This window comes from Alnus glutinosa, chromosome 1 (genome assembly GCF_958979055.1).
Source record: "Alnus glutinosa chromosome 1, dhAlnGlut1.1, whole genome shotgun sequence".
Classification (NCBI taxonomy): domain Eukaryota; kingdom Viridiplantae; phylum Streptophyta; class Magnoliopsida; order Fagales; family Betulaceae; genus Alnus; species Alnus glutinosa.
Genome location: NC_084886.1, coordinates 7,035,942 through 7,097,036, shown reverse-complemented (window position 1 = coordinate 7,097,036; position 61,095 = coordinate 7,035,942). Strand labels below are relative to the sequence as shown.

General features: G+C 35.0%; 6 protein-coding genes across 8 annotated transcripts; 5 read left to right on the top strand and 1 right to left on the bottom strand.

The window, feature by feature from the left end:
- Positions 1-536: 536 nt before the first annotated feature.
- LOC133869352 (uncharacterized) lies at positions 537-5,517 on the bottom strand. Of its 2 annotated transcripts, XM_062306330.1 has the most exons (9): positions 5,342-5,517; positions 5,027-5,244; positions 4,835-4,949; positions 4,292-4,381; positions 3,860-4,033; positions 3,640-3,759; positions 1,398-1,508; positions 867-948; positions 537-773 (listed from the first exon to the last, which is right to left on the bottom strand). In XM_062306330.1, exons 1-9 carry the CDS (start codon positions 5,504-5,506, stop codon positions 715-717), a joined length of 1,134 nt encoding a protein of 377 aa, XP_062162314.1. In that variant the 5' UTR covers positions 5,507-5,517; the 3' UTR covers positions 537-714. The 2 variants fall into 2 exon arrangements, with proteins under 2 accessions (XP_062162314.1, XP_062162320.1); XM_062306336.1 differs by lacking the exons at positions 537-773; positions 867-948; positions 1,398-1,508 and adding an exon at positions 3,142-3,521.
- A 5,193-nt stretch (positions 5,518-10,710) lies between these two features.
- LOC133869340 (beta-glucosidase 40-like) lies at positions 10,711-17,548 on the top strand. 2 transcript variants are annotated; one of them, XM_062306316.1, is made up of 13 exons: positions 10,711-11,325; positions 14,250-14,316; positions 14,463-14,521; positions 14,598-14,673; positions 14,921-14,992; positions 15,183-15,270; positions 15,377-15,632; positions 16,011-16,126; positions 16,282-16,505; positions 16,665-16,696; positions 16,779-16,881; positions 16,977-17,085; positions 17,191-17,548. In XM_062306316.1, the coding sequence occupies exons 1-13, from the start codon at positions 11,185-11,187 to the stop codon at positions 17,363-17,365; spliced, it is 1,518 nt and encodes a 505-aa protein (XP_062162300.1). In that variant the 5' UTR covers positions 10,711-11,184; the 3' UTR covers positions 17,366-17,548. The 2 variants fall into 2 exon arrangements, with proteins under 2 accessions (XP_062162300.1, XP_062162307.1); XM_062306323.1 differs by lacking the exon at positions 14,463-14,521 and having other exon boundaries at positions 11,186-11,325.
- A 7,066-nt stretch (positions 17,549-24,614) lies between these two features.
- On the top strand, positions 24,615-30,998 carry LOC133869316 (beta-glucosidase 40-like). Its single transcript, XM_062306287.1, has 13 exons — positions 24,615-25,089; positions 27,861-27,927; positions 28,073-28,131; positions 28,208-28,283; positions 28,531-28,602; positions 28,793-28,880; positions 28,983-29,238; positions 29,617-29,732; positions 29,890-30,113; positions 30,266-30,297; positions 30,380-30,482; positions 30,578-30,686; positions 30,792-30,998. Exons 1-13 carry the CDS (start codon positions 24,949-24,951, stop codon positions 30,964-30,966), a joined length of 1,518 nt encoding a protein of 505 aa, XP_062162271.1. The 5' UTR covers positions 24,615-24,948; the 3' UTR covers positions 30,967-30,998.
- Positions 30,999-43,977: 12,979 nt separating this feature from the next.
- Positions 43,978-45,388, top strand: LOC133869322 (uncharacterized). The gene is made up of 5 exons (XM_062306298.1): positions 43,978-44,060; positions 44,189-44,281; positions 44,391-44,492; positions 44,587-45,037; positions 45,146-45,388. The coding sequence occupies exons 1-5, from the start codon at positions 43,980-43,982 to the stop codon at positions 45,316-45,318; spliced, it is 900 nt and encodes a 299-aa protein (XP_062162282.1). The 5' UTR covers positions 43,978-43,979; the 3' UTR covers positions 45,319-45,388.
- Positions 45,389-55,370: 9,982 nt separating this feature from the next.
- On the top strand, positions 55,371-57,561 carry LOC133869311 (cytochrome P450 CYP82D47-like). The gene is made up of 2 exons (XM_062306271.1): positions 55,371-56,390; positions 56,749-57,561. Exons 1-2 carry the CDS (start codon positions 55,422-55,424, stop codon positions 57,370-57,372), a joined length of 1,593 nt encoding a protein of 530 aa, XP_062162255.1. The 5' UTR covers positions 55,371-55,421; the 3' UTR covers positions 57,373-57,561.
- A 1,120-nt stretch (positions 57,562-58,681) lies between these two features.
- Positions 58,682-59,315, top strand: LOC133869331 (beta-glucosidase 6-like). Its single transcript, XM_062306306.1, has 3 exons — positions 58,682-58,780; positions 58,876-58,984; positions 59,094-59,315. Exons 1-3 carry the CDS (start codon positions 58,726-58,728, stop codon positions 59,266-59,268), a joined length of 339 nt encoding a protein of 112 aa, XP_062162290.1. The 5' UTR covers positions 58,682-58,725; the 3' UTR covers positions 59,269-59,315.
- Positions 59,316-61,095: the final 1,780 nt, after the last annotated feature.

Sequence of the window (61,095 nt, the reverse complement as noted above, 5' to 3'; positions counted from 1 at the left end):
AGAGTATCGAATCTAATTCCATTCTCCCTTATCCGAAATTTGGTCTTCAACTTTATCTATACAATCAGCAGATAAGAACAAGAGGCAAGAGATATTAGGCAAAGGCCAGCACAAAGATGCCCTTGTAGAAGGATGTATCCTATGAAAAATGTTATCATAGTACTAAAGTTGAAAGGACAAACTCCCGCTGCATATTACATACAATAATGGCCAAAATTAGACTAGCTATTCTTTTCAGTTTTGTTGCAGTATGTACCCGTTGTTCATTAATATTGCTCCACAAATAGGAAAAAATTTAAGAGAGAAGAAGAAACGAATGCGGTCTTGTTTTCCCTTCTGCTTAAGCTGTATTATCAATCAACCTCATGCAACATCAGTAAAACAAGCAGAACAAGTGAAGAAACTAAAGAACCCAATGACAAGTCCCAAACTGACTACTAATCACCAACTGAATTCTCCAAAAAAAGGGAAAAATTACCGTCATTATATTCTCATGTAATCTGTAATCAAAACTTAGCAAGAGAGAGAAAATAGGATACATTAGAAAGGTTGATTCATTTATTTCTTGTGTTGCCAAGTTGATATTTGTTGATTTAGGACTTCAAGGAATCAAGACAAATGTATAGAATCGGCGAAGCTTCTGGATTCCTATTCTACCCAAATCATGATTTACAGCTTAACTTTCTAATTTTTGTCAGTTTACTAGTATTATTATCACTGAGTTGTGCAATTGCTGAAGGAATCAGTAAGAACGTCCTCATTCAGGTTATGACCTGCAATACAAAACAAATAGATAAAAAGACTAAAATAGGAGATTAGATTACTTTTCAGAACTTGACTTGAAAATAACATGGCCTAGAGCATACCTATAAAAACTATCTTGTTCATCTGACTTTCCCCACCTTTCCATTTGCGAGATGGAATAATCTCATATATCTCCCTCACGGCCTGCCAGGAACATAAGGTTTTTTAATGACAACATCCAACAAAAATTAAATTCTCCAAAAACAAAATAACTGCATCAGTAATTTCAAAACTTATAAGAAAGCAGAAGAACTGACAGACTTGGAGATGTAAAGAATATGATGGCAAAAAAAGTCAATATCATTATATCAAGGGTGGCAATGCCTTGAAGGCTAAAATAACCATTCATAATTGAGTAGTTTTGATCAATATTAAAAGTACTACATCAATTGAAAATGTTTTCTAGAAGTCACTCAAAAGGCAACCAAGAAATTCCACCATTAGAATAATCATCGCAAGACTGGCAATTATGTAAGAGAAAACAGAAGTTTGACTTAGAGCTAGATCACCAGTGATGGTGTAGGTCTTATGCAGCACAAATATAACTTCCAATTTAAAGAACACGCTTGAAGGCATTTGATGTCAAACAATACCTGCAAAGTATGTAGTTGATCAGAATTTTGAATGCTTAGAACTCCTTTGCAGCGATACACTTCCATACCATATTTCTTATCCCAAAGAATCTCCTCAATCCATAAACGAACCTACAAACAATTGATGATCAGGCATGATGTCATATGCAAATAGCTACTAAGACGACGGAGGGCTGATTCAATATGATATAAAATAAATACTGGAGGCAGGCATCCTCAGTCAAAAAATATCGTAACAAAGTTGTATAATCTGACATGGATGTGATTCTCTGAGTTTATCTAAGTTTTCACTAATGTGGTCAAGTGGCTAAATACAAGTTTATCAAAAATATTTATGACAGAGACCAAGACAAAAAGATTAACTATTGTTTGTGATATGTTTTGCAAATCCTAAAATTGCAAGTATTGGCACTTAAAAGGAATACTGGAGATAGTGGCTCATATTTATGAGTGTAGGACCCCAAAGGGTAACTCAATCGGCTGGGGACCACACCTCATAAAGTAGAGGTCACTAGTTCTAATCTCTCTTTCCCCCTCTCATTGGTCTAAAAAATTACTTAAAAAAAATATATATTTATAATGAGTGTTGCACCATTTCCTAGGTCCAAAGGGACTTAGGATGATGCACTCAAATAGTAAAAAGAAACAAAGAAAAAGATATGGGCTACTTCGAGAGAGCCTTGATCTCCAAAACAACCAATAAGATCTATGTTTGATTATAACTCAGCATGCTTATTCCTTGAGTAGGATTACACTTAAATAGATGACGGCTAGGTCATAAGACTTAATCATTAAGTATAGCCGTCATAACACAATACAGGAAAATAAACTAAGTATAAAAAATACATTCCTTATTTAGCTAAGACACTTAGGGAAAGAAAATATGGAGAAGTATTCTACTCCTTATTTGGCTAGAGGCTTCTTATTATGCTAGAGGCGGCTAGGGTCAAATGAGGCTAGGGTTAGGGTGTGCTGCTGCAGTGCCACGTCAGCCCTAGCTTGCTATCCGTATCATCCCTCCCCACTAACAACTTCCTTGTCCCCAAGGAAGAGTTCCAGCTTTGCACAATTCCCTCCCTGTCCTTCCACCCTTGGCTCCAACTCTTCTTTCTTTTTCACATTTTGCTCCAGCATCTTCTTGTTGTTTTCCTTTCTCTTCCTGAACCAAGCAAAAACAAAAGCTCTCTTCTTTACCTCTCTCGCACCACAGTGAACACGAGTGACTCCTAGAGGCATGGAGGCGCAGCGTGAGTTGATGACAACACGTTTGGAAGGTTAGGTCCAGTGCCTTCTACATTTACAGCCGGGGTGGGCTGATTTGCAGTTGGTCAACGGTGGTTTAGTGGGACACTGGTGTGGATGGATTTTTGTTGCTTCGACCGCTCTTTTCTTCCTCTTTTTTGTGACGGTGGCAGCTGGTGAGGTAAGTGTTATGTTTGAGGCTTGGCTTGCTGAAGAGGTGCGTTGTAGAGAAAATCTTTCCATTCTTTTCCTGATCTCTTCCATCTGTTTGCTCGCTTCTTCTTTGTACGCAAGGAATTCTGACCGCATCTTGTCTAGCCTCGCTCGTTCCTCTTCATTCCAGAAAGGCATGGTGATGATGTGGATCGGAGATTGTTATAGAAAGCAATCAACCTTTGCTCTGATACCACTTGATCCAATCAAATAATAAAAAGAACAAAGAAAAGGGATATGGGCTACTTCGAGAGAGCCGTGATCTCCAATGGCTACTTCGAGGGAGTCGTGACCTCCAAGATACAAACAAAGGTTTTAGGTTTTCATAATATTCAGCATGCTATTTTATTGATTAGGGCTACACTTATAAAGAAGACGGCTAGGTCATAAGACATAACCATTAGGTCTAGCCGTCATAACATAATGCAGGAAAATAAACTAAGAAGGAAATAAACTAATGGAAAATACATTCCTTATTAGCTAAAACACTTAGGGAAATAATATATGGAGATTCTACTCCTTATTCACTGCTGTCTTGGGGATTCGGTATTGCCACGTAAGTCCTAAAATTCTGAACGTATCATCCCTCTCCCCTAACATCTTCCTTGTCCCCAAGGAAGAAATCAAGAACTTGAACTTGGACCATATCTTGATCTTTCCATGTAGCTCCTATCGGGTCATGTAAACAGTTGTCCAAAGGTTAAATAAAGTGCCAACAACTTCAACAATAAACACCACATCAATTTTCCGCAACATGATTGATATGACAGATGTTTCAGAAAACTACCTTGTCAAGATCAACCTGTCGTGGCTCACTAATGCATAAGGTCCTCACACCACTATCATGAAGATCCCTGGTAGATAGAGAACGGCTTTCTTCCAACAATGCTTCTAAATGAGTGGCATGCTGAAAAGGGGGAAAAAAACCAGTAATGTTAGTTCAATAAAGTCAGTATGAACTAAGAAGATAAACTAGCAGATGAAAAACAAAGATACATATAACTAACTGTAGCATCATAGGCCCGACAGTTCAATAACTTAGGCAAGTCAACTTGACACCGAACAGAACGGATGATGCTGACAAGGGAGTTAATGTTATGAATCTCCTTCTCCAGTTCCTCCAGAACACCTTCACAACCCTCTGGAGAAACCAAATCAACCTTGTTGAGAATTATAACATCCTACAAAAAAAAAAAAAAAAAAAAAAAAAAAAAAACTTAAAAGTCTCTTAAGTGCTCAATACTAGACTATATCCATCAAATCAACCTAAAATTGCAAATGAAAAGAAAACAAAGAAAGAGAAGCAAAAGACCACGCATTGGTTATATTAATAATATAAGATAAATCACAGCTGCAAGTGTTGGTTTTTTCAAAACCAAAAAGAAAAAGTCATTTTGTAGCCAAAATTAGCCATGACAGTGTAATAACAAGATCATTACCGCAAATGCTATTTGAAGAAAGGCTTCAGGAAATGAAGATGACGCTTGACGCTCATTGAGCTGAAAACGAAGGTTTTTCGCATCAACAACCTATTAAAAACAGCATATTATTCAAAGTAAGATATTGACAAGTAAGAAAGGTAGCTAGTAACTGAACAAGATTACAAAAACTCGAGAAAGAAATTCAAATTTGTGATAAATAAACAAGTGTAAAAAAAAAGGCATCAATCAGTGATAAATCAAAAGGTACTCAAATACATAGCAATAAACAATACAATCCAGCTTTCAAATGCCAAAACTTAGCGGAAGAGGAAGCCCTGATATATAAATAGGATACATATTATGGTACACAAACTCATAAGCTTTATCTTATCTCGTTCTCCATCTCACATCTAATTTTGTAACATCAAATTCTATTACATAATGATACAAATGATCTATTAGCAAGAATAAGTACACAAATTCGACAAAACAACGATACCAAATGTCTAATTATACAGTAAAATCATAAAATGAATAGATAAATCATAGAATAAAACTTACGGTGATAATCGAATCGAGCCTGACCGCTGATTCCAGCTGATCGTCCAACCAAAGAACAGATGCAAGTGGAGCCGGGTTCGCCAACCCCGTGGTCTCCAGTAAAATGTGATCAAGTCTACGCTTAAAATACACGAATTAAAACAAAAGAAGAAATCACACATCGTATAATCGAGCTAATGAGTAAAAGCGTACTTTTCCTTCCTCTGTACAAGTTGCTCAAGCGCTTGAACTAAACTGTGCTTGACAGTGCAACAGATACAACCATTTGCTAGCTCAACCCATTCTTCAACAAGCGCGCCGCCATCTCCTTCGTTGATCATCGCTCTTTCTACTCCAATTTCCTCACCGAACTCGTTCAAGATCACCGCTATCCTTTTCCCGTGTTGCGAATTCAGTATGTGATTCACCAGCTGAGTGCAAAATCATTCATCGCAGCTACATTAAATAAATCACCGAGTTCCAAAAGTTTTTAGAAATGCAAAAATCTAAGCAGCTTGAGAGCTTTACAGTGGATTTTCCGGCTCCGAGATAGCCTGTGATGACGGTGACCCCGACGCAAACGTCGTCGTTTTCCGGTCGCCTTGAATTGAATTGTTCGTGGGGGTAGGGTTCCAATATTTCTTCAATTTGAACTGCGAGAGGCGCCTCTTCTTGTTCTTCGTCGTCCTCCATTTTCTATCGCATTGCTCCATCTGTGTGAAGCCTTTGTTTATATTTATACTCAAGTACCGAAGAAAAGTAGAAAGAAAAAATGGGAACGGATGCTTTCAATGGTTGGGCCTCAAAATGTCAGCCCAGGCTCAGCCATTGAGAAGCCCAATTATCGCAGACGGCCCGGCCCGGCCCGTCCATTGATTACTCATTTTACGCATGGTCGTTGTTTTCTTTTCTATTTCTTTTTTCCCTCAATTTATTTCCTCTTCGAAAACGAAGGCATCATATAAAATGGAATAATACTATGAGTTACTCTTTTGTTATTTTTGTGTTTATTTTTTTAAATGATATAGCTTTTAAAATTATTATTGAGCTTGTGATTGATTACTATTGAATTTTATTCAAATAATAATTTTAAAAGTCACGTCATTTTTTTAAGAACACATGAATAACTTTTAGAATTATTCTATAAAATGTGCTTAAGGATTTGTACAGTGAACCAAATCTAACTTCACATGAGGAAGGACACCCATCATAGCACTTCAGCCCGTGCCCGTTTGGCGATGCTTTTTAGGATTTTTTTTTTAGAAGGACAAAAAAAAATTATTAATATATAGACAATTTAAAATATGATATACTCACAAAATACTCAAAACTATTTTTATCTTTATATCACATCACAACCAAAAATATAAAAAGCATATAATCTAAAAAGTTTTGTTAATCAAACCCATTGTTCTCAATCTCAGGAGGGTGTATAGCTTGTTCAAGAATGTCAAGGATTCTTCATTGAATAGAAGATTTGTTGAGTAATGGTACTTTCCTGTTAGCATATATTTGATATTAGTAATGTTAGTTCAATAAATATTGTATGGACCTTTAAGCTAATCAAACCCAAGCTTAATAGCTCATAGGCTAACCACCGAAATTTTCATTTAAAAAACATATGATAGCCCGACCCCTTGAAAAAATAAATTATATATATAGAATGGCCATCTCAAAACATGATATGACACTCTTTATCACTATTTTTTCGACTACTACTGTTCTTCGTAGCTTCATTTTCTTTTCATTAATTCGGCTCTTTTCTTTTCTTTTTTTTCTTTCGGTTTTCATTTTCTTTGTGCCCCCTTTTTTTCATTTTCTCTCTCTCTCTCTTTTCTACAAGAAAAAAGTGTAAAAAAACTAAAATATACATATTACATAAGAGTAAAGTCTGTAGAAGATTTGATATTCGATAAAATCATCTTTCTCTTCTAGTTCTAATCTTTTTCTTCATCTTCCTCATCTTTCTCTTCTTCTTAGCTTCTTCTCTTAACTAATCTCATTGTATATATTTTAATTTGTACTTCAACTGCACAAGCCACGTACACCCACATTGACAAACAACACAAGACAACTTAAATTGTTACGTACGTTGACTCGGTGCCAAGTCTCATTCATGTTGTTGTTGTTGGTTTTTTTTTTTTTTTTTTTTTTTTTTTTTTTCTGGGAGCATTATGATGATTTTTTTTTTTTCATAAGCACATTATGTTGATTGTGGTGCAATGGTTTTCTTATTTTTCCTTTTCTTTTTCTGGTTATTTGTTCGGTTTTATTTTTGTTTTTATAACAAAAAAAAAAATAGAGAATCGGTAATTACTTGTTAAGTTGTTTGTCAAATAAAAAATTATGACATGCATCTAAGTAAGTTTAATTTGTATTTTTTCACTTAGCTTGTACATATACTTCTGTTAACTTATAGCAAGAATAAATTATATCAATTGCATAAGATATATAAATATATATATATATATATATATATATTCACTAATTTGATCTCCCAATAGAAGTTTTGTTTTGATTTTCTGTTTTTTTAATAGATACTAGAAAATGAACTACAAAGTACAAACTATTGGCTTAACGTAAACAAAATACAATATTATAGTTACTGTAAAGCTCGAAATGAGGGAGGATCATTTCTGCTAGCTAATTATTGGAATTGAGAGAACACGAGAGTTGATGGGAATGCTGCCAGTTTTGAATCTGGCTGCGGTCCAATGTATCATATTACATAATGAACACAAAAATTTATATTTCTATTGACTTTTTGAGATGACCACGAAATATCAGCGGAGATAGAATGAATTATATTGTTGAAAGTTGAAGAGACCAATCTTAAGATATATATCCCATAGAAGAATCTTGACTACCCCCACTGAACTTATGAATATCCGTCTTGTACAGTTGGGGTTTTGTTTTGTTGTGTTTTTGTTTTTTAATTATAATTTTGTTTTGATTTTTTCTTCTTCTTCTGATTTTGTGTTTTCAATCACAAGTGTACATAAGAACAAAATAGCAGAAAGAGACAATGAATCTAATTAAATTAATTTCTAGCACCTCACCAAGTTACCAACGATGGCCACGTGGTATATATGTTTCATTTGCTTCAAAGTTTAGACTACCTTTGCTCGATAAAGTAATTATAAGACAAAGGATTTTTCCTATCTAAAGATTCTTAGCTACCCCAATATTCATTTTCACGACATATATCTATCTAATCAAAGCAACGTGCACTGAAATATCACCCCTACCACTTGACGTGGACAATACTTAATCATTGCTAAACTTGATACCCATTGTTACAAAAATTAATTAACTTACAATTTTTTTATAATATTATCTTAATAAATTGATTGGTACTCGTCTGAGTATATATATATATATATATATATATATATATATATATATATATATATATATATAAATTCTTATGCTAAATCAAAGAGAGAATTCTTAATAGTCGCATGCGCCTTGATAAACTAACGTGTCTAAAAATGACAAATTACTTTTATCATAAAAGAAATGAGTGTACATGCAGACGAGAATGAAGTTATTCGCAATATCTGTAACAATATCCGCAAAATACAGATAATACTTTTACATATCCTCATCTGCGTCGTGTTTTTTACTATACGCATCCCCACGGTCATTACAATTATTATCCGATATCCGCATATTTGGCTTATTTTAATCTTTTAGGCATTTTTTGGGTCTTATTATGACTTATTTTAAACAATTTTGAAAATAATGTGCCGATTTTTATTATTTTTGGCTCTTTTTTTTTTTTAAGCCCTAATCTTTTGAAAATATATTGATCTCACATTACTGTTGTCTTTTTGCTAAATTGTTCCAAGATAAAGCATCATACCCAACCAAACCAATGTAAACATAAGTTATTCTTTCTTTTTCTTTTTTTTTTTTTTATTTTTATGAATAAGTATAAATTGATATTAACAAAAAGAATAGTACTGTACAAACACCGACAAAACAATTAATCCACAAACAAAACAGAGGAAACTTTTGTAAACTCATCTACCAACTAACAACCTGATTAAACCAAAACATTAACATCAATGTTCCAGTTCAAATTTATCTTCCCCGAAACTCTATACCGGACTTCCCAGATGATAGATTTCAATATCTGTTCTTCAGTTTTGATCTGTCATCCATGCTGAATAGCATTACGAGCCTTCTAAATTTCAAAAACAGTGGCACTCAGCACCAACTGACAAAGAACCCCTCTCATGGCCTTCGTCCTCCAGCTTCGACACCCTTCTTCAAGAATATCCTCCCAATCATTAGGAGGATTCGGTATATTACACCGTTCCATACAAGTTTGCCATAAGCGAGAACAAAACCCACAATCAAAAAATAAGTGATTTCTACTCTCTATACCATTCCGGCAAAATACACAAGCAGTGTCGCCCTTATACTTCCATGCAAGCATTTGATCTCCAGTTGTAAATCTATTCTTAAACACCAACCAAAGAACATACGTTATACTTAATCTAAAGCGACATCATTTTTGTATTAAACACCAAAACGATGTTAGTTTGGTGAATTTATTAAATATAATTTATATAAAAAATATATATTATATATAAAGTGTATGTAGAAACGGTTAATAACCCATCTGTATATCTTAAAATTGTTATATATCCGTATTTATATATGCGGATAGAGAATGTGAACTATTAATATTTTCATTCACGTACACCCTTAATAAAAGATATCGGCCTCCTTTGAAATAATGTGTCCTTTTAAAATATTAGAAAAATTTACCGTTTTGCTAACCCTTCTATTCACAACTTAATCAAAAAATTAAGTTGATGATCATTGGGGAGGGGCCAGAGGGCGGCGGTGTGTGGAAATAATTAAGATTAAGGAATTAAGTGCACGACAGCCACATTGCCAATGACACGGGATGTCGCTTCCTAGTCAATCATGTTTTTAAAGAAGCTATTTGTGTCAATGAAGTGGTTAGTACGTATATTTGTACCACGTCACACTCCTCAAACCTAGGATATACGGTTCCTATCAATTTTATTTGAAATTATGTTTAGAATTTAAAATGGATAGATTTACGGCGTCTTTTCCTTTTGGTACTTTGGCTCAAGAAAAACATGAAGTGTCTCATACTCATACTATATATCGTTACTATCGCCATAAAAAAGAACGTATATACGTAACTGAACCCCTTTGAGACACAACACGTACGTAGACGCTAGGTATATATGTTCGTTACTAACTAATTAAGGATCATTCATGACGAATGATCTTTCACCATTTTGACAAATAATGATGCTCGATCTGTTTTTCGTTATTTTGTAATGAGAAGTGATTGTTACATTCATGCTGCATAATTTTTGCACTCACATCAGACACAAGAAAGTGAAACTCAGTGTGTAAGTCCCACTTTATTGTATCTGGTATAAGTGCACAAATTGTACAGGTAAAGTGTAACGATCATTTTCCTTTCGTAATTGCTTCGCATATGCATGCATGCCACCATGGTCCATGCCATGCATATCAAACTGCACTATATATATATATATATATATATATATATATGAAAAGTGTGGGCCAGCTAGCTGGCCATTAGAATCCAGCTCCTCCACTGAATTGATACTCTTACTTTCTTTTCAGGGTGCAAGTTTTCACGCGCGCTGGTGCAAAGGGAACTAACGCTCACACAAATTGCGACGGGCCCATGACAGAGAGCATGTCCACTGCTAGCCACACAGATATCACGCTCCAGATTGTCGAGTGGGATGACAAATCCAATTCCTGTGAGCACAAGTTCCCGAAGAGCTACTGTGGCCGGCGAATCACATACGTATTATCCAAAAAAAAAAAAAAACAATGTCATCTCAAACTCCATAACAAGAAAAAGCAACAAAAATAAAGCACACTCCTATACATATATGAAAGCAAAGCAACCCCGTGGACGGTGGATGCTTATTATCGTAAGAAAGCGTGTGAAATGGGGACTTTGCATTCACACAGCCGTCAGGCGAACCCGAACCCAAAAAGCCACCATCTTTTGTAGCGGCGTACATTATGATTAGGATTATGTGCACACAAACCATCATGATTACCCAACGACCCATTTCACATTGTCTCACTACTCTACTCTCTTCCAATCTCTCTCACCATTCCTATCTTTCTATAAATAAATCCAAACCAGTATCAGTCCGTGTACAGGTTGAAATATTTCTTTTCTTTCTTTATATATATCTCTCACAGTTGAATTATTTTCTTCCTCTAAATCCAAACCAGTCCTAGTCCGGTGCCTGCAGGACCGAATATATATAAATATATATATATAACCTCTCTCTGTCTCTCCGCCATCAGAAATCCATTGAGCAGCTACAATGGTGAGAGTGAGAAGAGGCATTGCTTTGGTAATACTGGTGGTGGTGGTGGTTTGTAGGATCCAGACGTGTTTGTCAGATATTAGCAGAGCAAGCTTTCCAAAGGGTTTTGTTTTTGGCACCGCCTCTTCTGCTTTCCAGGTTGGTCCTGTCCCACTCCTTTGTTTTATTTATTTTTTTTTTTTTCCTTCACTGGAAAAAAAAAAAAAAAAATCACACCTTTTTATGTCTTGTTGGACTTCGAAATGTCTGGTTTACATGTGATAGTTTGGTGCTTTTCTTCTGCGTATTTTTCATACATGACAGGTGCAACCTTGACTAGATAAAGAATATATCGATAGTTAATGTTCAAAGTTTAAGAAAAAGAATTCATTTTAATTTGCTTTTCTCAATCTTCGATTCAAGGGCTCTTAGAACATTGGTGTTTTTCCACTTCAGAAACTGATACGTACGAACTGGGGAGGGACGCTTAGAGAAAAAAGTAATACGAACTGTGGAGATGAGAATGGGCTTGGGGAAACGTTTTTCTGTTTTTTTTTTTTTTTTTTTTTTTTTTTTTTTTTTTTAACATAATTATTTTTCTTGGATTTATTTTCTGGGTTTCTCTCTCTGAGGGCATTTTCGTCAAGTAGAGTGTTGTTCGGTTATGATTAGAACCGGTGGGCAAAAGCCACAATTTCTCGAAGTACCAAAAAACAGGGATGACAGGGGGAAATATACCGTTAAGAACACCTGTTTTTTTCAATTCTTCTCCATCTTTCAACCTTGGATTTCGCGAGTGAATAACTTTCTTGGACAATTTCTCGGGGAAATTTTATAAAAATAAAATTTAAAATCCAAAAAATAGGCATAAATATTTTTAAGTTACTCTATTTCTAAAAATCTCCATTGTCTTCATCCAATAATAACGTAGTTTTTAAAATTATATTTGGGCTTGTGAATTAATCATTATTAAATTTTGATAAAAAGGTAATTTTTAAAACCAACAACTCAAGTGGTGCCCACAATAGTATATGTGATGTCATCAAACTAAAGAATATGAATAACTATTCTATTCCACCGTTCTTTATTTCCAGTAATAACTATTCATTTTTTAAAATGAATATTCATTCTGCGTACCAAACGAGGTCTTAGTACCAATATATATGAGAAGTGTAATAATTCCATTCTGTGTACCAAATGAAGCTAACATTCGTTTGGTTCACGAAATAGAATTCTTGAATAGAATGATCTTCCTATAGATTAGTCATTACTTTGTTTGGTAAGAGTCTATTATTTGGAATAGTTATCCCAATGAATTTGTTATCCTACAATACGGATTTGTTCTCAACTAATTTTTGAAATTTTTTTGTAATATGATTGATTAAGACTAACTCGTTAACATTAGTGACAAAACTAATTAAGGGGAGTTGGTGATGGGGGTCATGGCCCCCTTCAGCCCCAGCTCTAAAAATATTATTAAAAAAATATTTTTAATCTTTAAATTTGTTAGAAAAAAATAATTTAGGTCTTAATTTTTCATATTTTGGCTCTTGAATTTTTCTTTTATACAGTTCAACCCCCTTAAATTTGAATTTTCAATTTCGTCCCGGGTTAATATTGTAAAATAAAAATATAGTTTCTAAAATTTCTCACACACACATATTAGTAATATATGCTAGATACTATATTTTATCTTACAATTGTCCAATAATATTGATGGGCACTTTAAGTCAACTATGGGATTTTTTTTTTTAATTTTATTTATCAATAATTAATTAATGGGTTGTTAGGAGTGCCACATCAGCCTCGTTGGATAGAATTATAATATCTAGCATTTCTCTCTCTCTCTCTCTCTCTCTCTCTCTCTCTCTATATATATATATATATATATATATATATATATTATTGAATAATGATTCAATGCCACCTAAATATACAACTTTTCACCACCTTGCCTATGTGGCAAGGTGGTCCTCCACTACTTTTTGAGTTTTTTTATTTTTTAAAAATAAATTAAAGTGGGGGACCACCTTGCCACATAGACAAGGTGGTGAAAAATTGTATATTTAGGTGGTAGTGAATCATTACTCATAATACATTGCCACCCAATATACAACTCCTTACCACCTTTGCTTATGTGGCAACTTTTTTGTTTTGTTTTTTGAGTAATGATTCACTACCACCTTTTAATACAACTTTTCACCACCTTGCTTATGTGGCAAGATGGTCCCCCACCTTATTTTATTTTTAAAACCTAAAAAGTAGTAGGGGACCACCTTGCCACATAAGCAAGGTGGTGAAAAGTTGTATTAAAAGGTGGTAGTGAATCATTACTCTTGTTTTTTTTTTTTAATTTTTTTTTAAACAATCATTAATACACACACACACACACACACAAATATGGCATAAATCAACATTTATTTAAATTTATTGAATTCCTTAATATAAAAATTTTCATTATTATTTTTTCAGGAAAACTTCACTTATAACTCCTGATCTCTTTGCAATTAAATACTCAAACTTTAAAAAGTGTCAATTTAGGGTAATCATCTTTCATTTTTTTTCAATATCAACAATTCGTTAGAATTTTCCATTAAATTATGTCAAAATTTCCAAAAGATCCCTAATATTTTTTTAGGAAAAGAAAGAAAGAAAAAATTGCAAGGATTTATGTGTTGGTCAGAATTTAACGGAATTTGTAAAAAAATCCATCTTTGAATCTTTCAAATTTTTATGATTTTTTTTTTTTTTAAAAAAAACAGGGTTATTTTAGGAATTTTGATAGGATTTAACGAAAAATTCTAACGGAGGGTTGAAATTGAAAAAAATTGAAAGATGAATATCCTAAATTGACACTTTTTAAAATTTGAGTACTTAATTGTAAAAGTGATAAAAGATTAGGAGTTATATATAAGTGAAGTTTTTCCTATTATTTATATTATTCTCTTAGACATTTTCACAAAATAAAATAAAGTAATAGTGAAAAATCCTCACATAGCACGGATTATAGCTAGGCTAGTTAATATAAATAATAAAAGAAATGTAATTGTAGCTTAAAATTGACAGAATTGTCTTCTTTGCAGTATGAAGGAGCAGTGAAGGAGGATGGGAGGGGACCGACTGTTTGGGACACTTTTTCACATTCTTTTGGTAACTATATTATGATTGTTGCATATAGTAATTATAAACACACACGGGGCATATAGTAATATTATTTAGTAAACTGTTATATGATCACTATACAACTTTGGATGACTGCTCTAAATGTTGTTTACCTTGCACTCGATCTGTTACAGGCAAAGTAATTGATTTCAGTAATGCCGACGTTGCTGTGGATCATTTCCACCGTTATAACGTAAATCTCCTCAAACCATTTTTTGTTTCTTTAAATAGGTCAATTAATGTTGTAAATCATTTGTTTTGGCAAACAGGAAGATATACAACTTATGAAGGACATGGGAATGGATGCCTACAGATTTTCAATTGCTTGGTCTCGGATTTTCCCTAGTAAGCCTTCTTTAAAACCAGCATTTATGCTCTATCTAGTACTAATACAATATCAAGCAAATAAAAGCCTTCGGTCAGCAGTTGCAGTGCTTAAATCAGAACATTTTTTGGAATGTGGATGGTTTAAGGATGGATTAGCTTACATGTTTTACTGGTTATATAATATGTAACTGTTCAAGATCTTGCAACCTTATTTTAATAGGATAATTAAAGACGAATTTTCTCACTGTGAGTTCCTTCCTGTCAGACGGAAGTGGTGAAATCAATCAGGCAGGAGTTGATCATTACAATAAACTCATCAATGCTTTACTGGCCAAAGGTATGCTTACAATATATATGTAAATCAATATCGTGCAGACTTCACTATAAAGCTTGTTTCCGTCGTTCGCCTTTTATTTACTTACTAAGGGATATTATTAGAATATAAATTAAACGATGAAAACCATCCATTCTCATTAACTTAAACTTATGAGATAAATGATGATTTAACAAATGCTATGTATGTGCAGGAATTGAACCATATGTGACCCTCTACCATTGGGACCTTCCTCAAGTCCTGGAAGACAAATACAATGGATGGTTAAACCCCAGAATCATGTAGATATATGATCTTCTTTTGTACTTCTCTTCCCTTTTTTGTAAATGTGATGAGAAAATATGTTTGCAATTCAAACAATTTATGTAAAATCTTGATCGGTTGCAGAAATGACTTTGCAACATATGCGGACACATGCTTTCAGAAATTTGGTGACAGGGTGAAGAACTGGATCACATTCAATGAGCCGCATACATTTGCTGTCCAGGGGTATGACGTGGGTCTCCATGCTCCGGGACGGTGCTCCATCTTACTTCACCTCTTCTGTAGGGCGGGAAACTCTGAAACTGAGCCTTACATTGTTGCTCACAATGTTCTTCTTTCTCATGCAACTGTGACAGATATATACAGAACAAAGTACAAGGTACGATGAACTTAGGGTTTGGGTGAAACCGTGAAGCAAGTCCTTGGTATTTGGTGTACATTAAACATGACTTCATAAACATATTCATGCTTGCATATGTTTGTGAATGAACGATATGCATTTCAAGGCAGAATTATGCTAAAACACCACGTACCCCAAAAGAGATTTTTTCACGTGAAATATTTAATTGAAATTAGAGTTAGGTAAACTGTAGAGTCGAGATTTGAAGTCAGAACCTATGCTTTAATACTATTTTAAAACACTGCATATTCCAAATGCTTAAGCGGGTAGAAAAGATAAATTTAATCATTTAATCAATACTTTAACAAATTCATGATTGACTAAATTTAAACAACAGTGCTATTGGTCTTTCTGCAGTCAAAACAGCATGGATCGGTCGGGATTTCATTTAATGTCATTTGGTTTGAGCCAGCAACAAACTCCACAGAAGACATTGAAGCAGCTCAAAGAGCTCAAGATTTCCAGCTTGGCTGGTAATCTTTGATCACCTATGCATATTTTGGTTCAATAAGTGTTTGAAGGAAGAGAAAAAAAGATAACTTTAATTTCAGCTATTGGACAGGCAATATAACTGATTGTTTACTACATATTCCAGTAACTTAGTGGAATTGTTATGCTCTAATTGCAGGTTTATTGAGCCTTTGATCTTGGGGGATTATCCAAGGTCGATGAGAAGTAGAGTAGGAAGCAGGCTTCCAGAATTTTCTAAATCTGAGGCCGCTCGTCTCAAGGGTTCTTTGGATTTTGTTGGCATCAATTACTACACTACGTTTTATGCAAGAAATAATTCAACTGATGTAATTGGTGTACTACTTAACGACTCCATTGCAGACACTGGCGCCATTACCATTCGTAAGTTAATAATGATCCTTTTATTTATTGATCCCTTGCTTAATTTTTATGATCTTCAGAATATTGTGCCTATAATTACCAAACTAGAGATTTATTTCAACTCATTAGTTTTTTTTTTTTTTTGTATTCTGCTTTCCTTCTATGTCCCCCTGCTTTCAGCTTTCAAAGATGGAAAAGCTATTGGAGACAAGGTAATGGAATAGAAGCAAATATAATGCAGACAATATAATGTAATGTACGTGGTTATATATTCTTATCCATGATGAATTGCAGGCAAATTCTATATGGTTGTACATAGTACCTCACGGGATAAGAAGCTTAATGAATTACATAAAGCAAAAGTATGGGAACCCTCTGCTTATCATCACTGAAAATGGTAAGCCTGATTGAACTTGAACATATATACTTTGTCCTTATTGATGCTTCAGAAGGAAAATCTAATGCTAAATCTTCTGTTTCATGGTTGAACAGGGATGGATGATGCAAACAATGCACATATCTCCATAAAAGATGCTCTAAAGGATGAGAAAAGGATCAAATATCACAATGACCATCTAATGAACCTGCTGGCTGCAATCAAGTGCGTAAATCCGTCTGTTTACATTTATGTTATGTAGGCACATATTCCCTGTCACATGTTGGTATGATCCGATATGCTAATTTGCTTTGATCTTTGATGATGCAGGGAAGATGGGTGCAATGTGAGAGGCTATTTTGTATGGTCTTTATTGGATAACTGGGAGTGGGCAGCTGGATACACTTCAAGATTTGGTCTCTATTTTGTTGATTATAATGACAAGCTCAAGAGATATCCTAAGAACTCTGTCCAATGGTTTAAAAACTTCTTGACTTCTAATTAAAAAATAAAATGGAGAAAATGAAGTTGCAGCAACCCTACATTTCCAAACCAACACATATTGAATGTACAAACAGTGTTGGATTCATTTATATATATATCAAGGCACGTTAATTTTAAGAAATTGTGAGCTTGTTTGGCTAATCTTGAATCCAAAAACAGCATGCAGATTCTATGTTTGGCTTTAGGATGATGAGTCGTTACAGTTAAACTCCAATAAAACTAGTGAAAAAATTAAAATTTAACCACGCAGAATCATGTTGTTGATGTTGAAATTCAGCACTTTTAGCTCCATCTCGTTGGCTTTCGTCATGATTTTTCATCTTCCAGTTTTTTGGTTGGACTGGGAGCACCATTATTGTGTGAATCTAGCTCGCATGGGGTTGGCGTTGGTCTTTTTTTGGTGTGAGGCTTGCGAAATCATTTTTCACGCCCACCATAAAACATTTCTAACATGCAATAATTTGCCCTTTTTCTTTTTTCTTTTTTTGTAACATTCCGCCTTTTGCAAAAATGCGTAAGTGAAAATTTTGATTTTTACGTGACATTACAACATCATCAGAGTTATAAATTGACAATGAAATATACATTTTTAATGATAACACATCAGAGCTTCTAACAAAAATACTTCAATATATATAAAAAGAGTGTAATTGAATAATTACACATTAAAAATAGTATTTGTGCCACATATGACATGGATAATTTACAAACATTATAATCATAGCACCATTAATACATACCAACAAAAATATAAACATTGTTCTCCGAATATTATAATAATGGACTAAACATAGTAGTCCACAAAAATGGGAAGCATCCTAGCCTCAGATACTGCCAACAAGATCATCTAAGGGACTGGACAATCCTGATACTCCTCCTCTTCATAACCTGTATTAATATATAATACAGAGAGAAACAATAATACAAAAATACCTAGTGAGTCCAATGTTTTCAATAATAATATGATTACCGATTTATTTGAAATAAAAAACACAATGTAATGACATAATAAAATAACAATTTTATATGCACAGTCTTATTTATTTAAATAACTATTTTCTTCTTGCATTCATCAAATAGAGACGTAACTCATGTCTAACGTGTTATAGGAGACGTAACTCTCATTTAGCGAGTTCTAAGGAGACGTCATTCTTCTAATAATTTATTATCTTTTTGGCACAGGCAGACGTTACTCCCTGGTCCGTTGGCAAACGTCACTTCATGGTTCGTTGGCAGACGTCACTCCCAACTCTTTTATAAATAAATAAATTAATTAAAATAACAAAATATGCAAATTTCACGTACATGCGCAAACAATTAAATAAAACAAAAATCATAACATTATGGAAATTCAGCATCACCCTCAGTAAGTAATAAATACTTACAGTTCTATCTTGCTTTAGACAATATTCACACAAATGCTCACTGCAATACAATTGTGTATATGTGATAGCGTGTTAGTACGAAATTGCTAAGAAACCTATTTTATCACGTTTATCACTTTTGTCTTCTAACCACTTAATATAATTTCCTAATAATATAACGACATATAAAATAAGCCGGTTGTTTGTCCACGTATTTTATGCGGACATTATTACAGCATTTATTAATTAACGTCCAAAATACCTTTTAAGTAAAATAAATATCGCAACAACATTAGCATTAAAAAAGATTATATATTTTTATCAAATAAACATAATAACTCCATTAATATAAATAGTGAATTTTATATTTTAAAAGTACACAAGCGGTACAGTATAAATAATCCTTATTTTAATCTTATGAAATTTGGGTAGAATAACGGTATTAGTGTTACTAATGCCAAAAAATGTTTTTAGAATTTTAGGCGGCATAACAACGCTTTTGTAAAATATTACTTTTTACTCGGGCATCATAACGACTCGATTTATTATTTAAATACGCCACTTGAAATATCATGTTAAAACACAACTTAAAACATTAGATACTTAAAATAATAAAAACTATAAAATTACAAAATATTAAAACAAAGTTAATTACTTAAAAATTACATAAAATAAATCAAAGTTTTTAATTAGATATTTATTAAATATCTCAAATGATATTTTTTTTTTACGAAAGCCACGCACTAGAATCGGCCAAGTCAGAGTTAAAAGAGAGTCTATTCCTTTTCCGTTTTATATATATATTTCCTTCAATTCTTGTGTTCTTTTCTTTTTGTTTTTTTGTTGTCCTTTCATTTTCTTTAGAAGAAATGCACTAATCTTAGCCTTTAAAAGAAATTCACTAAAAACCAAAAGGGAGAGAAACTTGCGAGAGAGATGGGTCCCCTTCTAGAGAATTCTTCCTATTAAACTTTCAAAACCACAAGCTGTTGTTTTATTTATTTATTTTTGCGTTTAAGTATCTGTAATTTGCTTGTCTGAAAAATGCAAATTTAAGTGTGGATGGTTAAGAAGTTGTCCGTTCTTCTTTATTGTTCTTGATTTTGGCATACTTGGTGCTGCAGGAGGTTGAAATTGTTCTTACTGCACATCTCACACAAATCAATCGTCGCACATTACAATACAAGCACATTAGACTTGCCGTAATTCTTGACACTGTAATGTGTTGAAATGTAATATCTTTAATATCCTTTCCGTTCCTTGTCTCTTATTCTAACTTCACCTTTCCTTTCAGCATCTTTTAAACTACAATGACCGACCTAATCTTAGTCTCGAAGATCGAGAAATGCTTATTGAGGATCTGGTATTGTTTCTCTTACTGCATAACAATCCCCCAGAAAGTCACTGTAAAGTGTACATGTGTTAGTGTGTGGAGGGTGGGGTTTGTGCTTGTGTCTAGCTATATGATAATGTGGAAAACAAATTGTCTAATTCTTGCATTTATTTGATTTAATTTATAGATTCAATTTTGCTGTTATAGTTAAGAGGAGAACTAAATATGCCGTGTGAGTTATAGAATTAATATCGGTTTTGTAGGTGAGAGAGATTACTTCAATCTGGCAGACTGACGAGCTTAGGCGCTACCAACCTACGCCTGTTGAAGAAGCTAGGGCTAGCTGGTAAACTACTTGAAGCTAAGAATTGTTAGATATTGCATGCTTTGTTTTCTCTGCAAAATTATGTACATAACTGCATGTGTTCATTTTATTATCTCAGGTTTGAACATTGTGGAGCAGTCCCTTTGGAAAGCTGTACCTCATTATTTACGTCGTGTCAGCAATGCCCTAAAGAAGGTTTGTCTTCATTGAATAGAAGATTTGTTGAGTAATGGTACTTTCCTGTTAGCATATATTTGATATTAGTAATGTTAGTTCAATAGATTGATGTTCCAGTTCAAAAAAAAAAAAGAAGAAAAAAAAGAAAGTAATGTTAGTTCAATAAATATTATATATATGGACCTTTTAAGCTAATCAAACCCAAGCTTACTCCACCCAAAAATTTTAAAAAGGAAAAAAAAAATTGTACGGTGATTCAGTCCCTCAAAATATTATATAAAAAAACCTATCACAACATAATTCTTGAAATAATAAAGTTTATGAAATTTTTAAGCCCAAACCTAGCTAATAGCTCATAGGCTAACCACCAAAATTTTCATTAAAAAAAAAAAACAAAAAAAACATATGATAGCCCGACCCTAGCTTGAAAAAATAAAATTATATAAAATGGCCATCTCAAAACATGATATGACACTCTTTTTCACTATTTTTTCGACTACTGTTATTCGTAGCTTCATTTTCTTTTCATTAATTCGGCTCTTTTCTTTTCTTTTTTCTTTCGGTTTTCATTTTCTTTGTGGCCCCTTTTTTTCATTTTCTCTCTCTCTTTTCTGCAAGAAAAAAGTGTAAAAAAAACTAAAATATACATATTACATAAGAGTAAAGTCTGTAGAAGATTTGATATTCGACAAAATCATCTTTCTCTTCTAGTTCTAATCTTTTTCTTCATCTTCCTCATCTTTCTCTTCTTCTTCTTCTCTTAACTAATCTCATTGTATATATTTTGTACTTTAACCGCACAATATGCTTGTTACTGTAAAGCTCGAAATGAGGGAGGATCATTTCTGCTAGCTAATTACTGGAATTGAGAGGACAAAGGAGTTGATGAGAATGCTGCCAGTTTTGAATCTGGCTGCGGCTCAATATGTTACGTAATGGACACAAAAATTTATATTTCTATTGACTTTCTGAGGTGACCACAAAATATCAGCGGAGATAGAATGAATTATATGAGATAGAATGAACTATATTGTTGATGGGTGAAGAGACCAATCTTGAGATATATATCCCAATAAAAGAATCTTGACTACCCCCACTGAACTTATGAATATCCGTCTCGTACAGTTGGGGTTTTGTTTTGTTGTGTTTTTTGTTTTTTAATTGTAATTTTGTTTTGATTTTTTTTTTTTTTCCTTCTGATCACAAGTGTACATATGAACAAAATAGCAGAAAGAGACAATGAATCTAAATTAATTTCTAGCACCTCACCAAGTTACCGACGATGGCCACGTGGTATATATGTTTCATTTGCTTCAAAGTTTAGAATACCTTTGCTCGATAAAGTAATTACAAGACAAAGGATTTTTCCTTTCTAAAGATTCTTAGCTACCCCAATATTCATTTTCACGACATATATCTATCTAATCAAAGCAACGTGCACTGAAATATCACCCCTACCACTTGACGTGGAAAATACTTAATCATTGCTAAACTTGATACCCATTGTTACAAAAATTAATTAACTTACAATTTTTTTATAATATTATCTTAATAAATTGATTGGTACTCGTCTGAGTATATACATATAAAAATTCTTACGCTAAATCAAAGAGAGATTTCTTAATAGTCGCATGCGCCGTGATGAACTAATGTGTCCAAAAATGACAAATTACTTTTATCATAAAAGAAAGGAGTGTACATGCAGACGAGGATGCGGTTATTCGCAATATCTGTAACCGTATCCGCAAAATATAGACAATACTTTTACATATCCGCATCTGCGTCATGTTTTTACTATACGCATCCCCGCGATCATTATGGTTATTATCCGATATCCGCATATTTGGCCTATTTTAGTCTTTTAGGCATTCTTTGGGTCTTATTATGACCTATTTTAAACAATTTTGAAAATAATGTTTCGATTTTTATTATTTTTGGCTTTTTTTTTTAATCCATAATCTTTTAAAAATATATTGATCTCACATTACTTTTATCTTTTTGCTAAATTGTTACAAGATAAAGCAACATACCCAACTAAACCAATGTAAACATAAGTTATTCTTTTTTCTTTTTTTTATAAATAAGTAGAAATTGATATTAACAAAAAGAATAATACTGTACAAACACCGACAAAACAATTAAACCACAAACAAAACAGAGGAAACCTCTGTAAACTCATATACCAACTAACAACCTGATTAAACCAAAACATTAACATCAATGTTCTAGTTCAAGCACAAACTAATATTCTCCAGATTCTTCTTAAAATTTCTCTTCCCCGAAACTCTATACCGGACTTCCCAGATGATAGATTTCAATATCTGCTCTTCAGTTTTGATCTGTCCTCCATGTTGAATAGCATTACGAGCCTTCCAAATTTCATAAACGGTGGCACTCAGCACCAATCGACAAAGAACCCCTCTCATGGCCTTCGTCCTCCAGTTTCGACACCCTTCCTCAAGAATATCCTCCCAATCATTAGGAGGATTCAGTATATTACACTGTTCCATACAAGTTTGCCATAAGCGAGAACAGAACCCACAACAACAAAAAAAATAGGTGATTTCTACTCTCTGTACCATTTTGGCAAAATACACAAGCAGTGTCGTCCTTATACCCCCATGCAAGCATTCAATCTCCAATTGTAAGTCTATTCTTAAACACCAATCAAAGAACATACGTTATACTTAATCTAAAGCGACATCATTTTTGTATTAAACACCAAAACGACGTTGGTTTGGTGAATTTATTAAATATAATTTATATAAAAAATATATATTATATATAAAGTGTATGTGGATGCGGTTAATAACCCATCTGTATATTTTAAAATCGTTATATATCCGTATTTATATATGCGGATGGTGAATATGAATTATTAATATTAACATTCACGTACTCCCTTAATAAAAGATATTCGCCTCCTTTGAAATAATGTGTCTTTTTAAAATATTAGAAAAATTTACCGTTTTGCTAACCCTTCTATTCACAACTTAATCAAAAAAATTAAGTTGATGATCATTGGAGAGGGGCCAGAGGGCGGCGGTGTGGAAAGAATTAAGTGCACGACAGCCACATTGCCAATGACACGGGATGTCGCTTCCTGGTCAATCATGTTTTTAAAGAAGCTATTTGTGCCAATGAAGTGGTTGGTACGTATATTTGTACCACGTCACACTCCAAAAACCTAGGATACGGTTCCTATCAATTTTATTTGAAATTATGTTTAGAATTTAAAAATGGATAAATTTACAGCGTCTTTTTCTTTTTGGTACTTTGGCTCAAGAAAAACATGAAGAGTCTCATAATCATACTTTATATCGGTACTATCGCCATAATTAAAAAAGAACGTACGTAACTGAACCCCTTTGAGACACAACACGTAGACGCTAGGTATGTTCGTTAGTAACTAATTAAGGATCATTCATGACGAATGATCTTTCACCATTCATGACAAATAATGATGCTCGATCTGTTTTTCGTTATTTTGTAATTGTTTCGCATATGCGTGCATGCCACCATATATGGTCCATGCCATGCATATTAAACTGCACTGTATATATATATATATATATATATATATATATATATATATATATATATATATATGAAAAGTGTGGGCCAGCTAGCTGGACATTAGAATCCAGCTCCTCCACTGAATTGATACTCTTACTTTCTTTTCAGGGTGCAAGTTTTCACGCGCGCTGGTGCAAAGGGAACTAACGCTCACACAAATTGCGACGGGCCCATGACAGAGAGCATGTCCACTGCTAGCCACACAGATATCACGCTCCAGATTGTCGAGTGGGATGACAAATCCAATTCCTGTGAGCACAAGTTCCCGAAGAGCTACTGTGGCCGGCGAATCCAAAAAAAAAAACCAATGTCATCTCAAACTCCATAACAAGAAAAAGCAACAAAAAAGCACATTCCTATACATATATGAAAGCAAAGCAACCCCGTGGATGCTTATTATCGTAAGAAAGCGTGTGAAATGGGGACTTTGCATTCACACAGCCGTCAGCCGAACCCGAACCCAAAAAGCCACCATCTTTTGTAGCGGCGTACATTATGATTAGGATTATGCGCCCACAAACCATCATGATTACCCAAAGACCCATTTCACATTGTCTCACTACTCAACTCTCTTCCAATCTCTCTCACCATTCCTATCTTTCTATAAATAAATCCAAACCAGTATCAGTCCGTGTACAGTTTGAAATATTTCTTTTCTTTCTTTATATATATCTCTCACAGTTGAATTATTTTCTTCCTCTAAATCCAAACCAGTCCTAGTCCGGTGCCTGCAGGACCGAATATATATAAATATATATATATAACCTCTCTCTGTCTCTCCGCCATCAGAAATCCATTGAGCAGCTACAATGGTGAGAGTGAGAAGAGGCATTGCTTTGGTAATACTGGTGGTGGTGGTGGTTTGTAGGATCCAGACGTGTTTGTCAGATATTAGCAGAGCAAGCTTTCCAAAGGGTTTTGTTTTTGGCACCGCCTCTTCTGCTTTCCAGGTTGGTCCTGTCCCACTCCTTTGTTTTATTTATTTATTTTTTTTTTCCTTCACTGGAAAAATAAAAAAAATTCACACCTTTTTGTGTCTTGTTGGACTTCGAAATGTCTGCTTTACATGTGATAGTTTGGTGCTTTTCTTCTGCGTATTTTTCATACATGACAGGTGCAACCTTGACTAGATAAAGAATATATCGATAGTTAATGTTCAAAGTTTAAGAAAAAGAATTCATTTTAATTTGCTTTTCTCAATCTTCGATTCAAGGGCTCTTAGAACATTGGTGTTTTTCCACTTCAGAAACTAATACGTACGAACTGGGGAGGGACGCTTAGAGAAAAAAGTAATACGAACTGTGGAGATGAGAATGGGCTTGGGGAAACGTTTTTCTGTTTTTTTTTTTTTTTTTTTTTTTTTTTTTTTTTTTAACATAATTATTTTTCTTGGATTTTTTTTCTGGGTTTCTCTCTCTGAGGGCATTTTCGTCAAGTAGAGTGTTGTTCGGTTATGATTAGAACTGGCGGGTAAAAGCCACAATTTCTCGAAGTACGAAAAAACAGGGATGACAGGGGGAAATATACCGTTAAGACACCTATTTTTTTCAATTCTTCTCCATCTTTCAACCTTGGATTTCGCGAGTGAATAACTTTCTTGGACAATTTCTCGGGGAAATTTTATAAAAATAAAATTTAAAATCCTGAAAATAGGCATAAATAATTTTAAGTTACTCTGTATCTAAAAATTCGTTGTGTTGTCACCAAACTAGAAAATATGAACAACTATTTTATTTTACCATTTTTCATTTCCAAAAGTAACTATTCATTTTTTTAAATGAATACTTATTCTGCATACCAAATGAGGCTTTAGTACCAGTATATATGAGAAATGCAGTAATTCCATTCTGTGTACCAAATGAAGCATTCGTTTGGTTTACGAAATAGAATTCTTGAATAGAATGATCTTCCTATGGACTACTCATTACTTTGTTTGGTAGGGGTCTATTCCTTGGAATAGTTATCCCAATGGATTTGTTATCCTACAATACAGATTTGTTCTCAACTAATTTTTGAAATTTGTTTGTAACAATAATTGATCAAATGGTTGATTAAGACTAACACGTTAACATCAGTGACGAAACTAATTAAGGGGGGTTGTGATGGGGGCCATGGCCCCCTTCAACCCCAACTTTAAAAATATTAGTAAAAAAATATTTTTAATCTTTAAATTTGTTAGAAAAAAAATAATTTAGGTCTTAATTTTTCATATTTTGGCTCTTGAATTTTTTTTTTATATAGTTCAGCCCCCTTAAATTTGAATTTTCAATTTCGTCCTGGGTTAATATTGTGAAATAAAAATGTAGTTTTTAGAATTTTTCACACACACATATTGGTAATGCTAGATACTATATTTTATCTTAAAATTGTCCTGTAATATTGATGTGGCACTTCAAGTCAACTATGAGATTTTTTTTTTAATTTTATTTATCAATAATTAATTAATGGGTTGTTAGGAGTGCCACATCAGCCTTGTTGAATTTTTTTTTTTAATTTAGGTGGTAGTAAATCATTACTCAGATATATATATATAGAGTAATGATTCACTACCACCTAAATATACAACTTTTCACCATCTTGCCTATGTGGCAAGGTGGTCCCTCACCTTAATTTATTTTTAAAAAATAAAAAAATTTAAAAAGTAGTGGGGGACCACCTTGCCACATAGGCAAGGTGGTGGAAAGTTGTATATTTAGGTGGTAGTGAATCATTACTCATATATATATACTACCACCTAAATATACAACTTTTTACCACCTTATTTATGTGGCAACGTGGTCTCACCTTAATTTATTTTTAAAAAATAAAAATAAAACTCAAAAGGTAGTGGGGGACCACCTTGCCACATAGGCAAGGTGGTGAAAAGTTGTATCTTTGAGTGGCATTGAATCATTACTCTTATATATGATACATTGTCATCCAAGACACAACTCCTTACCACCTTTGCTTATGTGGCAACTTTTTGTTTTTTGTTTTAAAAAAATTTAATTTTAAACAATCATTAATACTCACACACAAATATGGCATAAATCAACATTTATTTAAATTTATTGAATTCCTTAATATAAAAATTTTCATTATTATTTTTTCAGGGAAACTTCACTTATAACTCCTGATCTCTTTGCAATTAAATACTCAAACTTTAAAAAGTGTCAATTTAGGGTAATCAACTTTCATTTTTTTCAATATCAATAATTCGTTAGAATTTTTCATTAAATCGTGTCAAAATTTCCAAAAGATCCCTAATTTTATTTTATTTTTTAGAAAAAGAAAGAAAACAAAATTGCAAGGATTTATGTATTGGTCAGAATTTAAAAAAAGTTGCAAAAGAATCCATCTTTGAATCTTTCAAATTTTTATAATTTTTTTTTTTTTTTAAAAAAAAAAAAAAAAAAAAACAGGGTTGTTTTAGGAATTTTGATAGGATTTAACGATAAATTCTAACGAAGGGTTAAAATTGAAAAAAAAAATTGAAAGATGAATATCCTAAATTGACACTTTTTAAAGTTTGAAAACTTTATTGTAAAAGTGATAAAAGATTAGGAGTTATATATAAGTGAAGTTTTTCCTATTATTTATATTATTTTCTTAGACATTTTCACAAAATAAAATAAAGTAATAGTGAAAAATCCTCACATAGCACGGATTATAGGCTAGTTAATATAAATAATAAAAGAAATGTAATTGTAGCTTAAAATTGACAGAATTGTCTTCTTTGCAGTATGAAGGAGCAGTGAAGGAGGATGGGAGGGGACCGACAGTTTGGGACACTTTTTCACATTCTTTTGGTAACTATATTATGATTTTTGCATATAGTAATTATAAACACATACGGGCATATAGTAATATTATTTAGTAAACTGTTATATGATCACTATACAACTTTGGATGACTGCTCTAAATGTTGTTTACCTTGCACTCGATCTGTTACAGGCAAAGTAATTGATTTCAGTAATGCCGACGTTGCTGTGGATCATTTCCACCGTTATAACGTAAATCTCCTCAAACCATTTTTTGTTTCTTTAAATAGGTCAATTAATGTTGTAAATCATTTGTTTTGGCAAACAGGAAGATATACAACTTATGAAGGACATGGGAATGGATGCCTATAGGTTTTCAATTGCTTGGTCTCGGATTTTCCCTAGTAAGCCTTCTTTAAAACCAGCATTTATGCTCTATCTAGCACTAATACAATATCAAGCAAATAAAAGCGTTTGGTCAGCAGTTGCAGTGCTTAAATCAGAACATTTTTTGGAATGTGGATGGTTTAAGGATGGATTAGCTTACATCTTTTACTGGTTATATAATATGTAACTGTTCAAGATCTTGCAACCTTATTTTAATAGGATAATTAAAGATGAATTTTCTCACTGTGAGTTCCTTCCTATCAGACGGAAGTGGTGAAATCAATCAGGCAGGAGTTGATCATTACAATAAACTCATCAATGCTTTACTGGCCAAAGGTATGCTTACAATATATGTGTAAATCAATATCGTGCAGACTTCACTATAAAGCTTGTTTACGTCGTTCGCCTTTCATTTACTTACTAAAGAATATTATTAGAATATAAATTAAACGATGAAAACCATCCATTCTCATTAGCTTAAACTTATGAGAAAAATGATGATTTAACAAATGCTATGTATCTACAGGAATTGAACCATATGTGACCCTCTACCATTGGGACCTTCCTCAAGTCCTGGAAGACAAATACAATGGATGGTTAAACCCCAGAATCATGTAGATGATCTTCTTTTGTACTTCTCTTCCCTTTTTTGTAAATGTGATGAGAAAATATGTTTGCAATTCAAACAATTTATGTAAAATCTTGATCGGTTGCAGAAATGACTTTGCAACATATGCGGACACATGCTTTCAGAAATTTGGTGACAGGGTGAAGAACTGGATCACATTCAATGAGCCGCATACATTTGCTGTCCAAGGGTATGACGTGGGTCTGCAAGCTCCGGGACGGTGCTCCATCTTACTTCACCTCTTCTGTAGGGCGGGAAACTCTGAAACTGAGCCTTACATAGTTGCTCACAATGTTCTTCTTTCTCATGCAACTGTGACAGATATATACAGAACAAAGTACAAGGTACGATGAACTTAGGTTTTGGGTGAAACCGTGAAGCAAGTCCATGGTATTTGGTGTACATTAAGCATGACTTCATAAACACATTCATGCTTGCATATGTTTGTGAATGAACGATATGCATTTCCAGGCAAAATTCTGCAAGAACACCACGTACCCTAAAAGCGATTTTCTCACGTGAAATATTTAATTGAAATGAGAACTAGGTAAACTGTAGAGTTAGGGTTTGAAGTCAGAACCTCTGCTTTGATACTATTTTAAAACACCACATATTCCAAATGCTTCAGAGGGTAGAAAAGATAAATTTAATCATTTAATTAATACTCTAACAAATTCATGATCGACTAAATTTAAACAACAATGCTCCTGGTCTTTCTGCAGTCAAAACAGCGTGGATCGGTCGGGATTTCATTTGATGTCATTTGGTTTGAGCCAGCAACAAACTCCACAGAAGACATTGAAGCAGCTCAAAGAGCTCAAGATTTCCAGCTTGGCTGGTAATCTTTGATCACCTATGCATATTTTGGTTCAATAAGTGTTTGAAGGAAGAGAAAAAAAAGATTAACTTTAATTTCAGCTATTGGACAGGCAATATTACTGACTGCTTACTACATATTCCAGTAACTTGGTGGAATTGTTATGCTCTAATTGCAGGTTTATTGAGCCTTTGATCTTGGGGGATTATCCAAGGTCGATGAGAAGTAGAGTAGGAAGCAGGCTTCCAGAATTTTCTAAATCTGAGGCCGCTCGTCTCAAGGGTTCTTTGGATTTTGTTGGCATCAATTACTACACTACGTTTTATGCAAGAAATAATTCAACTAATGTAATTGGTGTACTACTTAACGACTCAACTGCAGACACTGGCGCCATTACCCTTCGTAAGTTAATAGCGATCCTTTTATTTATTGATCCCTTGCTTAATTTTTATGATTCTTCAGAATATGGTGCCTATAATTACCAAACTAGAGATTTATTTCAACTCATTAGTTTTTTTGTATTCTGCTTTTCTTCTCTGTTCCCCTGCTTTCAGCTTTCAAAGATGGAAAAGCTATTGGAGACAAGGTAATGGAATAGAAGCAAATATAATGCAGACAATATAATGTAATGTACGTGGTTCTATATTCTTACCCATGATGTATTGCAGGCAAATTCTATATGGTTGTACATAGTACCTCATGGGATAAGAAGCTTAATGAATTACATAAAGCAAAAGTATGGGAACCCTCTGCTTATCATCACTGAAAATGGTAAGCCTGATTGAACTTGAACATATATACTTTGTCCTTATTAATGCTTCAGAAGGAAAATCTAATTCTAAATCTTCTGTTTCATGGTTGAACAGGGATGGATGATGCAAACAATGCACTTATCTCCATAAAAGATGCTCTAAAGGATGAGAAAAGGATCAAATATCACAATGACCATCTAATGAACCTGCTGGCTGCAATCAAGTGCGTAAATCAGTCTGTTTACATTTATGTTATGTAGGCACGTATTCCCTGTCACATGTTGGTATGATCCGATATGCTAATTTGCTTTGATCTTTGATGATGCAGGGAAGATGGGTGCAATGTGAGAGGCTATTTTGTATGGTCTTTATTGGATAACTGGGAGTGGGCAGCTGGATACACTTCAAGATTTGGTCTCTATTTTGTTGATTATAATGACAAGCTCAAGAGATATCCTAAGAACTCTGTCCAATGGTTTAAAAACTTCTTGACTTCTAATTAAAAAATAAAATGGAGAAAATGAAGTTGCAGCAACCCTACATTTCCAAACCAACACATATTGAATGTACAAATAGTGTTGGATTCATTTATATATATATCAAGGCACGTTAATTTTAAGAAATTGTGAGCTTGTTTGGCTAATCTTGAATCCAAAAACAGCATGCAGATTCTATGTTTGGCTTTAGGATGATGAGTCGTTACAGTTAAATTCCAAAAAAACTAGTCAAAAAATTTAACCACGCAGAATCATGTTGTATTGTTGTTGATGTTAAAATTCAGCACTTTTAGCTCGTCTCGTTGGCTTTCATCAAGATTTTTCATCTTCCAGTTTTTTGGTGGGACTGGGAGCACCATTATTGTGTGAATCTAGCTCGCATGGGGTTGGCCTTGGTCTTTTTTTGGTGTGAGGCTTGCGAAATCATTTTTCACGCCCACCATAAAACATTTCTAACATGCAATAATTTGCCATTCTTCTTCTTCTTCTTTTCTTTTATTTTTATTTTTATTTTATTTTATTTTTGTAACGCCTCACCTTTTACAAAAATGCGTAAGTGAAAATTTCGATTTTCACGTGACATTACGACATCATCAGAGTTATAAATTAGTAGCGAAATATATATTTTTAATAATAACACATCAAAACTTCTAATAAAAATACTTCAAAATAAAAAAGATAAAGAATTGCAGAATTGTTTGCTTGATTAATTTGCTATACAAGGTTACATCAATATATAATAATCTATATAGGACTCAGAAAGGCAAGTTCAATTCTGATTGTCAATTTATCAGAATTCACTACAAAAAAAGGCGTAAATCGCCGCGTGTCTACAGTACATGTTACTGTAGACACGCGGCCAGATGGCAGCGTGTTTCTCTGGACACGCTGCCAGATGTAGCGTACAAACAATTGGCAGCGTGTATTTTATACACGCTGCCATCTGGCCGCGTGTAATTTCTACACGCGGCCAGATGGCAGCGTGTATAAAATACGCGCTGCCATATGGCAGCGCGTATTTTATACACGCGGCCAGATGGCAGCGTGTAATTTCTACACGCGGCCATCTGGCCGCGTGTATTTTATACACGCTGCAAATTGGCCGCGTGTATAAATTCCACGCTGCCATCTGGCAGACACGTGTAATTTAATACACGTGGCTAACTGAAAAACACTTTTTTGGAATTCCCTTTTTTTTTTTAAAAAAAAAAAAAAAAAAAAAAAAAATAAATTGGAGTATAAAATTGCTATGTACCCTATACCAAATTAGAGTATATAAACTAATTAGTTTTATACAGTACTTGTATTTAAATTTTTTGGAATTTATTTATATTAAAAATTCCTATTATATACCCCAACAATAAATTTGTGCTACACATACTTATAGTTATGTTTTAGGATTTACATGCAAGTTGAGTTTCTTGAATATGGTTTATGCGTTAGGACTTAATTTATTGTATGTGTAGTACATACTCTCAGGGTTAGGGTTCGTTGAACATCCATCTGAATGTGTTCGCCTTGTGGTCCCGATCATTATGGCATACCTTACACAAGTATAAAATTGCATGCCTCTATCATTTGATCGAGTTCAATGTTCAAAACTTGGTCGAACTATCATTTGATCCTATAGTTAGGGTTTAGCACTATACATATAGTACATATATTTAGGGTTAGGGTTTATGGCTTACATATATATGGTACATACACTTAAGATTTGGGTTAAGATTATGGGTTTTAGGGTTCAATTTTATGGTCAGTGTTTAGTATAGTATATATATATATATATATATATATATATATATATATATATATATATACTATACTTAGGGTTAAGATTTAGTTTTAATTTATAGTTTACGGTTTAGTTTTATGACTTAGGGTTTAGCAAGAATGTACATTACATACACTTAGGGTTGCATGTGTCTGTGTTTGTATTTGTATTTGTATTTCAAAACTATCTTGTCATATTATGTACATACATATATATAATATATGCATGCATGCATGTAAACGGCGTGCCGAAACTATATACCTTTATAGTTACTTGTATACACCATAACATTGGTGTTTATGGCTATATATATATATATATATAGTATACTTATATACCTATATTGTGTATAGCTATATATAGTATATATATACACTTAGGGTTAGAGTTTATAGATATATATAATAACGTTGTATATACCCAAATTTGGGCTACAAATATATGCATAATTATACGGCGAGGAACAAAAATAAAAATATGCAACATAACAAAGTACATACACTTAGGGTTAGGGTTTATGACTATATATAGTATATAGACATAGGGTTAGGGGTATGGGCTACGTGCAATATGTTTATAGTATATTTACGTTTTACGTGTTGAGTACTTTAAATATATATGGTATACTTATAAGTAAACCCTAACTCTAATTAGGATTTACGTTAATGGAATAGTAATCTAATAAAACCCTAACCCTATATATATATAGGACCTATATATATATATATGAAACTTAACACAGACTTAAGGTTTAAGAATTAGTTTTAGGGTTACCGTTTAGGGTTTAGTTTTATGGGTTAGAGTTTACGTAAACCTTAACACTATATATATTACATACACTTAGGGTCGGATTAGGGTTTGTGTTTGTGTTTACAAATACAAAACTATATATATATTTAATATATATATATATATATATATATATATATATATATATATATAGATATATATAGATACAAAACTATATATATATATATATAATCTATATATATATATTTATATATATATACCATTTTTCGTTTTTAAAAAAAAATAAAAATAAAAAATAAAAACAGATAGAGACGTGTATAATAATACACGTCCCTAATTGGCCGGGTGGCATTACGCCACGCGGCCAATTTTTGGCCAGGTGACCTGCGCGGGACATTTCCCGCGCGCCACCTGGCTAATATTTCAATTAAAAAAAAAAAAAAAAAAAAAAAAAAAGGGTAGCTTCCAGAGGAAGCTACCCTCGATCCTCGCATTTCCCTCTCTCTCCCTCAGCTCGATTCTCTCAGCTCGCTCACTCATCTCTCCCTCGCTCACTCAGCTCTCTCTCTCTCTCTCTCTCTCTCTCTCTCTCCCTCTCCGTCCACTGACCACCAGGATCTCCGGCCAGCTCCCTCTCCGGCCGTGACTGCACCACCCGTGTTCAGCAATTATTACGGTGCATGCTCTCTCTCTCTCTCTCTCTCTCTCTCTCTCTATCTCTCTCTCTCTTTATCTCTGTCTCTCTCTAGCTCTCTCTCTCTCTCTCTAACCGAACCAGCAACCCTAACCCTAGGTCCGGACCTATCTCTCTCTACACCTCCCTCTCACTCTCTCTCTCTCTCTGTCTCTCTCTCTAGCTCTCTCTCTCTCTAGCTCTCTCTCTCTCTCTCTCTAACCGAACCAGGAACCCTAACCCTAGGTCAGGACCTATCTCTCTCTACATCTCCCTCTCGCTCTCTCTCTCTCTCTCTCTCTCTCTCTCTCTCTCTTTCTCTCTGTCTCTCTCTAGCTCTCTCTCTCTCTCTCTCTCTCTAACCGAACCACATACTAAACCCTAACCCTAGCTTTCTCTCTCTCTCTCTCTAACCGAACCACAGACTAAACCCTAACCCTTTCTTTCTCTCTAGATTTCTCTCTCTCTGACACTATCTCTCTCTACATCTCTCTCTCTCTCTGAAACCTCTCCCGGTCTCTCTCTCTCTCTCTCTATCTCTCTCTCTCTCTCTGCCTTGTACGTGATTAGTATTTTTTTAATTGTTTTGGGATATTATTTTGGGACTAATATGTTTTAATGCAGGTACATTTTGGCAAAGGGGCATACAAATCACAAAAAAAAAAAAAAAAAAAAATTGTGAGTAATTTTAGCATTAAATTTTTTTCTGATATCTTTTGGCTATAATAAACTTGGTGCATTTAAATTAATTTGTTTAAAATCTGTTTCTAACTTTTTTAATAGTTTCATATAATAATTGTGGATTTAGCAATTAATAATGGTCTATGCAATGCTGTTAATTTTGTTGGGTTTGAATATCTATTGTTGTGTAATTTTATGTGTTTTGATGTGGTTGGTTGTTATGCATGAAAAATATTCTTACAGTTGTGGTATTTTTTTTTTTTTTTTTTGTAATGTTTTACTGTACTACGAATTTGTGTGTGGATTATTATTTGTCACAATTATTTTATTAACTTAATCATAAAATAAATGATCAAAACCAATAAAATATAAATAAGTATTCGGTACTACAAAAAACAATTTTTGGGTTTTTTAAGAACAAAGAAAAAAAGTTTAATTGTTCATTTCAGGTAATTTTTTTACAAACAAAAAAAAACCAATTCAAAGTAAACTCGCCATCATTTCACAATAAAATGATCGTATCTAACGATTATTGGATAGATACAGAAAATTAAATTTCGCCACCGTCTACCATTTATAATTATTTTTTTTCTTATTCAATTTATAACAAAGGTGTAAACAATTTTCCCTAAACCCTAAATCAAAACCAATATAAAAATGCCTATGATCAAATCTCAAAACCAAACCCCTAAGCTTTATACTCTAAAAAACAAGCATAAACCATAAACCCTAAACCCTAGCCCAAATTACCGTTCACCCTAAAAACCATAAACCCTACAAAAGAGTGAAATTTTTTTATTACTTTTTTATTGTAGTTAAACCCTAAACCCTAACCTTAAAACCCTAACCCTAAAAACTAAACCCTAAAAACCTAAATCCTAACCTTAAAACCCTAACCCTAAAACCCTAAATCCTAACCTTAAAACCCTAAAACCCTAACCCTAAAATACTTAAAACCCTAAAACCCTAATCCTAACCTTAAAACCCTAAAACCTAAACCCTAAACCCTAAATTCTAACCTTAAAACCCTAACCCTAAAAACTAAACCCTAAACCCTAACCTTGAAACCCTAACCCTAAAACCCTAAACCCTAACCTTAAAACCCTAACCCTAAAATACTTTCTCCCTAAAAACGTAAATCCTAACCTTAAAACCCTAAAACCTAAACCCTAAACCCTAAATTCTAACCTTAAAACCCTAACTCTAAAAACTAAACCGTAAAAACTAAACCCTAAAAACCTAAATCCTAACCTTAAAACCCTAAAACCTAAACCCTAACCCTAAAACCTAAACCCTAACCCTAAATTCTAACCTTAAAACCCTAACTCTAAAAACTAAACCGTAAAAACTAAACCCTAAAAACCTAAATCCTAACCTTAAAACCCTAAAACCTAAACCCTAACCCTAAAACCTAAACCCTAACCCTAAATTCTAACCTTAAAACCCTAACTCTAAAAACTAAACCGTAAAAACTAAACCCTAAAAACCTAAATCCTAACCTTAAAACCCTAAAACCTAAACCCTAACCCTAAAAACCCTAAAACCTAAACCCTAACCCTAAAAACCCTAAAACCTAAACCCTAAACCCTAAATTCTAACCTTAAAACACTAACCCTAAAAACTAAACCGTAAAAACTAAATTCTAAAAACCTAAATCCTAACCTTAAAACCCTAAAACCTAAACCGTAACCCTAAAAACCCTAAAACCTAAACCCTAACCCTAAAAACCCTAAAACCTAAACCCTAAACCCTAAATTCTAACCTTAAAACACTAACCCTAAAAACTAAACCGTAAAAACTAAATCCTAAAAACCTAAATCCTAACCTTAAAACCCTAAAACCTAAACCCTAACCCTAAAAACCCTAAAACCTAAACCCTAACCCTAAAAACCCTAAAACCTAAACCCTAAACCCTAAATTCTAACCTTAAAACACTAACCCTAAAAACTAAACCGTAAAAACTAAACCCTAAAACCTAAACCCTAACCCTAAAAACTAAACCTTCAAAACCTAAACCCTAACCCTAAAACCTAAACCCTAACCCTAAATTCTAACCTTAAAACCCTAACTCTAAAAACTAAACCCTAAAAACTAAACCCTAAAAACCTAAATCCTAACCTTAAAACCCTAAAACCTAAACCCTAACCCTAAAAACCCTAAAACCTAAACCCTAACCCTAAAAACCCTAAAACCTAAACCCTAAACCCTAAATTCTAACCTTAAAACACTAACCCTAAAAACTAAACCGTAAAAACTAAACCCTAAAAACCTAAATCCTAACCTTAAAACCCTAAAACCTAAACCCTAACCCTAAAAACCCTAAAACCTAAACCCTAACCCTAAAAACCCTAAAACCTAAACCCTAACCCTAAAAACCCTAAAACCTAAACCCTAACCCTAAAAACCCTAAAACCTAAACCCTAAACCCTAAATTCTAACCTTAAAACACTAACCCTAAAAACTAAACCGTAAAAACTAAACCCTAAAAACCTAAATCCTAACCTTAAAACCCTAAAACCTAAACCCTAACCCTAAAAACCCTAAAACCTAAACCCTAACCCTAAAAACCCTAAAACCTAAACCCTAACCCTAAAACCTAAACCCTAAACCCTAAATTCTAACCTTAAAACACTAACCCTAAAAACTAAACCGTAAAAACTAAACCCTAAAACCTAAACCCTAACCCTAAAAACTAAACCTTCAAAACCTAAACCCTAACCCTAAAAACTAAACCTTCAAAACCTAAACCCTAACCGTAAAAACTAAACCCTAACAACCTAAACCCTAAACCCTAAAACCCTAAACCCTAACCTTAAAACCCTAAACCCTAAAAACTAAACCCTAAACCCTAACCTTAAAACCATAACCCTAAAACCTTAAACCCTAACCTAAAAACTAAACCGTAAAAACTAAACCCTAAAAACCTAAACCCTAACCTAAAAACCCTAAAACCTAAACCCTAACCCTAAAAACCCTAAAACCTAAACCCTAAACCCTAAATTCTAACCTTAAAACCCTAACCCTAAAAACTAAACCGTAAAACCCTAAACCCTAACCTTAAAACCCTAAAACCTAAACCCTAACCCTAAAAACCTAAACCCTAACCTTTTTAACCCTAACCCTAAAAACTAAACCTTCAAAACCTAAACCCTAACCCTAAAAACTAAACCCTAAACCCTAAACCCTAACAACCTAAAATCCTAACCCTAAAACCCTAAACCCTAACCTTTTTAATCCTAACCCTAACCCTAAAAAAAGAAACCTCAAAACTCTAAACCATAAATAAATAAAGAAGAATATTAAAAAAGAAAAAATTAAAAAAGGGAGAGATCTCTTTTTTTTTTTTAATTACTTTTTATGGTCAGGTAAACCCAAACCCAAACCCTCACCCTACAAACTAAACCGTAAAAACCTAAAACCCTAAACCCTAAGAAAAAAAAAAAAAACCCTAAACCCAAAAAAAAGAAAGAAGATTATTAAAAAATATAAAAGAAAAGGGTTCGAGATCTTTTTTTATTTTTTTTTAACTATTTTATTTTAGTTAAACCCTAAACCCTAAACCCTAAAACCCTACACCCTAACCTTAAACCCTAAACCCTACAAATATTAAAACCTAAACCCTAAACCCTAACCGTAAAAACTACACCCTTAAAAACCTAAACCCTTAAAAACCTAAACCCTAACCTTAAAACCTAAAAAGGAAAAACCCTAACCCCTAAAAAAAGTATGAGAAAATGATACTTTGAGTTAACTGTTTAAAACAAACAGTAAACAAACAAGCACTTTATTTGCTGTAATCAAATAACATATTTCGTTTCAGACTGTTATCTCGCGTACAGAGGAATATGGATAAGTCGTGGATGTCAGCACCTAGAGGAACAACACAGTATAACGACGGGTGTAGAGCGTTCGTGGCATTTGCCGTTCGTAACTGTAGGTCTGGTGATGGCAAAATTTACTGCCCATGTAAGTACTGCCGGAATAACCAGCGGCACCCCCCAGATTACGTTCTTGCACACCTGACAGGGGGGAAGGGAATGTCCACGGGATACGGTTTCTGGTATATGCACGGTGAGACAACCCTAAACCCTGCTGGTCCTGTTCGGGGTCACGACCATCCCAGTGTCACAGATACGGCTGCATGTGGCATTGAACATGTAGAAGTCACAGAACAAGGCGGAGACTTGGAACAAGGTGGTGACATGCACGCAATGTTGCGTGACGCATTCGGCGTGCACGAAGTAGGTGACACTGATAATGTTGGCCAGCCCGGAGAAGTAAATGAAGGAACCTCTGCAAGGGACACATTGAAGTACCTTGAGTTGTTGAAGACTGCCGACAAGCCACTTCACCCCGGTACAAAGCACAGTAAATTGAGTGCTACTGTACATTTCTACAACTTGAAGTGCATTGGAGGTATTAGTAACAAGATTTTTTCTGATATTCTGGACCTTGTCTGTCAGTTATTGCCTCCTTGCGATGATGCATTGCCGGTTAATACGTACGAGGCGAAGAAATTCCTCAGTTCCATGGGTCTCGGGTATGAGAAGATTCCGGCGTGCCGTAATGACTGTATGCTATTCTGGAAAGACAATAAAGATCTAGATATCTGCACCGTATGTGGAGAATCTAAGTGGATGGCTGATATACATTTCGATCAGGATGGTGAGGTAATATCGTCGAGGAAAAAACATCCAATGAAGGTGTTGAGATGGTTTCCACTCATCCCACGGTTACAGAGGTTATTCATGTCGGAGCACACGGCGCACAATATGAGGTGGCATGCAGAAGGCCGCACTAGGGACGGGGTATTGAGGCACCCCGCGGACGGTGAGGCATGGAGATCGTTCGACTCTCTACATCCGGATTTCATGGCCGATAGTAGGAACGTGCGGCTGGGACTGACAGCAGACGGATTCAATCCATTTGGGAACATGAGTACATCCCACAGCACATGGCCCGTATTGCTTGTACCGTACAATTTGCCTCCTTGGATGTGCATGAAACAGACGTCGTTCATCCTGTCACTGGTTATCCCCGGACCGAGCTCACCTGGTATGGATATCGACGTCTACCTTCAGCCACTGATTGATGAGCTGTTGGAGCTGTGGGATGTAGGGGTACGAACACTAGATGCTACGAAGATGGAGAATTTCAATATGCGTGCTCAGTTGATGTGGACAATAAACGACTTCCCGGCGTATGCAGATTTATCCGGTTGGCCTAACAAAGGTGTGAAGGCATGTCCTTGTTGCATGCATTCGACACGTTCTAAACATCTGAAGAACGGTTGTAAATTTTGTTACATGGGACACAGGAGGTACTTGCCAGCCGAACATCTGTGGCGGCTGAACAGAAGAACGTTTGATGGGACTGAGGAGTTAGAATGTGCTCCGGATGTGCCTTGCGGGGACGAGATCCTCCAACAGTTGGACGGAGTTGCGTTTGGGAATGAGAATGCGGGTAAGACAAGACGGAAGAAGCGGAAGACCGGTGCACGGGGTGCTGATGATGTTGTATGGAAGAAGAAAAGTATTTTCTTCAGATTGCCGTACTGGAAGGACAATTTGCTTCGGCACAATCTTGATGTCATGCACATAGAGAAAAATGTCATGGACAATATACTTGGCACTATTTTGGACATCAAAGGGAAAACGAAGGACAACTTGGCAGCTCGGCTGGATTTGCAGGAGATGGGGTTGAGACCTAAATTGCATCCGTTCACCGCCGCAAATGGTAAAACATATATACCCGCGGCTTGTCACACGATGTCCAGGGAGGATAAAGAAAGCTTTTTAAAGGTGCTTCGAAATGTGAGAGTTCCAGACGGATATGCGTCGAACATTTCACGGTGTGTTCGGATGAAGGACCGTACAATTTCAGGGTTAAAAAGTCATGACAGCCACATACTGATGCAGCAGCTTCTACCAATTGCATTGCGTCAGTCATTGCCAGACAAAGTGGTCAGACCTATCGTTGAGATGTCAGCATTTTTCAGAGGCATATGCTCAACCAAGCTAACCCAAGCCGAGATGGACCGACTGCAGGGTGACGTCTGTATCACACTGTGCAAGCTGGAACAGGTATTTCCTCCTGGGTTTTTTACTAGCATGGTCCACTTGGTCGTGCATCTTGTGCGCGAATGTAGACTCGGCGGACCCGTTCAGTATAGGTGGATGTACCCGGCAGAGAGGTAAAATACAACATAATATATATATATATATATATATATAAATGGGGGCAAGTCCTTAATGTTTGTGTGTGCACCAGGAGTCTTGGGGGTTTCAAGTCGAATGTGCGCAACAAAGCGGCTCCTGAGGGGTGCATTGCGGAAGGTTACATAGCGACCGAGCTAGTAACGTTCTGTTCGAGATATCTAGAAAATGCACCAACCTTCCACAACAGACCTTTGAGAAACCCTGATGGTTCCAAGGGGGCGGGAACGCGAGTTAGATTGAACCGGTTGACGATGCATCAGATTCATCGTTATATTGTGTTCAACTCTGACGAGTTTCTCAATTTGCGGATGTAAGTAGTGTTTACATATTGAACCGGATTCAAATGATATAATTGATAATAATTAGTTTTTTAATTATATCCGCTGAATGTAGGATGCATAAAGACGCTATTAGGCGATCATGCGTTAGGGGTCGCATCACGGACGCTCTGATTGAAGCCCAACATCACGAGCAGTTCTGCGAGTGGTACCGCGCATATGTAAGGAAGTAGTGGTATTTTCGTATATAATATTTACCTATGTTCAGTGTCAATTTAAGATAGGGTTCGACAATATGCCGCTATTAACCGATGTACTCTTTTAATATATGAAATGATAACATAGGTTGATGGCCTTGACGATCAAAGTTGGGAGGAATTGGGGCTGAAATTGGTTATGCGGAGTAGAGGGTTGAAGGAGACAGCAGTGAAGTATAACAGGTACGTGGTAAACGGGAAATTGTTCCGCACGCTAGCCCATGATGTGGGAAGGAGGACTCAGAACAGCGGGGTATGTGTGCCAACCGTTGAATGCGAAACCTACTACGGGCAGTTAACCGATGTGGTTGAAGTCGAGTACTACGATAGGACTACGTACGTCCTATTTAAGTGCAATTGGGCGGACCCCACGATGGACAGAGGATTTAGAGTCGACGATTATGGTCTAGCGTTTGTCAACTTCACTCACCTCGTCCACAGGGGAGAACTGCTAACTGACGAGCCGTACGTGCTTACATCTCAGGTAGACCAAGTGTTTTATGTCGAGGATGAAAGGAACCCAAACTGGGTTTGTGCCGTGAGGACTAAACCGCGCAACGTGTACGATGTTGGTCAGGGGGAAGGGAGTAGTGATGCAGATAATGCATATCACGAGTGTGTACCGATCGTATTACCCACTGATGACCTGCATGATACGAATGATGAATTCGATCACGACAGGCCCGACATTGATCCGATTGAAGCTCATGTTATACAATGATTGCTATATTTATTATTGGTACAATTTGCTTAAACTCAAAATACTTTCTTATTTTGCATAGAGCTCATTGTATATTATGCATATTTTATTTTAATATTAAAATTAAAACGAATTTCAAGTAATTTGTCTCACATTTGTTCGCAGGTTTCGATGGACCCGAGACCCCCTACTTGCGCACATCGTGCACCACGCCAGCCCGTGCATTGCACGACTACATCCACACCGGCGATGTCAGCGGCACTACATACCACACCGTGGCCACCCCACCCGGACGCTGTATACAGACCATTGCCCCCGGGTACGGCGGGGATGAGCAGGTCAGATCCCGGGCAGACGAGCACAGCTGGATATTCTCCTTCTATATACCCGCCTACGTCGACACCGGCGATGTCAGCGGCACTACATACTACACCGTGGCCACACCACCTGGACGCCGTTTATAGACCATTGCCCCCGGGTGCGGCGGGGATGAGCAGGTCAGATCCCGGCCAGACGAGCTCAGCTGGATATTCTCCTTCTCCATTCACGACGTTATCGCAGTTGGGGCTGACCTCACCGGGCCATGTTGATCGATGGTGGGCGCGAGACTGTCATGATCTGAGCAGATTTTCATTGTACTATCCATACCCCCTTCCACCACCTATGCCAGTCATTCCTGATAGTGAGACTCAGGATGACAGATTCCCGCTGTCACAGCGGGGGGGGATGCCTATGCCGGCTATGCGGTCGGGACAGCTGTCGTCACCGGCTGGGGGCCAGGGCCCGGCACCTGGGGAGAGCCAGATGCATGTTTATGGACAGAGCCAGTTGCCGCTTCCTGGGGAGAGTCAGGACCCAGATGTGGGGGAGAGCCAGCTGCCCCACGAGGGGGATGATGTGATGTTGGGGCTTGATCAGTTAGCACATGATGTCCCCCAGGATATGCCTTCGGATGACGATCATGATGATGAGCATCACCCAGAAGATCAGGCAGGCGAGGAGCATGCTGGTGACCCAGCGACCGAGCACATAGCGTTCGACCATATTCGGCTGATGGGTAAGTACATTTGTATACATTATTATAAACTAATTAATTTAGTAAGTTCATATAATATTTAAATTGAATTTTTAATTTATTGATATAATTAAGTTATTTAGTGTTAATATATTAACGTTTTATATTTATTGACTAGGGTATAACCCAGACGGGAGCATATATTTTGAGGTGATTAAGGACCCTGAGAGAAATTGGGTGCTCCCGAGGGGTAAGAAAGTTGTGTTGCAGTACAATGCTGCAACACAACCAGTGGGACGAGCATGCAATCGTTATAGACGGGCTGCGGGCAAGCTGTTACGGAGCGGGTCCCATATTCACTTGCGGGACAAATGGGGAAAGGTAGATAAACAGGTTAAGCAGGCTATGTGGGATGCCATAATGGTATGTGTATGAAACTAATATATGTATTTTGTGAAATTAAAGTTAAGATGATTTTTTCTTTATTGAACTGCTAAAATTAATCATTAGATTGAATGTGCAGCAAGAATTTTATGTACCCGTATCCGTCGACCAGCGCCTGGCACAGAATGAATTCTGGGGTGATATGGGCCGTAAGCACTGTTCATGGAAGTCGAAGTTGAGGACCCAGCTAAATATTCGAGACGGTGACACGCCATTGACAATACGTGCGAGAATGCCAGAGACGTTTTTTGATAAGTATGACCAAACGGATGTGGAGGACGTACTGCACGAGTGGTGCACAAAAGTAAATGTGGTATGTAGGTCTTTGAATGTATTACTATAATGTTGTGTTTTTTTAATAAACAGTTCATTCAAATCATAACACATAAGTAATTAAAAGTATCAATTCTGACATTTGTTTTGGGAATGTTCAATGTAAAGGAGAGGTCTGAACGAATGAAGCGGCTGCGGGAGCAGCAAGACATCCCCCATAGTCTGGGGTCCAAAAGTTATGCCAGATTTAATCACGATGAGGTATGGAACAATATGTAAAAACCCTAATTCTTATTTGTGCGTAATTGTTCTTTCTTAACGTTAAATGAATATCCAATGTTTGTTATATATTTATACTGTATGGCGACAGGCATCTATATCTGGCACGCCCCCCACTCGCGCCGAGTCGTTTGTGAAGACGCACACAAGGAAAGACGGCACTTTCCTGAACGAGCGGACACGGGACCTATGCGTATGCTACTGTTATAGGTTATCGATTATTATTAGTTATGTGTGTGATAAAGTATTTATTAATTACCATTGTTTTGTATGTTGACGACGTACAGGAGCGGATGACACAGAGTTTGTCCACTGATCCTGCTGCCTCGGACCCCGTCTCATCAGATACGGTGCGTTGGGCACCTGGCGACGCGTACGAGCAAGCGGTTGGGCGACCCGAGTATGCGGGTAGGGTTCGGCAGGTTGGGCCGAACGTTACTCCTGTTCGCGGGACTTGTTTCTCGTATAGGGGTCGCACACGGGGGGGACCGGCCGAGGGCACTTCTCAGGATTGGGCTGCTCACAAAATTGCGGAGTTGGAGGGCATAGTGCGGGCCGAGAGAGAGCGGGCTGACAGCATGGAGCAGCGCATACGACAGATTGATGATATGGAGCAGCGCATGCGACATTTTGAGGCCTTCATGTCCTCTACAGGATTATCGTTCGTATGCCCTGGTGCTCAGCAGTCTTCACCTGCACACGTCGGTAGTACGTCATCTGTTAGTAGTGCGCCTGCAGGTATGGTTTATATTATGTATACACTTAGGTTTATTTTTAATTTGTTCTCATTACTTGTTTAAATTTGCATATAATATTATGTAGGTTAATTATTTTTAGTACTTGCAGGTAATGCGACAACGGTTGGTCCGTTGTCGCCTTCTGGACAATTGCTGACCCAACAATCCCCTCTCGGGACTCCTTCGCCCGTTACACCATCTCTTGCGGGACAATCGACAGTTGGCGAGCTCACGCCCGGGACTGCACCTCGTGATCCGCAGAGACGTCCTCCAGATTTGTAGATATTTTGTGTATTTTTTTTTTTTTTAGTACCGAATAACTTTATTAAATTAAGAATCTCAAATTTGTTGATATTGTTGTGAAAGTAGTTATATATAGTAATGAATATATTTATTAGTACATGGTATTCGAATTTTTAAAAAACGTTGTTTTGATTAATTTGTGCAATTTGATTTTGTGATATTTTTGGATAAAATAAATTTGGAGAATTTTAGTAAAAAATAAATATATATATATATATATATATTTTAAATAAAAAGAAATTAAAAAACAGAATTAAAATATATATATATATATATATATATATATATATATATATATAAAATAATATTTATATAAAATATATAAATATATTTTAAATAAAAAGAAATTACAAAATAGAATTTATATATATATATTTATATATATAAAATATACTGCGGCCAACATCTGGCCGCGTGTATATTTATATAAAATATATAAATATATTTTAAATAAAAAGAAATTACAAAATAGAATTTATATATATATATTTATATATATAAAATATACTGCGGCCAACATCTGGCCGCGTGTATTAATATACACGCGGCCAACATCTGGCCGCGTGTACATTAATACACGCGGCCAACATCTGGCCGCGTATACATTAATACACGCGGCCAGATGTTGGCCGCGTGTAGATATATACACGCTGCCATTTGGCAGCGCGTATTAATGTACACGTGGCAAATTGGCCGCGTGTATTAAAATACACGCTGCCAAATGTGCAATTAGCATTGCCCAGGTCCACCGCGTGTATCTACGCGGCTAATTACACGCGGCGAACTGCATGTGGCGATTTTCGATTTTTTTTGTAGTGATTGATCTCTGTCAATAGTTTTCCTTATGAGCTGGTGGGGATGAATTGGCTGTGATGTCGCATGCTTGGAGAGCACTGCAGGGCCGTGTGCAAGCTGTCTCCATATTGGCTTGCCTTGTGTCTGCATATTTCCATACTGAGCAGATTGCATGACTTGATTGCATGCCACTTGCCTTTCATGTGTGCCTTTGGGAGCACGCACATTTGCGTGATATGCTGCATAATTAATGGCTGCACGTTCAGTAGGATCTGGCTGAATATTGTCATCAAGGCTGACAGAGAGCGAGGGATTGTTTCCGTAGTTGGTGGCAGCAGATTGGTGCTCAACCAATTCTGCTGCTGTTGCCTTATTGGTAGTCAAGGCTAATGCCATGCATGCTGCCGCCTTGGGGGCTACGTGTGCAATTGCTGCTGTGTGTGCTGCTTCATGAGCAGCCAGGTGTGTGACAGCTGCTTCTTTAGTGGCAGCTGCTGCAGTAGGTTTAACACAAGATATATAGAAATAGTGTAATTGAATAATTACACATTAAAAATAGTATTTGTGTCACATATGGCACGGATAATTTACAAACATTATAATCATAGCATCATTAATACATACCAACAAAAATATAAATATTGTTCTCCAAATATTATAATAATAGACTAAACATAGTAGTCTACAAAAATGGGAGGCATCCTAGCCTTAGATACTGCCAACAAGATCATCTAAGGATCTGGACAATCCTGATACTCCTCCTCCTCCTCATAACCTGTATTAATATATAATACAGAGAGAAACAATAATACAAAATACCTAGTGAGTCCATTATTTTTAATAATAATATGATTGCTGTTTATTTGAAATAAAGAACACAATCTAATAACATAATAAAATGACAGTTTTATATACACAGTCTTATTTATTTAAATAACTATTTTCTTCTTGCATTCATCAAATGCAGACATAACTCCAGTATATAAAATCCAGGAGACGTAACTCCTGTCTAATGTGTTATAGGAGACGTAACTCCCGTTTAGCGAGTTCTAAGGAGACGTTACTCTTCTAATAATTTATTATTTTTTTGGCATAGACAAACATTAATCCCTGGTCCGTTGGCAGACGTCACTCCCAACTTTATTATTTATTAGTATTTTTCGCTCAAGAAAACGTTACTCCCTGGTCCGTTGGTAAACGTCGATCACTCCCAACTCTTTTATAAATAAATTCATTAATTAAAATAACAAAATGCAAATTTCACATATGCAAACAATTAAATAAAGCAAAAATTATAATATTGTGGAAATTCAGCTTCACCCTCATTAAGTAATAAATACTTACAGTTCTATCTTGCTTTAGACAATTTTCACACAAGTGCTCATTGCAATACAATTTTTTTACATGTGATAGTGTGTTAGTACGAAATTTATAAGAAACCTATTTTATCGCGTTTATCACTTTTGTCTTCTAACCACTTAATATAATTTCCTAATAATATAACGACGTATAAAATAAGCCGGTTGTATGTCCATGTATTTTATGCGGACATTATTAACGGCATTTATTAATTAACGTCCAAAATACATTTTAAGTAAAATAAATATCGCAACAACATTAGCATTAAAAAAGATTATATATTTTTATCAAATAAACATAATAACTCCATTAATATAAATAGTGGATTTTATATTTTAAAAGTACACAAGCGGTACAGTATAAATAATCTTTATTTTAATCTTATGAAATTTGGGTGGAATACGGCATTAGTGTTACTAATGCCTAAAAATACTTTTAGAATTTTAGGCGCATAACAGCGCTTTTGTAAAATATTACTTTTTACTCGGGCATCATAACGACGTGATTTATTATTTAAATATGCAACTTAGAATACTCTGTTAAACCACAAGTTAAAACATTAAATACTTAAAATTATAAAAATTATAAAATTACAAAATATTAAAACAAAGTTAATAACTAAAAAATTACATAAAATAAATCAAAGCTTTTAATTAAATATTCACTAAATATCTCAAATGATATACTTTTTTTGCGAAAGCTACACACTGGAATCGGCCAAGTCAGAGTTAAAAGAGAGTCTATTCTTTTTCCATTTTATATATATATATATATATATATAATTTTTGTTTTTTTTTTTGTCCTTTCATTTTCTTTGAAGAAATGCACTAATCTTAACCTTTAAAAGAAATTCACTAAAAACCAAAACGGAGAGAAACTTAAGAGAGAGATGGGTCCCTTCTAGAGAATTCTTCCTATTTTCTTTGTCGTTCTTTTATGTTCTTCGACCTTTTTGGACACACATACACAGAGAGAGAGAGAGAGAGAGAGAGAGAGTCTTTTTCTAGAAAGTGGCTTCTTTCTCTCTTCTAATCTTTTCCTTTGTGACCCAATTTTCTGATTTGAGATAGGGAGCGGCAGATTTCTGTCTTTTGTTCGCCTTCTACTTTCTCCCCAAGCTCCAAATTTTTTTTTAAGAAAATAAATTTAAAATTTTACTCCTAATTTTTATTTTTTATTTTTAGTTTTTTTTTTACCCTTTTTCTTTTTTTCTTTTTTTCCTTTTTTTTTTTTTTTTTTTTTTTTTTTTTTTTTCTTTTTCAATTTGACCGCCCCAAGTTGCAGAAGTGGCTCCGTCCCTACTTTAGTGCTCTAGTTTTTGTTACAGAAGAGGATCATTGTATGTCCACCTGTACAACAAGCAAATTAAAAAAATGAGATTAGGATCGACATGTGTAGGTATATCACAATTTTGCATGAAAGAACATTCTAAAATAGAAAGTGACAAAGAAATCTTCAAAATCTGCTAATTGGTGCTCCATTCCAAGTACTAATTAGCGCGCACATATATATATACATGAGAGAGAGAGAGAGGACGTATACAAGAGAAAAAACTCAGCAAGATCAAGAACAAGTAAAAAAAGAACAAAAATCTACAAAGTTAGAGGCATCAAGAAGGCTTTAATAGAGATCTACTCGAAGAGGGATTTAAGGAAACAAAGTCGTAGATTCGAACTTGTCTTCCTACAATCCTCAAAACTTCAATCATTATTTACTTTTCAGATACACCACATTAAACAAGAGGGAAAGAATTACATTCCAAATAACGTACATTAGGATCATTCTGACTAAACATTCATTGCCGGCCAACACGCTAAGACTTCCACCACCCGTTTTGGCATAACCTACTATACTCAAAACATTCTAAAGACCAAATTCCACAAGTCTCTCTCAATATCATAGTAAAGAAGGAGGTGATAAAGAGTTTATAAAGAAATAAAATGCCCCAAAAATGTTAAATATCAATTTTTGTTCAAATTAAGAGTAGTATTTTTTGTAGGTATTTTCGTGCCCTTAATAAAGTTTAAAAATTATGAAATTCGGAGAGTAGTTAGAGGACTTCGAGAAGAACCACTACAAAAAAAGCCATAATTGGCCGCGTGTCTACAGTACCGTTTACTGTAGACACGCGTCCACATAGCCACGTGGCTAGGGGTATATACAACCCAATTGGCCGCGTGTATTTAATACACGTGGCCAACCGTTATTTTTTTCCAAATATATATTAAAAAAAAAAATTGTTAAGTTTTAAGGCTATATGCTATATGTAAATTTTATACTTTGAGTTTACATGTTGAGTTTCTTATTTATATCTATATGCATAATTAAACCAAATTTGGTGCTATATATATATATAATTAAACCAAATAGTTCAAATTAAGCTTTAGTTTTGTACACCATCTATGTTTAGAAACAAAAAAATAATAATAAAAAAAATAAAAACATAACAAAGTTAAAAAACCTATAATTAATACTATATATATATAGATATGCATGCATGTAAACGGTTTAGAAACTATATACATTTATAATGACTTGTATATATATACCATAACCTTGCTATTTATGACTATATATAGTAAATGCAATTATTTTGAGGGTTCCGTGCTACATAATAAATTAAATACTTACGGTTTTAGTCCCTTATATAGTACATACACTTAGGGTTAGTGTCCATTTGGCCACGTGTATTTATTACACGTGGCTAACTGTTTTTATCAAATATATATTAATTTAAAAAATGATAATTTTTTATTTGTATATGGGCGCGTGTATTAATACACGTGGCCAACCGTTTTTAATCAAATAATAATATTTCTATATGCATGTATAATGACTCATTTTATACACTATATAAATAATAATATTTATATGCATATAAATCATTGTATTTAGGTTTTTTTAGGAAAAAAAGAAAAAAAATAATAATTTTTTAACTATAAGTGTTTAGTTCCTTATAGGGTGTATATGTTTAGTTCCTTATATATAGTATACTTATAAGTAAACCCTAACCCTAATTAAGGTTAGCATTTACATTTATGGACATACTGTAAAACTATAATACTAATTTGCATATTGTACTATATACAAAACTAAACCTAATTTGGTGCTATATATACACACACACAATAATATATATACATGCATGTAAACGGGTTAGAAACTATATACATTTATAATGACTTGTATATACCCTAATCTTTGAGTTTATGAATATATATAGTAAGTGCACTTATATATATATATATATAATACATACACTTAGTGTTATGATTTATAGCTATATATAGTATATACACTTAGGGTTAGGATTTATATATATATATATATATATATATATATATATATATATATATATATATATATATATATATATATATAAGGTTAGGGTTTATAGCTATATATAGTATATACATGCACTTAGGGTTAGGATTTATAGATATATATATATATATATAGTAGATAAACTTAGGGTTAGACTTTATGGCTATATATAGTATATACACTTATGATTTGAGTTTATGACTATATATAGTACATACACTTAGAGTTAGAGTTTATGTACATGTATAATACATACACTTATGTATAGCACATACACTTATATATTTTATATAATTATATATATTTTTTCAATTTTTTTATTAAAAATTTACAAATGGCGACGTGTATTAAAATTACACGCGCGCCATACAGGGACGTGGATTTATACACGTCCCTGATTGGCCACGTGTCCTTAGGACACGTGGCCAAATTTTAGCCAACTGTAGGCGTGGGAAATGTCCCGCGCACCATCTGGCCAATTGCCGGCCGTAAACAAAAAAAAAAAAGTTAAAAAAAAAATATTAGTTAAATGTGGAAGCTACCCATTTTCGAGAAGAGCTCTCTCTCTCAGTATACTCTCTCTCTCTCTCCGTCACAGCTAGCCGCACCGGCCGGCCAGCACTCCGGCCACCAGTGTCCTCTCTTCCCGCCGGTGACACGCCTTCCCTCTAGCTCTCTCTCTCTCTCTAATATCTCGCTCTATCGCTCTCTCTCTCTCTCTCTCTCTCTCTCTACATTTCTCTCTCTCTACCTGTCTAAACTCCGGCCGGCCAGCCCTTAGGGTAAGGGTTCAGTACCCTCTCCCTCTATCTCTCTCTCTACCTCCCTCTCTCTATCTCTCTCTGTCTGTCTCTCTCTCTGTATCTCTGTATAATCTCTCTCTCTCCCTCTCTCTCTCTCTCTCTCTCTCTCCCTCTCTCCCTCTCTCCCATTCTCCCCCTCTAACGTGTGGTTTTTTCTTTTTTATTTTTTCTGTTATTATTAATTTTTTCCTCCCAAAAAATGCAAGTACAAATACTACAAGAAGCATATATTACACCACAGTGTACACCATTGTGAGTAAATTTTACATTTTTTTTCCTTCATTATTTGGCTATAATAAATTTGGTACATTTTAATGTATTTGTTTAGATATTTTTTCTAATTGTTTATCATTTCCTGTACATTGATATATTGTTGAGTTTGTATATATATTGTTGTGTTATTTTTTTGGTTTTGCTGTGGTTGGTTAATCTGCATGAGAAATATGTGTACATAAATGTAAATGTTTTTTGGTGATATATTTTACTGTACTACGAATTTGCATTGTTATTATCATTTTTAGCAATATTCAAAATCACTTTTTTTTTTTAAAATAAAATTGTGGAATTGTTTAAAATATAATTTAAACAAGTATGTCGTACTATTTCAACATTTCAACAATTTGTGTTGGTATTATCATTTTTGGTAATTTCTTACAAAAAAACGTTTTAAAACAAACTCCCCATCTCTTTATAATAAAATGATTGTGTCCGACAATTTCAACCAAAATTAAAATCAATAATTTATGAAAAAAAACCCTTAGAAAAAAGAAATACATAAACTCTAACCCTATAACAAAACAAGCAATCTAACTCTAAACCCTTTAAAAGAAATACCTAAACTCTAACCCTAAACTTTAAATCCTAAAATCATAAACCCTAAACTTTAAATCCCAAAAACTATAAACCCTTAAAAAAAAAAAAAAAAGAATTACAAAAACCATAAAACCTTAAAAAAAAACAAAAACCCTAACCCTAAATCGTTAAGAAATCCTAAAAAATCCTAAACCCTAAACGTTCTAAAAATAACAAAAATCATACACTTTGTAAAACTAACAAAAACCCTACACTTTCTAAAATAACAAAAATCCTACACTTTCTAAAACTAACAAAAACCCTAAACTTATAAAAAAAACTATAAGTGTGTCAATGCTTACATTTTTATGACAGTTCAATGCGTAGGCGACTTGTGAACGGATGAAGCAGCTCCGGGAACAGAATGACTTTCCACATTGTCCGGGCTCCAAAAGTTATGCCAGATTTAATCACGATGAGGTATAAACAGATATAAGTATATGTTTTTCATATTTGTTGCTTGTGTTTTTTTTTTGTTAACACTTTTTTTTTTTACACTATTTTTGACATTACGTTATATATTTCAACTTGATGGCGACAGGCAAGTACATCTGGCACGCCCCCCACTCGCGCCGAGTCGTTCATGAAGACGCACACTCGGAAGGACGTCACTTACTTGAATGAACGTACACGGGTCCTATGCGTATGCTACTAATCTATTTTTATAAAATTTATAAGTTATGCGTGTGTTATGACATTATTTAATACATGTGTACTTTATGTTGACGACGTACAGGAGAGGATGACGCAGGGTTTATCCAGTGATCCTGCCGCTACGCAGAGCGTCTCAGGAGACACGGTGCGTTAGGCACCGAATGACGCGTACGAGCAGGCGGTTGGGAGGCCTGAGTATGCAGGGAGGGTTCGGCAGGTTGGGCCGAATGTCACTCCAGTTCGTGGGACGTGTTTCTCTTACAGGTCTCGCTCACAAGGGGCTCCATCAGAGGGCACTTCCCGGGCTTTGGCTGAAAATGCCCGGGAGGTGGCGGATTTGCGGGCGGAGCTACGTGCCGAGAGAGATAGAAATGATACCCTCGAGCAGCGCATGCGACAATTTGAGGCATTCATGTCCTCTATGGGAGTATCACCTGGCACAATAGGTGCTCAACAGTGTTCACCTGCGAACGTAGGTAGCACATTGTCTGTCAGTAGTGCATCTGCAGGTATGCTTCGTATTGTGTCTACAATTTAGTTTCATTACTTGTTTAAATTTGCATTTATTATTATATATTAATTGTTTTTATTACTTGTAGGTAGTGCAACAACGATTGGTACGTTGTCGCCTACAGGACGACGGCTAAGCCAGCACTCCCTTGTCACTACATCATCCACTGCTACACCATTCCGTGCGCAGCAATCGCCGATTGGGGAGTACACGCCTGGGACGATACCTCCTGATCCGCCGGGGCACGCTCCAAATTTGTAGATATTTTGTGTAATTATTTTTTAGTTAGTAATTATTTTTGTAAATATTTTTGGTTTGTAAAGATTTGTGTAAATAACAAATATGTTATTAATTATTAATTTGTGTAATTTCATTTTGTGATATTTTGGGGTGAAATATATTTTGCGATATTTTTTTCCGAAAATAACAAAATAAAAAAAAAATAATAATAGTAATTAAATTAAAAAATTAATTAACCCACCAATATTTTTTTAGAAAAAAGATAAATTAAAAATTAAATTTAAAAACAAATTTTAAAAAGAATTAAATTAAATTAAATTAAAATATAATTGAATCAATAAATTAAATATAATTAAATTAAATTTTTTTTTTTAAAAAAAAATCATTCTGCCACGTGTATCTAAATTACACACGGCAGACTATGTGCCACGTGTAATTAAGATACACGCGGCCATCCGGCCACGTGTAACAAAATACACGCGGCAAAATGTGCATTTGGCTACACCATGATCTGACGCGTGCCAAATACGCGTCTACTTGCACGCGGCTAACAGTTAGTCACGTGTACAGTGTCCGTACACGTGGCGAACTGCACGTGACAATTTGCTACTTTTTTTGTAGTGAACGTTCTGGCTTTTGAATCGACCAAAATGGAGTTCGTTTGACATTGTTTTCGTTGTTGTAAAGTTTTAATTTGTTTAAATTTTTATTAAATTAAAACTATAAATGCTTCATAATAAATGAATCTTTATTTTCATAAATATTTATATTTATTATTTTACTTTATTATTAGATCTTAAATAATATTTTAAAATACGAAGAATTACATTTTTCCTTCCGGTGAGATAAGAATAAGGAGAGAAGAAACTTTATACTGCTTTGGATGGCTGGGATAGCATGGATCAAAGCTCATCCAACGGTTGGGACTGCAACTTAGGCTGCAAGTTCTGACGTGCTGAAAGGGTGCATGAAAGTCACCATAGAAACTTTTCAAAATATCTGTATTTTGTCTCTAAGTAACTAGAATTAAATCCTAATTAATTGACTGTTAACCAAGTTAGTTCGTCATTTTCTTGTTAGTCATAGGAACTGATTTCTTGATTTGGGTTATGACGTGCGTGGACTGGGCTGTGCTGGGTTTATAAAGAAATAAAATGCCCCACAAATGTTAAATATCAATTTTTGTTATTTATTTTTATAAATATTTATATTTATTATTTTACTTTATTATTAGATCTTAAATAATATTTTAAAATACGAAGAATTACATTTTTTCATCCGGTGAGATAAGAATAAGGAGAAAAGAAACACATATATTAAACAAAATGAAGATTACAGATTGAGGTAGGTGGGACTTTTTCCTTATCAGGATTCCTTTTTCCTCCTAACCGGTGGTCGCATGCCAGAATGTGCAAGATGTTTTGCCACGATTTCACTTGATGTGATTTGACCATTATTTGTCCGATATATATCTTTTATCATTAGGCCTATTAATCAAACCACAAATATTCCCCTTTCTCCCAAAACCTCAAACCAATAGAACTATGCTCTTTCCTGATCACGCATCCTCTGCAACTTTCATGGCCACTCTCTTCGCCTTTTTTCTGTTTCTCTTCTTCCTGTTATGGATATTAAGAAGGTCCCAAAAAGCTGCTCGTAAACAAACACTTCCACTTCCACCAGAAGCTGGTGGCGCGTGGCCTGTGATTGGTCACCTCCACCAATTAGGCGGGACAAAACCAGCCCATATAACATTGGGTAACATGGCTGACAAGTACGGACCAATCTTCACCATCTGGCTGGGAGTACACCGAGCTCTGATAGTGAGCAGTTGGGAGATAGCTAAAGAGTGTTTCACCACGAATGACAGAGCCTTTGCCAGCCGCCCAAAAGCTATAGCTACAGAGCTCATGGGCTACAACTATGCCATGTTTGCGTTCGGCCCATATGGTCCGTACTGGCGCCACGTGCGTAAAATAGCCACCCTCGAGGTCCTCTCAAACCACCGTCTTGAGATGCTCAAACACATCCGGGAGTCCGAGGTAAATACATCTATAAAAGAGATATACGAGCTATGTGTTAAGAACAAAGACACGTTTGTAGAGATGAAGAAATGGTTTGGCTGCACAACCTTAAACGTTTTACTTAGGATGGTTGTAGGGAAGCGATTTGATGGTGCTGCAAGCGATCGAAAGGATGAGAATGAAGATAACCATCGGTGCCGGAAGGCATTAAGAGATTTCTTTGAGTTGTTCGGTACGTTTGTGGTAGCAGATTCACTTCCGTATCTAAGGTGGTTGGACTTGGGAGGGTACGAGAGGGCCATGAAGCGAACGGCAAGAGACCTGGATCATGCGCTTGAAGGATGGTTAGAAGAACATAAGCAAAGGAAAGCCGTTTCCGGTGAGGCCAAGGAACACAAGGACTTTATGGATGTGATGTTGTCTACTGTTAATGACGACCAAGAGATCTCCAAATATGATGATGATACAACCACTAAAGCTACATGTCTGGTAAGCTTTTCATATAACCCTGTCCCTATAATTAAATTCACATGCAAGTGTTGTTCGTTCAAGCAAATTCTGGGTTTTAACAAAAGAGAAGTATGGTGGATTTCCCTAGTGTTGTCAGGTTGTGAAACTGTTGGGTCAAGTAGATCCAAAAGCCTAGTTAGTGATCCAATATTCAAACTGCAACTTTTGTGTGTCGTATTAATCTTTGTATTAATTAAGAGATTATCAGTTATTTGAAGAATTTTTTTTACTGAGCCACCGAAAAAGGAAATTGCCACGTTACTGCTACATCTTTTGTTATTTTTATATAGTTCCTTGCCATCTAAATAATGCATCTAACTTTGGTGCGCTTTGGCAGGCAATGATCTTAGGTGGCTCAGATACAACAACAGTAACACTAACATGGGCTCTTGCTCTACTTCTTAACAACCGAGAAGTACTAAAGAAAGCCCAAGAAGAATTAGATGTCCAGATTGGGAGGGAGAGGCAAGTGAAGGAATCAGACATGAAAAATTTGGTCTATCTCCAAGCTATCTTCAAAGAAACACTGCGTTTATATCCTGCCGGACCGCTCTCTGTTCCACACGAGTCCATGGAAGACTGCACTTTGGCCGGCTACCACGTCCCGGCAGGCACACGGCTACTTGTTAATCTCTCAAAGATCCATCGAAACCCACATGTGTGGTCTGATCCAAATGAATTTCGTCCAGAAAGATTCATTACAACCCATAAGGGTGTCGATGTGCGGGGTCAACATTTCGAACTGATACCATTTGGCAGCGGTAGAAGAATGTGCCCGGGAATCTCATTTGCGTTGCAACTTACGCAACTCACACTCGCTGCCTTGTTGCACGCTTTTGAAATTGCAAACCCGTTGGATGAAGCTGTGGACATGACTGAGCAAGTCGGACTTACCAACCTGAAAGCCACCCCACTCCAAGTCCATCTCACTCCACGCCTTCCTGCTCAAGTATATGCATAATTTGATCAGATATTTGATACTAAAATGCCAAGTCTACACGACTTCACAATCAGAGTGCTCAAGGATTTTCTTTTTCTTTTTCTTATTTTATTTTCTTCTTTTGAGGTGTGCTTATGGTGATTGTCTCATGCATGGAACTAAGATCTTGTATCTAGAATTCAAAAAATAAAGTAGGTATATCCACATGCAGTAACATTGTACATATAGTTACTATATATATATATATATATATATATATATATATATATATATATATATATATATATATATGTTTACTCTATTTTTTTTTTTTTTTTTGGCGGTACAAAAGAAAGCAAGCTAGGGAAATATATCAAAAGAAAATGGGTCGGGTAGCCCAACAAAAACCTCAATATAACCAGCATATATAGTGTAATATAAACCTAAAGATTGTTGAGAATGAACTAAAAGATTGGCATGCCCCGACCAATTAAATCTTGGCACATCCGCAAAGAAAAGGGCTACCCATAAACGACAATTTGAAAGTACTGTTCATGATTGTAACTGCTTGTAACAACGCCTGCTGCTGCAACATGAAGCAAGCTTGGGAACCACATCAAGGGAGAGAGCACTAGTAGTAGCTATAATGCCCAAGAGATTTAAATGCATATTTTAAATATTAAGAAAATAACGAAACGGATAAAATAAGATAAAGTTATATTAAAAAAAAAAAAAAGAATTTTAGAGATAAAAATGGACTTTGAACTTTAAAATGCATTCACCAAGCATAATCAGTAACTACGTCGTACGCACTGAAAATGACTTTTAGAATTTGAGTTTTATAAGGCGTAGCCCAAGTTATGCCCTATAAATTATTACCAAGTGCGTGCACGATATAGCTTGATTGGTTAAGTATGGAAGAACCCGAGAGAGATAGAATAAAACAGATAAAAAAACGAGATAGCAAATTTAAAGTTAAGAAGTTCCTATAACTAGCTCGGTCAAGCGAGCATTGTGCTGGATCGATCTTTTAAAATTGCCCCTAAATTTTGTGATGTTTATGGAATAATTGTTTTTTATTCCGATTTTTTTTTTTTTTTTTCTTCTCTTTTGAGTTTGAAGTCACAGTCAACACGCGCAACATCGCGCTTGTTATTTGGGTCATCCAATGGGATTGGTAGCCTTTGGTATGTACATGGGCCATTCAAAACCTCGGGCTTTTCTTCTCTGTTCCCCTGCTTTCAGCTAAGCTATTGGAGACGAGGTAATGGAATAGAAGCAAATATAATGCAGACAATATAATGTAAATGTACATGGTTATATATTCTTACCCATGATGAATTGCAGGCAAATTCTATATGGTTGTACATAGTACCTCATGGGATAAGAAGCTTAATGAATTATATAAAGCAAAAGTATGGGAACCTTCTACTTATCATCACTGAAAATGGTAAGCTTGATTGAACTCGAACATATATACTTTGTCCTTATTGATGCTTCAGAAGGAAAATCTAAAGCTAAATCTTCTGTTTCATGGTTGAACAGGGATGGATGATGCAAACAATGCACATATCTCCATAAAAGATGCTCTAAAGGATGAGAAAAGGATCAAATATCACAATGACCATCTAATGGACCTGCTGGCTGCAATCAAGTACGTAAATCCGTCTGTTTACATATATATATATTATGTAGGCACATATTCCCGGTCACATGTTGGTATGATCCGGTATGCTAATTTGCTTTGATCTTTGATGATGCAGGGAAGATGGGTGCAATGTGAGAGGGTATTTTGTTTGGTCTTTATTGGATAACTGGGAGTGGGCAGCTGGATACACTTCAAGATTTGGTCTCTATTTTGTTGATTATAATGACAAGCTCAAGAGATATCCTAAGAACTCTGTCCAATGGTTTAAAAACTTCCTGACTTCTAATTAAAAAATAAAGTGGAGAAAATGAAGTTGCAGCAACCCTTCATTTCCAAACCAACACATATTGAATGCACAAACAGTGTTGGATTCATATATATATATATTAAGGCACGTTAATTTTAAGAAATTGTGAGCTAGCTTGTTTGGCTAATCTTGAATCCAAAAACAGCATGCAGATTCTATGTTTCCATAATTATGGTAACAATTTCTTCATACTTTGGCTTTAGGATGATGAGTCGTTACAGTTAAATTTAGCCACGCAGAATCATGTTGTTGATGTTAAAATTCAGCACTTTTAGCTCGTCTCGTTGGCTTTCATCATGATTTTTCGTCTTCCAGTTTTTTGGTGGGACTGGGAGCACCATTAATATTGTGTGAATCTAGCTCGCATGGGGTTGGCCTTGGTCATTTTTTTTGTGTGAGGCTTGCGAATTCATTTTTCACGCCCACCATAATGTAAGAAAACATAATGCTAAAATAAAATAAAGCGAAATAATAGAAAAGAGATAAGAGATTTTACGTGGTTTGATTTATGATTTACGTTCACATGATAAAGCTCAAAGGGCTCAAAGGGCTACATTTTACTCTTATTTCTAGTGATAAATTTTCATAATACAATAGACTCCTATTTATAGAAGGGTTTGGGTAAATAAGTATGATTACCATCAAATCTGCTACAAATAAATAAATTAGATTTGATTGATTATAATTATAATATATTTCTCAAACCAAATCCCCCAATATATAGAGAGTATATTCTCTAACATCTCCATGCAAACCGAATGTGAAAGATTTTGAAATATTGAGTTTTTTTATTTTTTATGTTGGGTTGAGTATAACCCAGTTAGGATAATATCTTTTCTCTTATTATTTTTCGAGCCAAATGGGGGCTAAATGGGCATGAGCTTAAAATAAGACCACAAATGTCAAAATACAAATAATGGGCCAACTATGGGCCAAATATAAAAGGCAACAATGGCTTGAAATGGGCTTAGGTTTGAAACAATACCACAAGAGCCAAAAATTATATGGGGCTAACGATGGGCTGAAATGGACATGAATTTGAAACAATACCACGTGCCTAAATAATATGGGCCAATTATGAGCTGAAATAAAAGTCAATTATGGGCTAAAAGGTGGATAATTTGGCCTCTTTTGAATTTATATATATATATATTTTTTAAACAACGAAAATTTTCTTTCTCACAGTAACAGTACGAAATGGAAGAGAAAACTCAGTTGAAAAACATTTTTTTTTTCTGGTCAGATACACTGTAATATCTATGGGGATGAAATTTGCAAGAGATTGACTATAAGAACATAACATAGAAAAAAAAAAAAAAAAAAAATTCACATGACTATTCGATGGAACACAAGTGTTGACCAAAGAAAAATAAAACATAAAAAGGAAAATAATTTATAGGAGTATTGTTCGAATACTAGTGCTAGCTTATAACTCATGCTATGTAAAAAAATATAATGCTAAAATAAAATAAAACAAAAAAATAAAAAAGATACATTGTTTTACGTAGTTTAATTTATAAGTTACGTCCAAATAATAAAGTTTTAAAAATTATATTTTACTCTATTTCTTATTTTTCTTGATAAATTTTCACAATGCAATAGACTCTCCAACATAAACATTTCTTACACGCAATAATTTGCCTTTTTTACTTTTTATTTTTTCCTTTGCGGGTGATCGACATAAGAGCAAGGAGAAAAGAAGCACATATATATATAAAACAGAATAAAGATTACAAATTGAGGTAGGTGGGACTTTGTCCTTATTAGGATTTCTTATAATCGACGGGAAACCAAACTTAAATTTTTTCAG

Coding starts and splice junctions, on each gene's coding strand:
- LOC133869340 (XM_062306316.1), top strand. CDS start 11,185: ATGGTGAGAGTGAGAAGAGGCATTGCTTTGGTAATACTGGTGGTGGTG. Junction 11,326..14,249: donor CCGCCTCTTCTGCTTTCCAG/GTTGGTCCTGTC, acceptor TCTTCTTTGCAG/TATGAAGGAGCAGTGAAGGA. Junction 16,127..16,281: donor CAAGATTTCCAGCTTGGCTG/GTAATCTTTGAT, acceptor CTCTAATTGCAG/GTTTATTGAGCCTTTGATCT.
- LOC133869331 (XM_062306306.1), top strand. CDS start 58,726: ATGAATTATATAAAGCAAAAGTATGGGAACCTTCTACTTATCATCACT. Junction 58,781..58,875: donor ACTTATCATCACTGAAAATG/GTAAGCTTGATT, acceptor ATGGTTGAACAG/GGATGGATGATGCAAACAAT. Junction 58,985..59,093: donor GACCTGCTGGCTGCAATCAA/GTACGTAAATCC, acceptor TTGATGATGCAG/GGAAGATGGGTGCAATGTGA.
- LOC133869322 (XM_062306298.1), top strand. CDS start 43,980: ATGCCAGAGACGTTTTTTGATAAGTATGACCAAACGGATGTGGAGGAC. Junction 44,061..44,188: donor GGTGCACAAAAGTAAATGTG/GTATGTAGGTCT, acceptor TTCAATGTAAAG/GAGAGGTCTGAACGAATGAA. Junction 44,493..44,586: donor AGCGGACACGGGACCTATGC/GTATGCTACTGT, acceptor GACGACGTACAG/GAGCGGATGACACAGAGTTT.
- LOC133869352 (XM_062306330.1), bottom strand. CDS start 5,506: ATGGAGGACGACGAAGAACAAGAAGAGGCGCCTCTCGCAGTTCAAATT. Junction 4,382..4,834: donor GGCTCGATTCGATTATCACC/GTAAGTTTTATT, acceptor TGTTTTTAATAG/GTTGTTGATGCGAAAAACCT. Junction 1,509..3,639: donor GACAGGTTGATCTTGACAAG/GTAGTTTTCTGA, acceptor AATTGTTTGTAG/GTTCGTTTATGGATTGAGGA.
- LOC133869316 (XM_062306287.1), top strand. CDS start 24,949: ATGGTGAGAGTGAGAAGAGGCATTGCTTTGGTAATACTGGTGGTGGTG. Junction 28,881..28,982: donor TGGTTAAACCCCAGAATCAT/GTAGATGATCTT, acceptor GATCGGTTGCAG/AAATGACTTTGCAACATATG. Junction 30,687..30,791: donor AACCTGCTGGCTGCAATCAA/GTGCGTAAATCA, acceptor TTGATGATGCAG/GGAAGATGGGTGCAATGTGA.
- LOC133869311 (XM_062306271.1), top strand. CDS start 55,422: ATGCTCTTTCCTGATCACGCATCCTCTGCAACTTTCATGGCCACTCTC. Junction 56,391..56,748: donor CCACTAAAGCTACATGTCTG/GTAAGCTTTTCA, acceptor GCGCTTTGGCAG/GCAATGATCTTAGGTGGCTC.